The 51246-nt window shown below is 42.7% G+C and overlaps 1 protein-coding gene across 1 annotated transcript; it reads left to right on the top strand.

The window, feature by feature from the left end:
* Nucleotides 1–17152: 17152 nt before the first annotated feature.
* LOC107293262 (guanine nucleotide exchange factor DBS) lies at nucleotides 17153–42736 on the top strand. The gene is made up of 10 exons (XM_029285352.1): nucleotides 17153–17266; nucleotides 18128–18243; nucleotides 19097–19166; nucleotides 25176–25268; nucleotides 29318–29410; nucleotides 31847–31972; nucleotides 33339–33560; nucleotides 38416–38508; nucleotides 40104–40182; nucleotides 42723–42736. The coding sequence occupies exons 1-10, from the start codon at nucleotides 17153–17155 to the stop codon at nucleotides 42734–42736; spliced, it is 1020 nt and encodes a 339-aa protein (XP_029141185.1).
* Nucleotides 42737–51246: the final 8510 nt, after the last annotated feature.

Here is a 51246-nt window from a genome sequence, read left to right as displayed (position 1 = left end):
GCGGGGCTGGGGTGACGGCGCGTGTGCCCACAGAGAGGGCTCTGAGTGCCACCTGTGGCACGCGTGCCATAGGTTCGCCACCACTGTTGTAGGTGAATTCTCTGAGGACAAGAAAATGAAGAAGGCACAGCTACTTCATCTTCATCCTTCCACCCCTAAAAGAGACACATACACCTTCCCCGTGTTAGCTTCAAAATGAGTGGGTTGGGTAGGCTAGCTAATCCACAACTCCATGTCAACCACTGTATAGCTAAGGTTGACGGAAATATTCTCTTTACTCAGGATTTTATTCTAAATGGACAGGTGCTGTTCTGTTCCCAGATCATCTTGTCCATGCAAAAGAGAATTTTACAGTTTCCTCTAAAGTACATTCCTTTTTCTTAACTCATCCATCTCATTTTGCAGGAATCTGTCTGCAATGTTAATCTTGTCATGTGGCTCAGAGGCTTCCAAAACCGGTGTTCCATTGTTACCTCAAATTTCTCAGCAGGCCAGGGAGCTACCGTATTTGGGTTGTGTAACAAGAGGGTAAATACTAAATGTAAGGAGAAACCAATTAATGGGAAGATTAGTTTGACAACGGAGATATTAACTAAGCAGACTTCTGCTTTCAGATGCAATTTCCCTCACTTCAGTAAAAACAGGAAGTCAGTCTAGCATTATTGGAAAGCATCAGTTGTGTGTTAGATCCTGTTTTCCTGTTTCCTTCTGCAGGTGTTGTATAAAGGCTACCAGTTTTTTTATAACTAATCTGGTTAAATGTGTTGTTGAACAGAGCTTACATGTTACAGGGAGATGAGTGAGCCTCTGAATAATGACAAGAGTGATGTTTTTGTCTCCTGCCTGTGAGCACTGGGGAACATTTGGCTGGCCGCTGTGAAAAGCTAAAGTAACCTGTGGTCTGATCCTCCAGGACTATTATATGGGTAGTCCTTGATTTATGTCCACAGTTGTGCCCAAAATTATGTTGCCAAGCAAGACAATATGTTAAGTGCGTTTTGCCCCATTTTACAACCTTTCTTACCACAGTTGTTAAGTGAATCATTGCAGTTGTTAAGTTAGTAATATGGTTGTAAAATGAATCTGGCTCCCTCTTTGACTTTGCTGGTCAGAAGGTCGCAAAAGGGGGTCACATGGCGACCCCAGGACATTGCATCCATCATAAATATGAACCAGTGGCCAAGCATCTGAATTTCGATCACGTGACCATGGGGATGCTGCAGCAGTTGTAAGTGTGGAAAAACGGTCATAAGTAACCTTTTTCAGTGCCGATGTAACTTTGAATGATCGCTAAACAACCTGTTGTAAGTGAAGGACTACCTCAATGCATCTTACCGGTCATGTCTGTTTTGTTGTTGTTGTTGTTGTTTTGAAGTGTAATCACATTAGCTCCCCCCTACCCATTTTCCTTAAATAGCTGCTACCTGTCAGGAGGTTTGATGCATTTGTTTGTTATAAGAAAGAGATAGAAGAGATGGAGGTAAATAGCAACTCCTATTTTGATATACTCATTTGGGGCATTAACAGGCACGGCTGCAAGGGATAATTGGCGAAGTAATGGGAAATGATGTAATTGCTGCTGTTATCACCGTTGGCAGGTCTGTTTTTATTGTTGTTTTTTTTGCTTCCACGTTGAGCTGTTCAGTAACTTTTAGCTTTTCTGTGTAATATCTTTATTACATTCCAACATCAAACTTTAAAATACAAATGTTGAAAGGAAAAGTCTTCATATCGTGGTTCAGTCCAAGCTGGGAATAAACATGGCGACTGCTTTAGAAAGAAGGTTGCAGTTTATTGAAGAGGAGAGCCAGAGAGAAAGATGGCTCTGGCAGAAAAGAGAGGAAAAGGGCTGAGCACATGTAGGGAGTGGGTTTTTATACCCTCTGGAGCAGTGGTTCTCAACCTGTGGGTTGGGACCCCATTTGGGGTCGATTGACCATTTCACGGGGGTCACCAAGCAAGGCTGTCCTCCATTTTTTTTGTCCGCCATTTTTTCCCCCGCCATTTTTTCCCCTTTTCCGGCGGATGCCTTACCTCCCTTGGGCTGGGCCAGCTGGTGATCGGCCTGCTCCGTCTCTGCCGCTTGCCAGCTACGCCTCGGCCAGCGCAGGGGGCGGAACCACGCATGCGCAGCGCTCCCGGGCAGGGAAAGTCCTCAACTTACGACCGGTTTAGTCCTCGACTTACGACCGGTTTAGTCCTCGACTTACGACCGGTTGGGGTCGCGGCATTAAAAAGGTTGAGAACCACTGCTCTGGAGCCTTTTGTTTTGAGTTGCTTCCTGTTCCTGTGACATGAACTTTGACCTGAGTCTGAGTGTGCTTTTCTGGTATTCTGATGATGATGGGTTAATCCTATTATGACCAAAGGTCATATCCTGCTTCCCTGGGACTGGGGCTGATGAGTCTTAAGAGTTTGGATGGGGTATGTAGATTTTAGGTCTTTGTCTTCTTAATCTCCTAGCTCCCTGGATTTACATCTGCATTTGTACTGGTTTCTGCTTGGGGGAGGGAGACTTGGGGCTATTAAGAAAACTGGGCATGCTTTCCTGCCTCTTTAAGATCCTTTGAGGAAATATATTTTCCTGCCCTTTTAATATTTCCTTTTCTGGGAAAGGAACTGACTTCCCACACAAACAAACATAAAAGGTTTTTATAGTCCACATTCAGTAGTGATATCGGTCTATAGTTTTTGATCCGGGTCAGATCTGAGTCCTCTTTTGGTATCGAAGTAACATTGGCTTCTATCCATGTATTTGGGACAATAAAAGTTCATTATATACATTTTTCAATGGTGAACTTAATATATCTTGTAAACATTTATAAAACTCTGCCAGGAGTCCATCTGGTCCTGCTGGTTTTTTTTCAGTTTTTTTGTCTTTTTATTGGCTCTGTCAAATCCATCATTGTTATTTTTTCATTTAACGTAGTCTTAAAGTTTCCTGGAATTTTGGGTAAATTATTTTCTTCCATATATTGAGTCATTTTCTCCCATGGAGTTTCTTCCTTGTCATACAGTTTCTCATAGTATTCTTTAATTATCTTTTTACTGCTTCATTTTCATCTACTGCTTCATTTACTGCTTCATTTTCATCTACTGAGTTGTTTATCAGGTTTTTCTCCTTCTGTTTTTTAAGTTTACAAGCTAACCATCTTCCTGGTTTGTTTGCATTTTCAAAAAAGCTTTGCTTTGCCCTTTTAATTTGTTGTGCTAATTTTTCTGATTCTATTAAATTTAATTTATGTTTTATTATTTCCATTTGTCTTTTCAATATTTTATTTTGTGGGTTTATTTGTAGTTCAAGTTCTAATTTTTTTAAATTCTTCTCTGAACAGCTGACATTGTTGACCCAAAATATACTTCAAACAAATTGATAACAAAAGTGACCTCTGACTTTCTTTTAGATTTTAAAGAGCTGCGGACAAGAAAGGAAAAAAAATGTTATAAATAAGTAATCAACAGTATCGGCGGTCAACCTTTTTCCTACAAACAGAGAGGAGAATACAGGTAGTCCTCGACTTACGACCACAACTTAGCCCTAAATTTCCATTGCTAAGCAAGAAAATTGTTAAATGAGTTTTGCCCGATTTTACAGTCTTTCTTGCCACAGTCGTTAGATGAGTCACTGCAATTGTTAAGTTAGTAACATGGTTGTTAGATGAATCCCCACTGACTTTGCTTGGCAGAAGGTCATAAATATGAGCCAGTGGCCAAGCATCCGAATTTTGATCACATGACCCATGGGGATGCTGCAACAGTCGGAAGTGTGAAAAACAATCCTAACTCACTTTTTTCAGTAATGTTGTAACTTCAAAAGATCACTAAATGAATTGTTGTAAGTTGAGGACTACCTGTAGTTATTAAATAGCTGATATTGCCCTCAGCTAAGATTGAATTCCAGTTCATCTGCTCATCTCATTCTAGGATCCACCCTCAATTGGAGTGGAATGGAATGGAATAATCAGGGGTAGGCAACCTCAGCTCTTTTATGACTCATGGACTTCAACTCCCATTCTGGGAATTGAAGTCCATGACGAGGTTGCCTACCCCTGGAGTAGATGTTCCTCAGCCTGGCCATTAGTTGTCTGTTACTGTTCTGCATTTTGGTCAGTGGTCACGAGCTCATTTTTGGTTACCAGTGAACGTTCATTTAGCTTAGGGGTCTTCAAACTTGGCCCTTTTATGACTTGTAGACTTCAACTCTGAACTATAGATCAGGTTGGTCCAACCTTGGCAACTTTAAGACTTGAGGACTTCAACTCTCAGAAATTCTGGGAGTTGAAGTCCACAAGTCATAAAAGGGCCAAGTTTGAAGACCCCTGATCTAGCTCCTTCTCTGCTGTTGGCATGTTCTACAAAAGAATTCTGTTTCACTCTGTTGTCTAATGTTCCTAGTAATAGAAGCCTTCTGCGTACAACTAGATAATCAATCCAGACAGAAATGGAGCGTGGAAAGGAAGCTGTTTATAGGACGCTGCTTTAAAGATAGAAAAGATTTTTAAAGCATAACAAGAGTTGTTGATTGGTAATGCTTTTCTTCCGTCTTGATAGGTTCACTTTGCAATCCAAGAGTCACTGGAACAATTCCCAACCCAGAAGTGAACGGTCAGAGTTATCAGTTGTGTTAGAATTGATATGCAGAGAACTGATACACATGGTTTCATCTACAGCAGGGTTGTCCAACCTTGGCAACTTTAAGACCTGTGGACTTCAACTCCCAGAATTTCTCAGCCAACTCTCATTTCTGAGAGTTGAAATTCTCAAGTCTTAAAAGTTGCCAAGGTTGGACAACCTGATCTATAGTTCAGAGCACACAATCTATATTAGCCATTGAAGACCAGGAGGTGGAGCAATGAAGTATTGCCAGAACCAGGCGAGGTTCAGGACTTCTAGAGAAGGAAGGCCCCAAACATGGTTACATACAGTAAGTTCCAGGATCTACATGCTGTCAGCTGGAGATTTAAATAATGGAAGCTTCTGGCATCTATTCAAGTACATCTAGAGAAGGTCAAGATTAGCAAAACCATTGGGTTACTTGGAAACAATGATCTGTTCCTGAGTAGTCTTATTAGTTCCAAGTAGGCCACTACTTTTGATATGCTCTTCAAAAAATCTAGTGCTTTTCTCTTTCTCTGTCTTTTTGACCTCTTGTAGGTTGGCTGCTCAAATCGCAATATCCACATTAGGCTCAATGAGTGTAGAGCAAACTATGGCCCCTTTACAATCTGTGGACTTCAACTCCCAGAATTCCCGGAAAGGGACCATAGTTGTCCAGCCCTGGTGTTGATAAGGTTCGATAGGGAGTTTGGTTCTGCCGTGATTTGTTCCTAAGGCCTGCTGCTTCCCCAAGGAGGAGATTGCCTGTTCCCTGCCCTCCTTTTTCAGATGTAGATCCAGATGGTGGCTTAGAGCAGGGCTTTTCAACCTTTTCACCCATTGTACCACTTTTAGGATATGTCAAAAACTTGATGACAAAAAAAAAGGGGGGAAAGTGATAAAGTACAGGTAGTCCTCGACTTACAACAGTTCATTTAGTGACTGTTCGAAGTTACAATGGCACTGAAAAAAGTGTCCCCCGAGCCACAGCCGAGCAAGGCATCTGCCTGCCCGCCCGGTGGCGCTCTTCCTCCTGTCTTTCATTGTTGTGAGCATTTCTGTTGAGGATTGGCAGCAGGGGTGGGGTGGGGGAGGTGTTTGGTTTTTATTCCTCCCATCTGCTGGGTGGTTGCAGCAGGTTTTGGTCACTTCACATGACCCTGGGACACTCTGACCGTCATAAATATGAATCAGTTGCCAAGCATCTGAATGTAAATCACAAGACCCTGGAAATGCTACAACATTCCAGGTGATCGGCGCTTCTTCTGGGCTCAGCAGAAGTGCCAGGATCAGCGCCGAGCTCCAGCTGGAGCCTGGCCCTGATCCTGGTGCTTCCACTGAGCCCTGACAGCCCCGAAGAAGCGCTGATCCTGGCGCTTCCACTGAGCCTTGACAGCCCTGCAGCTCCAGCCATCTCTCGCTCAGCCTTGTGCGTTGCTGCCACCGGTTCAGCTCATTCCCCCTCCCCCGCTACCACTTTCCTAGGATGTTCGCGTACCACCTGCCAGGTGCCAATGTACCACAGGTGGTACCCGTACCACTGGTTGAAAAGCCCTGGCTTAGAGGGCCATCCAAGTCAACTTTAACTATTAAACAGGCAATCTTCGTAATCCTGTTTGTAAGAACACAAGAGCAGAATTCAGGAAGCAAGGCAGAGGCTGGATTTTTAACAAAGCAATTCATATTATAAAATCGTGGATTTTTTTTTTGTTTTTTTTTTTAAAGATAAACCCTTTTTCGGCAAGACTTGCTACTCTTGAACCTTAAGCAAGTTCTATCTGACTTTGCCACTTTGGTTTATTAGTCTTTGATTCTCTTTCCTGCCCGTCAGAAAGAAGGACAATTAAAGAAAGAAAAGACAGTTTTCTGTGCAATCAGACATAAGCTTTGCTACATATAGGTAGTCCTTGACTTATGATCGCCATTGAGCCCAGAATTTATGTTGCTAAGCGAGACAGTTGTTAAGTGAGTTTTGCCCCATTTTATGGCCTTTCTTGCCACAGCTGTTAAGTGGATCACTGAAGTTATTAAGTGAGTAACACGGCTGTCCAGTGAATCTAACTTCCCCATTGACTTTGCTTATCCGAAGATCATATGACCCTGGGACACTGCAACTGTCATAAATATGAGCCAGTGGCCAAGCATCCGAATTCTGATAATGTGACCACAAGATGCTGCAATGGTCGTAAGTGTGAAAAACAGTCATAAGCATTTTTTTCAGGGCTGTTGTAATTTCAAACGGTCATTAAACAAATGGTTGTAAGTCAAGGACTATCAATATCTTTTTGTGCTGGGAAAAAGCACAGGAGCAGGGCTAATAACAAGGATGTGTAGATGCAACACCCCTACACATACACACATACACCCCTAATGATTGGGATCATTCCTCTTTAAGGGAATGTATTCCTCAGGTTCCATAGAACAAGCACCTCTGCTTTCTTTTCTCAGTATTTAGAGGATTGTGCTCTTTCAAAACAGAGCCAGAAATACTTGCCTTACCAAAGCAATGTTGCAAAGCTTAATTGGATGCTTGTGTAATAATTCTAAAGTTGAAACTCTTTTTTAAAATTGTTATTTACAGTGCACCTGGCTCACCACAACAGAACGTGTGCCCAAGCACTCAGATACAATCTCTTTAAGGAATGCTGCAGTTATTTGATGCTTTCCACAACTAAGGGAAGGTAGAAGTCAAAGATTGATAGCAAGGTTACTCACCCTGAGTAGGAGACACACTGTAGTGGGTTCACGGTGATGAGCAGACTTTATAGTGAAGACTGAGAAAAAGAAAGTGGTGCTTGCAAGACTTTTGGGAATTCTTGTGTATCATTCTGGCTAAAATTTATTATAAGTGGCCCCATTTCTCCCTAGCAATAAGGAAGCTATGGGACTTAGCTTGTGAGATATAAGTTGGAGAAGAGGGTCATAAACGTCAGTCCTCTGCCAGGAATCTCAGTTTACATAGAAAATGTAATTTTTGTTGCAAAAATCCTGGCTAGCCTAGGGCAGGGCTTTTCAACCAGTGGTACGGGTACCACCTGTGGTACATTGGCACCTGGCAGGTGGTACGCGACCATCCTAGAAAAGTGGTAGCGGGGGAGGGGAATGAGCTGAACCGGTGGCAGCACCGCACAAGCCTGACCGAGAGATGGCTGGAGCTGCAGGGCACTCAGGGCTCAGCGGAAGCGCCAGGATCAGCGCCACTTTCCAGCTGGAGCTCGGCACTGATCCTGGCACTTCTGCTGAGCCTAGAAGAAGCGCCGATCAGCTGGAATGTTGCAGCATTTCCAGGGTCTTGTGATTTACATTCAGATGCTTGGCAACTGATTCATATTTATGACAGTCACAGTGTCCCAGGGTCATGTGAAGTGACCAAAGCCTGCTGCAACCACCCAGCAGACGGGGGGAATAAAAACCAAACATCCCCCCACCCCACCTCCGCTGCCAATCCTCAACAGAAATGCTCACAACAATGAAAACCTCGGACAAGAGGAAGAGCGCCACCGGGTGGGCAGGCAGGTGTCTTGCTCGGCTGTGGCTTGAGGGGGACTTTTTTCAGTGCCATTATAACTTCGAACAATCATTAAGTGAACTGTTGTAAGTCGAGGACTATCTGTACTTTATCACTCCCCCTCTTTTTTTTTTTTTTTTTTTGGTCATCAAGTTTTTGACACCTTGCTGGGCGACTGGTGGTACTTGGATATTGCCATATCCTAAAAGTGGTACAATGGGTGAAAAGGCTGAAAAGCCCTGGCCTAGGGGAATGATTTCGCCCTGAAGTCAAGGGTTGCTGGGGGTCTACCAGATGAGAAAGCATTTTCTATAGGATGGCCAAAATCTAAACCAGGTTTTTCCCACGTTGGCTACTTTAAGAGGTGTGGAGTCCAACTCCCAGAATTCCCCAGCCTGTGAGTTGAAGTCCACATTTCTTAAAGTTGCCAAGGTGGGGAAATCCTGGCTAGTCTCAGTGAAGTCCAGATTGCCTTACTTCACCCTTCCCCAACTGTGTTCTTGTCAGCCCTTCAAAGTAGAAAACAGAAAATTAGAAATTAGGTTAGGAAAGAAACTTCACTAAAATACTATTTTACTGAAAGGCTGCCAGCTTTTTTTCTTTCCTCTTTCTTACCTCAAAGAGAGTTAAGGGTAGACTCACTTTAAGTTTCTAATACTTTTTTTTTCTTTTCCCAGGCTTAATTCGTGTTTTGCTAAGGGTCACATTCCTTCTCCAGAATCATCATTTATGATGATGATGATGATATCCGTGACATCTCGACAGCTCTCCAGATTTATCACAGTACAAGTCAGTGGTGGGATTCAGCCGGTTTGCACCAGCTCGGCAGAACCGGTAGCTAATTTTTTGTTGCCCAGATCCAGAATGGACTTCTGGAAGCGGCAGCTACACAGAGAACCGGTTGGTCACATATTGGAATCCCACCACTGGTACAAGTTCCCAGAACTCCTAAACTTTATAGCCTATTTGTAGACACGAATTTGGGGAGTAAATGATCTGATATTCTGGAAGGCACTATTTGGATATATGAGTTAGATTAAGGTAGATCAAAACTGGAGGGAATAGATGAGTCAGTGGTTTTAGGGGTTCTATGTCTATGTCTATCACTTTCTCTGTCTGTCTCTATCATCTCTCTCTATATATCTATATAACTATATTTATTATCTGCCTGCCTGCCTGCCTGCCTGCCTGCCTGCCTATCTATCTATCTATCTATCTATCTATCTATCTATCTATCTATCTATCTATCTATCTATCTATCTATCTATCTATCTATCTATCTATCTATCTATCTATCTATCTATCTATCTATCTATCTATCTATCTATCTATCTATCTATCTAATCTGTCCAATTTTTAAAGCTGCTCTACTCAACCAACTAATTCTTGGGTTTAAGGGGCTTATACATACCAGTAATATTATGAGTTATTCCTTTGCAATAGGTATGGACATTCAGCAGCAAAACTGTCCAGCCTTTTATTGCAAAATAAGAATGTTAAGTTTCCTTTATGTCAGTGCACCTTTTTTTAAACAGAAAAACCAAACTTCCCTAATGTAATAAAGGAAACGTGATGCAAGCTCGCAGGGGCACTGCCACAGGCCTCATGTTCCCTGGAAACTATTTTGTTTGTAAATATAGCTTCCTCTCCCTCCCCCCCCCCTTTATTTTGAACACCTTCGAGTAAATTTTGTCTCCTGGCCTACAGAATATCCTTGTAGTTTTCTTGACAAGATTTCAGAAGTTTTTCTATTCTATTCTATTCTATTCTATTCTATAATTCTATTCTATTCTATTCTATTCTATTCTATTCTATTCTATTCCTTTCCATTCCATTCCATTCCATTCCATTCCATTCCATTCCATTCCATTCTTTCTTAATAGGGCTGAGAAAGCGGGGCTGGCCAAAGGTCACCTAGATAGGTTCATGCTTAAAATTGTGACTAGAACTCACAATCACATGATCTCTAGCCTGGTGCCTTAATCACTACACCAAACAGGATCTTCCTGCCATTGCCAGCGCCCTGCTAAATCAGCTTCTATACTTACAGCATTGAAAATGGGACAATCAAGTGGTTAAGCAACATTAGGTAAAAACCCATGAAGACTCTACTTGAAATCTGCCCTCAACTATCTAAAAGTGACTTCAGGTCAGGCATAATTTCTCAACCCAGCTTAGCCACAGTTTATTCTTAGTGTACATTAAATTGTGAAAGAGAGCTCCTGGAGAGAAAACAGAACATAAATTTGCTGAAAGGCCCCCTAATTTTCTAAACCATTCAGGGATTTATTCAAAGTGTTTCACTACCACACCTATATACTAATCTTCATTGGGTTTCCCCCCTATAATTTGCTGTTCTAATGCTTTTATTGAAGAAATTATAAAGTCAGCAGGGTTACCAGACAACCTGTTCCTGTCTTTGCCTAATTTGGAGGTTTTCTGATCCAGCCAATGTTCTATAAGGCTCTCCTATCTTCTTAAAGTCTCCATTTGCTGTCTTCAGTCTTGGATGTTCTCCAGAACGTGTTATGTGACATAGCTTCCACTTGTAGATTTGGGACAAATTCCGAAGATTTAGTAACGTTGACTGTGACATGAAATCGTCCATTTGATCAGATGCAAGATGAAGTCATTCTGATGAAACTACTGGTCATCAATGACATTTGATGCCTCAAAGAAGGATATTCTATCCATAAGTTGTCAATAGCATCAAGATATCATGATTTTTGAAGTTAGGTTTCAGGTGGTAGAGTTTGAGTAAGTGGACCAATTTCTTGAACCACAGCCCCCCCCCCCTATAGTTCCAGTCTTGATTTTTGCTGATCTTGGCTAAGTAAAAACTAGCAGGGAAAAATAAACACTTTATCATCTTAGGAAACACTGCTAGATGTCTTAAGCACAGCCTTCTTTGAAAAGTAATAGTAAAAGCTTCCCCTGTCTAGTTGTGTCCGACACTAGAAGACGATGCTTATCTCCGTTTCCTAGCCGCGGGAGCCAGTGTTACCTATTTATCTACTCTCATTTGCATGCTTTCAAACTGCGAGGTTGGCAGGAGCTGGGGCAAAGAACGGGAGCTGGCTCCCTTGCGCAGCACTCGAGTCTGGAACACAGGCTGTCAGCTTTCCAGCTGACAAGCTCAGCACCTTTAGCCGCTGAGCATCCCATCCCTCCTTTGAAAAGTACCCCAAGAGAAATGAAAATTCTACCCCAGGCACTAAGATCAGCCTGATTTTGCCCCAAGGATTGTTAAAAGCAGGCGCTGGACACCTCCGGAAAAGAAAATGTGAAAAAGATCTTTTAAAAAATTAGCCCTAACCCAGTGGTTCTCAACCTGTGGGTTGGGACCCCATTTGGGGTCGATCGACCATTTCACGGGGGTCGCCAAGCAAGGCTGTCCGCCATTTTTTTTGTCTGCCATTTTGTCCGCCTTACCTCCCTTGGGCTGGGCCAGCTGGTGGTCGGCCTGCTCCGTGTCTGCCGCTTGCCAGCTATGCCTCGGCCGGCGCAGGGGGCGGAACCACGCATGCGTGGCGCTCCTGGGCAGGGAAAGTCCTCAATTTACGACCGGTTGGGTAGTCCTCGACTTACGACCGGTTTAGTCCTCGACTTACGACCGGTTTAGTCCTCAACTTACGACCGGTTTAGTCCTCGACTTACGACCGGTTGGGGTTGCGGCATTAAAAAGGTTGAGAACCACTGCCCTAACCCTTCCAATACTATCATTTTACCAACCAACAGCATTTGCAGGAGGATCAGATTATGAAGGATGGTAGTACAGCATTGTTGTTGAAGAACCTCCTCCTCCTCCTTTTTTTTTTTTTTTTTTTGCACACACAGGAATTTTGCGCATAGAAAAAGGTGTGTATGTGGGGAGGAATTCCACAATGGAAGCTCTGCCCCCATCTTGCAGATTTTGATTGCTCCTTGTAGACATCTGCATCTTCAGCCATGAATCTTGTGGCCCTGAGGAACTGTAACTTCTGTACGACACGGGAATGGCCTTCTATCTAAGCTGTCCCCTTGGTGCTAACACTAGAGGTAATCCTCGACTTACAACAGTTCATTTAGCGACCATTTGAAGTTAACAACGGCACTGAAAAAAAGTGACTTATGACCGTTTTTCACTGAATTGTTGCAGCATCCCTATGGTCATGTGATCAAAATTCAGGCAAGTGACTCGTATTTATGACAGTTGCAGTGCCCCGGGGTCATGTGATCACTTTTTGTGGCCTTCTGACAAGCAAAGTCAATGGGGAAGCCAATTTCACTTAACGACCGTTTTACTAACTTAATAACTGCAGCAATTGACTTAACAGCTGTGGCAAGAAAAGTCATAAAATGGGGCAACATTCACTTAACAACTGTCTCACTTAGCAACAGAAATTTTGTGCTCAGTTGCGGTCGTAAGTCGAGGACCACCTGAACCACATCAGATTCAGACCTCACTATTTTCAGATTTGCCACCTTAATTGGAGTGCTGTTTTCAGTTCATCCATTGGGGTGAATTTTTTGTACACTTCTTTGGCTGAATCTTTTGCTGTTATTGTAGCAAGTGTTTTGCAGAGGCTGGTGTTCCAGCTCACGTCGTTTTTCTGCCTTTGCTCAAAGCTATTCCCCTTGAGGCCTTGTTCTCTCAGACGGCACGTTTTGCAAGACCGGTCTTCTCTCTTTATCTGTTTTGCAAATTTCTTAGTTTATTTTGCCTTGAATTCTGCAAGTGAGTGAAAAAGTGCCTTTGGTGATTTCCTTGGGGTTTTTTTTCCCCCTTAAAAATAATATTTAATTTCATCTATTCTATTTATACTTTCCATCCAGCTTCTTGGCTAAAACAAAGGGACAAAGGTTTTCCTAATTTACAATAAGCCTCATGGGTCAATTTGTGTGCACCATGGAGGGAGGGGAGTGGGTCTGACCAGAACTGGGTGTGACCAGAATAAAATATTTTTTCTTAAAGCCCTTCCATTTTTTTCCCATTAGCTGTTTCTACCTAGATTCTCCTATTGCATCTACAGGTAGTCCTCGACTTACAATCTTTGTTTACTGACCATTCAAAGTTACAATGACACTGAAAAAAGTGACTTATGAACATTTTTCATAGTTATGACTGTTGCAGCACCCTCATGGTCACATGATCAAAATTTGGACACTTGGCAACTGGTTCATATTTATGACAGTTGCAGTGTCCTGGGGTCATGTGATCCCTTTTGCGACCTTCTGACAAGCAAAGTCAATGGGGAAGCCAGATTCACTTTACAACTATTTTACTAACTTAACAACGGCAGTGATTCTCTTACCAGCTGTGGAAAAAAAGGTTGTGAAATGAGGCAAAAGTCACTTAAATGTCTCGCTTAGCAGCAGAAATTTTGGGCTCAATTATGGTTGTAAGTCAAGGACTACCTGTACTCATAAAACCACTGAGTTTAATTTTAGATTTCCAAAGATCAGCAGCTGAAGAAGGTGTTCTGAGGTCCATGCAAGCTACACATAACCCCCGCAAATTAGAAAAGTATTATCCACTTCTGCCTCATATACCGTGTTTCCCTGAAAGCAAGACCTGATCTTACTTTCTTTTGGGCTCTGAAGTAAGCACTAGGATTTACTTTCGGGGAGGGCTTACTTTTTGCCACTACTATGGTAGTAGGCCACGAGTACGCAGGGCTGGAGCGGGGCCTGTGCATGGGGTAGAGAAGCAACACGATGGCAAGAGTGTGGTGGTGGACCAGGTAACTATAGCCCCTCCCACCCCGCGTACGGGAAGGGCACGGTCCGGTCGGGGACGTCGGGGTCTCGCCGGCACGACCCGTCGCCGCCCTTTCTACGGTTCCACCCCGGGTGGTCCGGCTGGTTTCACCGTCCACCTCACGGACTCCGAGTCCCTCCCTCCAACCACTTCGCCCGCCCGCCTGGTGTGAAGTGGGTCCCGTTGCATAATGCACCCACACCTCAACCCAGGGCAAGCACAATGCCTAACCCCAACTCTAACCGTCAAGGAAATCAAGTTTGACACCCTTGGTTTAATGGTGATTTAATTTAATGGCAGATTTTAAGGGAATACTGTAATACCGTACCGTATTTTGCCCCCCCCAGACAAGATGAGTTCAAAAAGAACGAGCTATTCTGTCGAATTCAAGAAAGGGATCGTGGAGGACTCTCAGGGCAAGAATCTTACAGCTTTCTCCAAAGAGAACAAGTTGGATCTTCGTGGGGTCCGTAAATGGCGAGCAGAGTACAGTAAACACGGCCAACAGATGGACGAGGGAAATGCCAAGAAGCAAAAGTGTGGAGCAGGCAGGCAGCCATTATTTCCTGAACCTGAACACAACATCTGTGACTGGATTGCTGATAGGAGAGCAAAGGCTTTGGTTGTGCGCAGGGCTGACATTCAAGCATTTGCCATTGCACTGGCACCACAATTGGAAATAACCCCAGAACAATTCAAAGCATCACAACACTGGCTGGATGGCTTCCTTCAGCAGTATGAACTTTCTCTAAGAAGATCAACAACACTGTTCAAGCTGCAGGATGCTGAACTTATTAAACGTACACTTTCACTCAAGTCCTTTGTTGATGGCATCGACTTTTCAAACTATCAGCTGTCAAACATGATTGCCATGGATGAAACTGCAGTGTTTATGGGCCAAGCATCTCAAACAACAATTGATCAGAGGGGTGCTTTGTCAATCTACATCCCCTCCATCCAGACTCTGGATATCGCATCAACAAGCCATTCAAGGACCACTTGCACAGAGAAATCGGTGACTACACTAAACACAGAATGGAAAGAAATAAGCATGGGAATTTTGTGAAGCCTAGCCTGGCAGAGATGGTGACTTGGGTGAAGCATTCGTGGGACCAAATCACTGATAACTGTGTTGCCAATGCACTATGAGCAGGCTACATAGACAAGAAGTGGTCATTTGGGGAGGCTGCTATTGCTGGTCATGAAAGATTGGGGCCAATGGTTCTACAGGAACTGGAGTCCCAAGAGGTGAAGGCCGGAAATTGGGGTTTGGTAGAAGTGTGAGTTTTGTGCTAATTGGTGAATGTGATTTATGACAGCTCTTGTGGGGTGGGAATTGCAATTTGTTACTTTGTATCTGGGAGGAGGGAATCTCATTCTTGGGTTCAGCTATGTAAGTGCCAATACTTTGTTTCCTAAATAAAATGTTCTTTAAGGAAGAATTCTTGCCTTGAAGTTCTTTTACTGGTTTCATCTATCGCAGTGTTTCTCAACCTTGACAATTTTAAGGCATGTGGACTTCAACTCCCAGAATTCCACAGCCAGCAATGCTGGCTGTGGAATTCTGGGAGTTGAAGTCCACATGCCTTAAAATTGTTAAGGTTGAGAAACACTGATCTATCGGAACCATGACACTTTTATTTAAAACTTATTCTAAGAGATGACCAGGCGGAATCCAAAGGCAGGGTCAAGCAAGTCATCAGTTTGGAATCTTTACATAACCATAAGAGTTCTGAGCCCAGCCCCCCCCGCCCCGTGAATTCTGTTGACTCTTATATAGCATCAATTTGCCTTGATAGTTAGTAGATCAGATTCTTGTGTATAAGTTGCATTTAATAAACATTTAGTACTTTGGACTCAACTACTGTTTACTTGCGCCTGACATATATTTCACTAAGGATTGAAGGAAATACATCTAGTGCTGTGAAGAAAACGTATCAATTTTAAGGTTTCTAATAACTGAAAAGCAGTTAACGGGGAATATCCAGAAGTGATTAGAAAAGAAAATATGCAAATCCAATGTCCATAAAATGCCATATTTTGGGGTGAAGATGGCTTTCCCTCATCTCTTAGAGCTCTAAGTCCACCAGAGACTGCTAGTCTTCTTGTGAGGAGCGACTGTATGGAGCACTTGTGGGCAATCTCAAGTCCTCTCCTTGTCCAGAGGGGAATTGCAAAGAACCCAGTCTATTCATCTGCTCTTCATTTCACTGCAGTTGTCAGTTCTACTCTGTTGCTCTCCGCAGAGCCATCTTTGTTCTTCATTTGTTCCCCAAAAGTCCAATGGCTCTACTTTGTGAAATCTATCTGTAACGCAACATTTTGGATTGTGGTTTCTGTACGGCAAGGTTTCTCAATCTTGCCAATTTTAAGATTCGTAGCCTACAATTCTCAGAATTCCCCCAATTAGTATTCTGGCTAGGGAATTCTGGGAATTAAAGCCCACATATCTTAAAGTGGCTAAGGTTGAGAAACACTGCTATACGTGACAGGAGAAAAAAAAATCAGTATATTGGCATTTTGTGTTCTGTGTATGTGGGCAGGGAGTATATGGACTGGATTTTTGCTTTCCAGCAAGTCAGAGACACATGTGAGAAAGAAAAATTATTGTTCCTTTGTTGCTTTAGAAGAGACAGTTATTCACAAGTTGACCTACCATATGCAGTTGGAGATTGGTTATTGAATGTGATAAGAACAGTATATGATTGATGTGAAGGATGTATGAGAATAAATGGAATGCAAAGTGAAATTTTCAAAACTGAGCAAACTCTGGTTCTACTGCACGAACTGCACTTTTTAAATTTAGGATGTATGGTCCTTGAGCTTTATCATTTGCTTATATTACAGTATAATGTTATACTAATTCATGACAATGCCTTCTGGATTGCACCGTGTTGTCTTTAAATCCCTACATGGCCTATTTGAAAGACCTACCTGACCCACCAGAACTGGGAGGCAGGGAATGTTACATACCCTCTCTTAAGGAGGTCCATCTGGTGAGACTTCTCTGTGGTCGTTCCCTCCGTGTGAAACACCCCTGCAGAAATAAGATTGATCCCCACTCTTTCGAAAAGGCCCCACAGACATGGTTTTGCCAGCAGGGTGATATGGAGCCCATCAAGTGGTTGGTTTGATTGTTGTCACCCGGGGGATGAAGGTTTATTGGGTTTTGTATTCAGTATTTTGTTTCTGTAAGCCCTCCAGAATCACCATTAATGAGTTGGTTGGTCATATAAATGTCCTTAATAAATAATAAGTCTGAATATTCATTCACATCCTCTTATTTATGGCTTTGTTACCTCATTACAATGCACCTTAACAAATATTGCCCCCCCTCTCTTTTTTCTTCTCACAGCCATATAATAAATGAATTGATAGAAACCGAACGTGCTTATGTTGAGGAACTTCAGAGCATAATCAAGGTACGTTCAGTGTCTTTCGAAACATGAGCAATGAAGTTGAAATCAATAGATAGATAGATAGATAGATAGATAGATAGATAGATAGATAGATAGATAGATAGATAGATAGATAGATAGATAGATAGATAGATAGATAACCTTTATTGTCATTTTTTTAATGTGGGCACAATGGTACACATTAAAAAATGAAATTTAGTTGCTTGCTCTCAAAGTGTACACATACATAACACACATTCAGTAGAACTGTCTTGATTTTATTGGTGAAAGTATGTGAACCTACATATTTGCTTTTTAAAAGCGGCACCTAACTGTTCATGTGTTTATACTTTCATCTATCACGTGATTCATTGCTTGCCGAGGTTAACTTCCCAAACCGCCCCAACGTGGTTAGGACAAGCTCTGCTTCAGAATTGTAAAATAAACGTCTTAAGTAGATATATTTATTTATGGGATCAACGCTTCTGGTGGCCCAGGTTAAATGACTAAATTCTGGGAGTTGAAGTCCATCCATCTAAAAATTGCTGACATTAAAAAAGACTGACCTAGGCAATGTCTGGAATTCAAAGCCAGTAGGTTGATAGGGAATACATTATGAAAAATGAGAAAACCAGGCAAATTTGCTTATATTATGAAATGAGTACAGGTGGTGGAATTCATATCTTTGAGTTGCAAAATCTGGATTGCTTTGGTCCAGAATTTATCTACTTTGAGTTCAAACGGAAAGTCCAGGTTTAATATTTCTAAGCAATCTTAGAATGGAAAAACTGACTGAAATGGCAGGAAGAAGGCAGGAAGTAATGATATTTTACTCATTACTCATAGTTTTGTTCTCTCACTGTTCTCTTTCTTTCTCTTAAATAGGGCTATGCCTCAGAAATGGACAACCCTGATTTAATTCACTTGATCCCAGCTGTAGTTTTGAACAAGAAAGAAGTTCTTTTTGGAAACCTCTCAGAAATCTATGAATTTCATAACAGGTTTGTGGTGGCACTCCAAAAGTAGCTATAAAGCGTTTCTTTGAAGGAGATGTCATTTAGAGGCCATAAAACATCAGTCCTAAAGCAACTACACTGACTGCAATCCATTGGCAGCGATAATTGGCTGCCTGCAATATTTTTAATATAAGGCAATAATATATCTGAGTATTTTAAATCTCACATGGGTTCTGCGTAACATCTACATACGGTCATTATGGCTTTCCAGCTCTAGTTCTTAGGTTCCTTTCTGCAATCATATAGACACGAAGGGTCATCCGACAAAGCATTTTCCACGGAAATAAATTTTGCCAGATAATTTTGAGAGGTCCAGACAATCCGTGTTTTCCTTTATAACTAAATCAAATATAAAATAATACATCATTTATAACCAGTGTGCACATACACAACTAACTTTCTGGGCCTGCCAACATGCACTCTGGTGGAGTGAGAATAACGCTGGCATTGCTGCCCTAGAGAACTTTACCTGTTGAAAAGAATATTTGTAGCTCAGATGCACTGATGATGTTACCTAGTTTGGTAATAAAACATCTGCACGAAAGCAACCAAGGACCTCATAAAACTTTATTTAAATGAGACAGCAGCAACCTGCAATCTTCATAACAATCTTTCTCAGCCACATGACTTTGCTTGGCGGCCATTTCGCTGGAAGCAGCTGTGTTTGCTAAATGAGGACTGCCTATATTCTCCGAAGTGGTGCAAAAATTATTGAAATTATACTCCTCAGACCTTCGTTAATCTTTCTTGCTAGGGGACCTTGTAGTTTAAATTCAGTTGAAGACCTCACCTGAAAAGCCTCTTTTAAACTTTTGCTTTCATTTTATGTCCATTCCAGAATCTTCCTCAAAGAGCTGGAAAACTGCATAGAAAAACCTGAGCTTCTGGGTCGATGCTTTTTAAAAAGAGTAAGTGAATCACAGTGTTCCATTTAATCTGTTCTTCTTGAGGGTGTTCAGACCAATTTCCTTTTGCAATCTGATATTCTTTTCAGGCTGGGGTTTCAGTGGGCAGCCAAATGGGAAGGCATGTGAAGTTAAGAAACTTTCTTGGACAGTTAACAAATAACCAAAGACATAAAAAGATCACCTTTCTTTCTTCCAGTTAGTTGGCAGGACGATGCTAGAGTTTTTCATTGTCCCAGGTCTTTCAATTTTCATTTTTCATTCTCTCCCCTCCCCATGTTTTTTCTTATTGCACAACTTGAGAAACAAAAGCACATAGTCCTTGATTTACAACCGATTGCTTAATGATAGTTCAAACTTACGACGGATCTGGAAAAAAGGGACTCACAACCCAGATTCAAACTTCTAATGTTTGGGCCATCTCCACAGTCATGGGTGCTTAACATTTGGCCTGCATTTACGGCCATTTGTTGTATCTTGCAATCATGTAACTGTGATTTATTATTATTATTATTATTTTATTTATTAAATTTATTCATCACCCATCTCATATTTAAACGACTGTTTTTAAGACATTTGACCAGAAACTGGCATTTACTTCCAGCTTCTAGGAAAAGAAGCACCCCATAGTGCAGGAGACCCCAACCTCTGGGTTGCAGCCTACTAGTGGGCCATGAGGTGTTTGCAACTGGGCCGCAGAAATGGCTCGTGCAGACCCATCCCCTCCCCCATCCCCCGCCAGTCTACAAAGCCAAAAAGGTTGGGGAACTCTGCCATATTGAATAATGGATTTGCTTAACAACTGTGGTATTTCTTTATGGCTGCCATGTTTGCTTAAGTATCTCCACAAAAAAGATTATAAAATTGCATACGGTTCTGCAGTAATCCACTTTACGACAGTCATGACTTACAGCTGAAATTGAGGGCTCCATTATGGTCATAAGTGTAGAACCACCTGTAACAGAATAGGAAAAAGAGAAAACATTTTGAAATAAAAAAAAATTGTGTAAGGAGAAATGTGACAACCGAACACATTCACTGTAAACAAATGAAAAAATAGAGCAAAATAATTTGTATGTAAGAAGATCCAGGCAGTTCAAATGGGTATAAAGATTTATTGCAAGGTTAAGCTCTCTACAAGAATCTGAACTACTAACGGCCAAAGTGAATTGGCGGTAGATAAGAGTCAACGGAATTCAAGGTGGGCTGGAGTTAGATCTCTTGTGGGCGCAAAGGGATTCGAGACTGATGATGCATTTGACCCCTCTCTCGGGCTCAGCCTGTTCGTCTCCTACAAGTACATTTTTTGCTTCCTTGAACTTTCTAGTCACCAAGAGTTGGACACCCAGCCCTGGGGTAAACCCCAGCTAGCTGGTAAAGTGCCCCCAGCGGTTCGTTCCGACAGGCGGTAAAAAAAACAGGCGGTAAAAAAAGGGGAAAAGGCCGCCCACGGAATGGAGGGAACCCGACCCGGTCGACCACCAGCCGGACGAGGCAGAGACGGCGAACGGTCGATGGCCTTGGCTGGCGCAGGGGGCGGAACCACACATGCGCGGCGCTCCCGGGCAGGGAAAGTCCTCGATTTACGACCAGTTGGGTAGTCCTCGACTTACAACCGGTTTAGTCCTCGACTTACGACCGGTTTAGTCCTCGACTTACGACCGGTTTAGTCCTCGACTTACGACCGGTTGGGGTTGCGGCATTAAAAAGGTTGAGAACCACTGACTTAGATCATTCCACTGAGTTCAGCTGCTTCAACAGAATGCAGTACCAAGAGTTCCCCTTTGTAGAACTATCACAAATTGATCTGAGCTACCTACTTAGAGTCTAGTATCCTATGAGAAGAGAAAAATCCGTAAACATTCAACAGAAGAAAAAAACACTTAAATTAAGGGCATATAGGAATGTTTTGATGGATTGCAATCCACTAAACAATTAAAGAGCCGTGATGGCGCAGTGGTTAGAATGCAATATTGTAGGCTAACTCTGCCCACAGCCAGGGGTTTGATCCTGACCAACTCATGCTTGACTCAGCCTTCCATCCTTCTGAGCTTGGTAAAATGAGGACCCAGATTGTTGGGGGCAAATATACTGATTTTGTAAACTGCTCAGAGTGTGCTATAAAGCACTATGAAGCAGTATATAAATCTAAGTGCTATTGCTAAACAACTTCAACAAAAAAAGTTGAAAGATTCCTCTATTAAACAACTAAAGAAGTTGCTTAGTGGAGGAATCTTTCAACTTTTCTTTTAATTTATGCAAGTTCAATATTTTCCAATAAAGTGAAAAAACCTGTTATTGTAATTATTATTAACAATATTTTCTATCTTCTATTGTTATTACAGAATCAGTAATTTCATTTGTGTATTTCTTAACAGAGTAGTCAAGATTAATTAAATCAATGTCTTTAAACTTGGCCATTTTAAAATGTGTGGACTTCAATTTCTATAATGGCTGGGGAATTCTGGGAGTTTAAAACCACACATCTTAAAATGGCCGAGTTTGAAAAACACTGTTCTAAATCATGATTTCTTGACCGATATTGTCTGCTTATCAGTACATTTGGTCTCACAGTTTTGATTTTTAAAAGTGCTCTTAGAAATATTCAGCATATGTTTTACAAGCTAACTTCTGTACTGAGCTACAGAAGGTGTATAAGTTTGAGAGTTTAATTCTTCAGTCAAAAAAAATCAAGTTTATACAAATTTATACAAAACAAATGTCCAAGTTGGTTAAAAAGAAATACTGGCAAAGAATAAACATCTGAATTATAATTGCATATTTCGCAAATGTTTAAAGTCAGATGGTTTTACAGAGCAATTTATGATTTGTCAGTGGAAAAAAAGAACTTTGAATGGTTAATGAATGTATTTGAATCAAGGCCAGGATTGTGTTTTGGGGTATGTGTCTTTTCTTGCTTTTATATTCTTTATTTTGTTTGTTGCTCAGGTTACAGTCATGGTTAATCAGAACTTGATGTGTTATTTAAATTCCTTTAATTTTACTTTAATCAGGCCATTAAGTTTTATGTTGCCTTTACCTAAAACCACAGTATGTGTTCTTAATCCAGCTAGCAAAAATTGTGATGCAATCATTTGCACTACAATGAGAGGGAAGGTTAATTTTTAAAAGCAATGCATTCCCTATCTTGTCAGAAATAATCTATAAATATTGCAAAGGTTGTGAGACTTGGTCATTTGTACAATTTATGGCATTTTTAAAGAGAAATGACTTTTTGTTGTTGGATTTCATAATCTTTGAAGCATTAAACTTTGGTGGGACAGACATGTCAGCTCCTCCAGATTTCACGTGGAGCCATAATTCAAGTGTGTGTGGGGGGGGTGGGTTTCAAGCAAGATGAGTTTTCTGCTTCCCATGAGAAAGTGGACAGAATTATTCTTTTGAGCCCTTGGACTTTTCTTGCTAGAAGAATATTTCAGGCAGGTGTCTATAGAGATTCTCAATCATTCAGGTGATGGTTGTCCCAAAGATGTTTTTTTCTAAAAGGCAAATGGAAGAAGTGAACTGAAAAAGCTTCTTGGATGAGAAGTAAAATGTTTTCAAAGAAAAAAAAACCAAGGAAATCCAGTTGCCTTTTGGAAAAAAGCCACCTTTGTTTCAGGCAGATGGAGACTCATCGGCATGTGAAAATTGTTGCTTCTCTTGAAAGAGAGAAAGACCAAGTTTTTAGGAATGTCTTTCTTGGCTCATTTGACTGGGCTGGCCTTTGGACCAGGTGTGATGTTCCAAGAAACAAGAAAATGTGTTGATGGGATGATCTGGAATAAGAAAATGTTCCATCTGCTGCTCAGCAAGGTCAACCGAGCTTGGACAGAAATTATAAGTTTGTGTGTGTGTGTTTTGTATTTGTTTGTGAAACATTTCATGAAGGTTGCCTATGGTTTGAGAATAACAGAATAGCAGAGTTGGAAGGGGCCTTGGAGGTCTTCTAGTCAAGCACCCTGCTCAAGCAGGAGACCCTACACCATTTCAGACAAATGGTTGCCCAATCTCTTCTTAAAAACCTCCAGTGTTGGAGCATCCACAACTTCTAGAGGCAAGTCGTTCCACTGGTTAATTGTTCTGTCAGAAAATTTCTCCTTAGTTCTAGGTTGGTTCTCTCCTTGGTTAGTTTCCATCCATTGCTTCTTGTCCTGCCCTCAGGTGCTTTGGAGAATAGGTTAATAATAATAATAGTAAAGTTGGAAGGGACCTTGGAGGTCATCTAGTCCAACCCCCTGCTCAGGCAGAAAACCCTATACCATTTCAGACAAATGGCTGTCCAGTCTCTTCTTGAAAACTTCCAGTGTTGGAGCATTCACTGCTTCTGGAGGCAGGTTGTTCCACTGGTTAATTGTTCTAACTGTCAGGAAGTTTCTCCTTAGTTCTAGGTTGCTTCTCTCCTTGCTTACTTTCCACCTGTTGCTTCTTGTCCTGCCTTCAGGTGCCTTGGTTTTATCGAACTGAGGGAGAAGAAACACCGTCGGGGACTCTATAACCTTGTGACGATAGTACAGGGGGGAGCAGGAAGAGAAGTAATTTGATCTGTATGGGTTAAGGTCGTCAGCAAGGAATATACGAAATCGGAGGTCAGGGGATTAGTAGAAACAACGAGAAGAGACATGAGAAAGATCTCAGAGTTGTACTTTTTTGCATCGCGGTGACCAAAACTGGATGCAGTATTCCAAGTGTGGCCTTACCAAGGCATTGTAAAGTGGTATTAACACTTCACATGATCTTGATTCTATCCCTCTGTTAATGCAGCCTAGCACAGTGTTGGCCTTTTTGGCAGCTGCAGCAAACAGCTGGCTCATATTTAGGTGATTGTCCACTAGGACTCCGAGGTCCCTCTCACAGTTACTGCTATTGAGCAAGGTACCCCCTATACTATACCTGTGCATTTGGTTTTTCTTGCCTAAATGTAGAACCTTGCTTTTTTCACCATTGAATTTCATTTTATTAGATAGTGCCCAGTGTTCAAGTCTGTCCAGATCCTTCTGTATCATAAGCCTGTCTTCTGGTTGATCCCCTCTTTTTTGTAGCAGCCCTTTAGATATTGGAAGACGGCTATTATGTTATCCCTAGTCCTTCTTTTCATTAAACCAGGAGTTCCCAACCCCCAGTCCGTGGATATGCCAGAAACTGGTCCGTGCAAACAAGCGAAGACCCATCTGTGGGATGCAGGCAGCACGTAAAACCACGCCCTCTCTGGTCCATGATAAAAACTCTTTCCACGGAACCAGTCCCTGATGCCCAAAAGGTTGGGGACCTCTGCATTAAACTAAATATACTCAATTCCTGCAACCGTTCTTCGTATGTTTTATCCTCCAGTCCCCTAATCATCTTTGTTGCTCTTCTCCGCACTCTTTCTAGGGGTCTCAAGATCTTTTTTATATTGTGGCAAACAAAACTGGATGTAATATTCCAAGATGTGGTCTTACCAGGGCATTATAAAGTAGTATTAACACTTCATGTGATCTGCCCAGCTCATGACATTGTCTTCACTTCCAACAACCTGTGGGACAACTAAAATCTATCCAGAGTAATGTGAATGGACAAAGGCAGTCAAGTCAAGTGGATTCTGAAGTTGTGCTTTTGGGAGTTGAACCAATAAAGCGCCAGGCATAAGGGCTTCAGAGGATGTGGTGAAAATGCAGTTAAATCACTAGAGCAGGCAAGAGTAAACTCTTAGTTATTTTGGAGACTGGAGGAGTTTCAATGAAGCTCCAGATGTGGTCCCTAAATATCATAGAAGTTGTGGAAAGAAATGCACATTCCTCAGATTATATTCTGTTTGGTTTTGGCTTCTTAATGGCTTGATAAAGTCCTGGTTTAGCATGACTCGTAAGCCTAAACCTAAGCTTGCTTTTAAAATATGAAGTCTGCGATAGACGATATGCAAATTTACAAAAGAAGAGGTTTGTGCATTCTGGCACATTGATTTGGGAAGAAAGCTTCTCCTTTCGGGATGTTGATTTACATGGTTCAGCACTGACATCCTTTGTATTGCAGAAAGAAGATCTCCAGATCTATGAAAAATATTGCCAAAACAAGCCTAAGTCAGAAGCTCTTTGGAGGCAGTGTGGAGACAGCCCTTTTTTCCAGGTAGGCTTAATAAAGCAAACCAACTGAGGGACCATTATTCTCATGTCTTAGAAGTGTGTTAGAAGATCCCACACCAGGCAACGGGTTGGGCTAAATCAATGTTTCTCAATTCTGGACACTTTAAGGCAGGGGTCTTCAAACCAGGCCCTTTTATGACTTGTGGACCTCAACTCCCAGAATTCCTGAGCATGCCTGGCTGAGGAATTCTGGGAGTTGAAGTCCACAAGTCATAAAAGGGCCTGGTTTGAAGACCCCTGCTTTAAGGCCTGTGGATTACAACTCCTAGAATTTCCCAACCAACTTCCTTGGCTGGAGAATTCTGAGAATTGAAGTCCATGCATCTTAAAGTAGCCAAAGTTGATTAACAATGGTGCTTTCTGTGCTCCTTGTGGTTCTATGCCAGGGGTCCTCAACCTTAGCAACTTTAAGACTTGTGGACTTCAACTCCCAGAATTCTGGGAGTTGAAGTCCACAAGTCTTAAAGTTGCCAAGGTTGAGGACCCCTGTTCTATGTGATCTGCTGAGTTAATATGCCTGCCAAGTCACCAAAACACCCAGCTGCCAAATGCTTGGATTGATTGCAAGCATCGCTACTTTCCTCTTAGTGAAGGCACTTCTGCACAAGTGCAGACCTCTGCCTTTTAATCTTTATTTAAATTACTGGTTTGCTTAGATTTATTTATTAATTTTCCACCTTATTTCCAGTAGCTCAAGCAAGCTTGCTTGCTTGCTTGCTTGCATGCATGCATGCATGTATGTATGTATGTATGTATGTATGTATGTATGTATGAGGTTGCCCTAAAATTAGCCAATCCTCCATGGCTGAAGGAGTTGGAAAATCAACACTTCTGCCATTGCCCCACTCCACTTGTTTCCTCACTGTACAGACACTTCTCAACTTACGACCATAACTGACCCCAAAATTTCTGTTGCTAACCAAGACAGTTGTTAAGTGAGTTTTGCCCCATTTTATGACCTTTCTTGTCACAATTGTGAAGCGAATCACTGCAGTTTTTAGTAACACGGTCGTTAAGTGGCTTCCCCGTTGACTTTGCTTGTCAGAAGGTCGCAAAATGGGATCCCGTGACCCTGGGACACGGCAGTCATGATAAAGATGAGTCAGTTGCTAAGCATCTCAGTTTTGATCATGTGACTACGGGGGATGCTGCAGTGGTCATAAGTCCCTTTTTTCAGTGCTGTTGTAACTTTGAATGGCCACTAAACAAGTGGTTGTAAGTCGAGGACTACCTATATGGCCCTTCAGATCGAAAGCACACAACCCCCACTATTCTTTCAAAATATCCTGTCATGATATGAGGTCTGAATCCCCAAATCATTTCTTTTTATTTCGAATTGAATGTATCTCCTTAAAATAAATTAGGAATGTCCATCCCCTGAAAGTGCTGCTTCAAGATTCAAAATTCAAGTTATGCCAGGACTGACTTAGGTGTTCCTTGAGGAAGAAAATGACATGATTCAAACAAGATTGTTATGATTTATGACAGGCTCCATTGTTGTTATGGCAGGTTCTACTGCATTCATAATTACCTGTAAACAAGAAGGGTAGAGACTGAATTGCAGGATTCAATCTTGGTTGGTAATAATAATAATAATAATACCACCACCACCACCACCACCACCAATAATAATAATAATAATAATAATAATAATAATAATAAAGTTGGAAGGGACCTTGGAGGTCATCTAGTCCAACCCCCTGTTCAGGCAGGAAACCCTATACCGGGGTAAGGCAACCTGGGCCCTTTTATGACTCGTGGACTTCAACTCCCAGAATTCCTGAGCCACTATGGCTCAGCTTGGAAACCTCTCCCTTTCCCCTCAGCATGGCTGGCTCAGGAATTCTGGGAGTTGAAGTCCACGAGTCATAAAAGAGCCAAGGTTGCCTACCCCTGCCCTATACCATTTCAGACAAGTGGCTGTCCAGTCTCCTCTTAAAAACATCCAGTGTTGGCGCATTCATCGCTTCTGGAGGCAGGTTGTTCCACTGGTTAATTGTTCTCACTGTCAGGAAATTTCTCCTTAGTTCTAGGTTGCTTCTCTCCTTGGTTGGTCACTGGGAGCAGAGGTGTAGTCTTCCGAGCTTTCGGACTTGTGCTGGAGCCCATCCTCAGGGAACTTCTCTCTACCAGAAAGTTCCACATATTCTGGTAGAGAGAAGGTTCCTGAGGATGGGCTCCAGCACGAGTCCAAAAACTCAGAAGGTTAAACTTCTGAGCGACCCAGATTGGATCCTGCAACGTTATCCTGGAATACAATATATTTGCCTTCAATTCATGAGAGGTTGAATTGCTAAATGACACCAAGACTGTACAATAGCTGTCCTCTGGCAAACACATTATTTATCTTCGTGGCTGGAACAATGGAAGTTCTAGAAGAGGGGAACAAAGGGAGTCTGCCTGTCAGCAAAATGAATGATCTTTGCAAGTTAGCATCCAAATCTCTTGGCAGGAAAGGAATGGCAATTGGACATTTACTGTGCTGAAAGAGACAGATCACTCAGATGAACTGCTGCATGCTTTCCCTTCTTGTAGCAAGCCAGTCTTAACTTCTGGTGACTGCCTGGACAAACCCCCTGCAGTTTTCTTGGCAACCTTTTCAAACTTGGTTCGCTCTTACCTTCTTCGTAGGGCTGACAGGAAACGACTAGCCCAGGGGTGTCAAACTCAATTTCATTGAGGGCCGCATCAGCATTGCAGTTGCCCTCGAGGGGCTGGGTGGGTGTGGCCAGGGTGGGTGTGGATGGAGTGGGTGTGGCCTACTGGGTGGGCATGGCCAGCTCTACATCGTTCGCGTCAAGGATGCCTGTGGGGGCTTGGGCAGGAGTGGGACAGATCTGGGGGTCTCTGGCAGAAGGGGGTGGGACCGGGTCAAGCGCCAAGGCATGGTCCATTTCTTCATTCCTCACAAAGGGTGACACCTCCCCAGCATGCACCCAGGGGGCGGGGCCGACATGGCAGGGGCTGGTTCCTCGCTGGTTCCAGACGGCCTTGTGGAGCTAAGACTGAATGCGTTTCAGCATAGATGGCCACCACAAAATTGTACATTGGCTCCCGGCTGGCCTGGGCCAGGTCCAAGGCAGCGGGGGCCATTCCCTCACTGTTTCCAGGATGGCTTTGCGGGCCACATGAAACCACTTCGTGGGCCGCATCTGGTCCCCGGGCCTTGTGTTTGACATGTCTGGACTAGCCCAAGGTCACCCAGCTGACTTTGAATCTAAGTTAGGATTAGAACTAAAGTTCTCCTGGTTCTAGTCTGATTACCTTTAACTGCCACATCAAACTCTCATATTACACACACACATACGCAGTTAAAAGAAAGAAACAGCAGACATTTCATATTACTCTGAGAAGCACAAAGCTAAAAGCACAAGCCTGATGATGATGAATGTGATTTCATCGAAACGTCGCTATGATACTTCTAATCTTACACGGGAGAAAACCCGAATGACCAAAGACTCACCAGTGTGCTATTTGTCTCTGGAGATTCTTTCTTAGTCATCCAGGTCATGGTTGTCCCAACGGTGCTTTTTCAAAAGACAACTGGACTTTTTCTTGAAGACATTTCGCTTCTCGTACAAGAAGCATCTTCAGTTCTGACTGAATGCTGGAGAATGGAAGGATTTATATCCTTTGCAGTCATCTGGTTGTTAGCACTTAGAAAGTGGGTCATTAGCTCTCTAATTCCCCAGCATTCAGTCAGAACTGAGAATGCTTCTTGGATGAGAAGCGAAACATCTTCAACAAAAAAACAAACAAACAAAGTCCAGTTGCTTTTTGAAAAAGCCCCTTTGGGCCAGTGTGCTATTTGTTTCCTAATATTGTCTAATCTCCCTAAGATATGCAAAAATGCTCTTCTGTAAGACAGAATCATCTTTTTTTATAATCGACCATGGGAATATCCCAAGACATTGGACTTATAAAAGCAAAAAGAGTATTAGCTTTTAAAAAATTAAATTTGTAATTTATTTCTTAGTGTAGCCAGTTAGATCGGTAGCATTTCATTCTCTCTTTTCCTTATGTTTTTTGCAGGAGTGTCAGAGGAAATTAGATCATAAACTTTCCCTTGATGCTTATCTTTTGAAACCAGTCCAGAGGATTACCAAATATCAGTTGCTTCTGAAGGTAAGACTCCTCAGAACGGGTTTATCTGCTAATAAAAGCACCATATTTTTGCAGCATTTGATTGCACAAAAGGGGGAGTGATTATTCAGTCCATTCTAAAAGTGTGTTGATGCTGAATGAGGGAAAAAACAGTTTTTCAAATGAATGAAACAGAATAACAGAGTTGGAAGCGACCTTAGAGGTCATCTAATCCAAACCCCTACTCTATACCATTCAGACAAGTGGCTGTCCTGTCTCTTCTTAAAAACCTCCAGTGATGGAGCCCCCACAACTTCTGAAAGCAAATCGTTCCAGTGGTTAATTGTTCTCTCTGCCAGGAAATTTCTCCTTAGTCCTGTCCTTGATTAGTTTCCATCCATTGTTTCTGGTGCTTCAGAGGCTAAATTCATCTCCTCTTCTTTGTGGCAGTTCCTCAAATATTGGATTTATTTTATTTTATATTATTGAGTGGATTTACAAATGATCAGGCCCAAGGAACCAAGAGCAACATGGGGAATTGCTTTGGAGTGGTTTCTTTATTGTTGCTTGCAAAAAATATACAGGAATAAAGAAACAGAAACAAACAAATACAGATACATAATGCTTACCAGACTAAAGCGCTTATATTCATAACCACTAGATCAATGGTGGCGAACCTATGGCACGGGTGCCAGAGGCGGCACTCAGAGCCCTCTCTGTGGGCACACGTGCCGTTGCCCCAGCCTTGCCTCCACCCGCGACCCCCTCCTCACCAGCAGCCCCCCTGAAGGAGAGTTGCCCCTGAGTGTGGCCCACACGGAGCAGCGCAGCCAAGGACATGGCAACCAGGCAGTGTAGACAAGACTCTGCCCTTATGCCCCAACGCGCACAGTTGATGCTGCGGGGGGGCAGAGGGCGTGGCCCCCATGGCGCTGCTGGACTACCTGGGCGATCTGCGGCAGGCCCTGGAGGCAGTGAGTGGTCCTGCGGCAGGCAGGGTGGGGCGGAGTGGGGGCGGGGCAGGGGGTGGAGCGGGGGTGGAGTGGGGGCAGGGCCAGTTTTTGGGCACTCGGTCTCTAAAAGGTTCACCATCACTGCACTAGATATACCCGACACACCAAAGATCAGATCCACACATGAAGGTCAAATTAAACTAATGTATTGCTACTCATGCTTATGCACAGGAATATTCTCAGCTAATGGTTAGCACTTGCTAATTCATTGGGGGAGGGATGGATTTGGATCCTTTGTGGCAACGCAAGAATTCTAAACTGATGATGCATTTAACTCTGCCACCCAGCTCTGCCTACTCTCCTCCTTCTCCTATTCAAAGGACAATAGGCAGTGTTCGAGACTACTGTATATATGGATGTTGTGAAAACTAGGAGGGCTTTCCAGGGTAGAAAAAAATGCAGAGGTATAGTGAATACCATTAAAGTAAACCAGGTTTAATTGTATTTTTTTTAATCTAAAGTTTAGCTTATTCCTTCTTGTATCTGCGCTCTGCACCATTTTTGTGTGTACGTGTGTGCACGCAAGTACGCCTTTGGTTCAATGTTGACTCCTGGTGACCGACTGACAAATCCCTCCCATTTTCTTGGCAACATTTTCAGACATGGTTTGCCATGGCTGAAAAAAAATGACTGGCCCAAGTTTACCCAGCTGGCTTTGTACCTAGCATAGGACTAGAACTGTACAGTAGCTTGCCCTGCCAATGTTTGTGGGAGTGTGGTTTTTCTCTTGATTGTCTCTTGATTAGGATATTGTTTTCCCCTTGCTTGTTTGTCTGGTATTAATCCCTGGGTGTAGGCTGCTGAAGAGGATGTGTTTCTTTTTGCTTCCTCCTGAACTTTTTAAATGCCTCTTTTGAATGGTGTGTAAATCTGGTTCATCTCTATGTGTGTATTGATGGCTGATTTGTCTGAATGCAGTGATTCCAGAAACCCCCTAGCGTTTTTTGATTTAGCTTGATCTAGAATAGTAGTTCTCAACCTGTCATCCACGGATCCCTGGGTGTGTGTGTCGCAGTATCATTTTAATGTATGCTGATAGTGTACATTTAAAGTAACAATAAAGTTTCTATTCTATTCTATTCTATTCTATTCTATTTCTCCAACATAGAAGAAATTAAACAGGGAAATAGAAAACTGGTCCTGGCAATTTAGAATCTGTAAGAGATTGTAAATAGAAGGAGAGATTGGATGAACTATTTCCTATTTCAGAAATCTCTGGTCTTTAAAACTGTTCAAAATAGAAAATGGAAAATTCCCCAGAGAGGAGGGGGGGTCCCACCTTTTCTCCAAAACACCTGAAGGGAGGACAAGAAGCAATGGATGGAAACTCATTCTATGTCATTCTATGATTTTGTAAGGGTCTCCTGCTGGAGCAGGGGGTTGGACTAGAAGACCTCCACGGTCCCTCCCAACTCTGTCATTCTATGATTCTATGAAATCTGAAGTCTTGCTTTTTTACAACCAGGAAATGATCAAATGCAGCAAGAATTCCGAAGGCACTGCTGAACTTGAAGAAGCTCTCGCAACAGTTCTTGATATCATCAAGTCGGCGAACGATTCCATGCACCAAATAGCAATTACAGGCTATGAGGTAGGCCTTGACGAAATAATAATAATAATAATAATAAAAACAGTGTTTCTCAACCTTAGCAACTTTAAGATGTGTGGATTCCAACTCCCAGAATTCCAAATGCTGGCTGGGGAAAAATTGGGAGCTTTGATGTTATATATGTTGACGGCAGCGAGACTACTCCATGCACAAAAATGGAAGGACACTTTAATCCCCACAGTGGATGAATGGTTGCAAAAGCTGATGGAGACATGGCTAAGTTGACTGCTTCGATTAAAAAATCCAAAAACAAAATAGCAAGTACTTTTGTTTCTACTTGGAAACCGCTTCTGGACTTTGTGCTTGAGGTGGAAAAAAAATGAAACTTTGATTTTGGGTTTTATTGATAGATCTGTTGTTATAGAAATGGCTAGTTTATACTACGAGATCAGGGGTAGGCAACCTTGGCTCTTTTATAACTCGTGGATTTCAACTCCCAGAATTCCTCAGCCAGTTATGCTGGCTCAGGATTTCTGGGAGTTGAAGTCGACGAGTCATAAAAGAGCCAAGGTTGCCTACCCTTCCACTAGATAAAAGTAAAAAATTGAGGTTTGATGTTACTTCTTATTCTACTGCACCAAAAGGAGTCGGAAATCAGTGCCTTTTTCTTCTTTGTCCCTTCTTCTCTACACTTTTCCCTTTTTCCTCCCGTACTTTTCCTATTATTTGCTTTTGTATTTTTATATCTTATATTAGAAACTAATTTAAAAAAAGAGGTTTCTCTTTTTTCTGAAATATCTTATTCTTGCTTTTAAAATGTAAAGTGTCCCGAGTCGTTCGAAGCCAGAGTCTCCGAAATAAATAAATTACAAATCTATAGGGACAAGACTTCTTTTTTGCTAGCAATAGAGTACAAGTAATCCTTTTGCTAGCAATAGAGTACAAGTAATCCTTACAACCACTTCTTAGTGGTTGTAATGGTGCAAAGGTGCTTATAACCCAGTTCTGAAGTTTTGGTGGCCTCTCTTCAAGCCCGGTGACCTCATTTGGGGGGCTCGACAACTGCCCTGCATTTATGGCTGTTTGCAGCGTCCCGCGATCACATGACCCCTGTTTATAAATTTTTCGCTGAAAAGTTGCTCCCTAGTGAACTACAGCAAACAAAAGGTCATTAAATCAGGTTGGTCATGTGATGGCCCACTTTACAATCGTCATGACTTACAACCGTCATTGGCAGGCTCCATTACGATTGTAAGACAAGGACTTCTTGCACGACGATCCATCTGGAAACCGAGTATGAAATTGCATTGAGACTAAGATAGTTGAGGTGTGGATGTAGCGAAAGGCTAGTATTAAATCCTTGTTTTATGCGTGTAATTTCTCCTGTCCCGTTTCTCTCTTCCTCTAGGGAGATGTGGCTGAGCTGGGTAAATTGCTCCTGCAGGGCTCCTTCAATATCTGGACCGATCACAAAAAGGGACACAACAAAGTGAAAGACTTGGCCAGGTTCAAGCCGATGCAGAGGCATCTCTTCTTATATGCCAAAATCCTACTTTTTTGCAAGAAACGGGAAGAGAACACAGATGCTCACGAGAAGTCTCCTTCCTACAGCTTTAAAAATTCCTTGAAGGTAAGCCATTTCTTACAGTGGAATGGGAGAGACGTTTGAAATTAAAGGACGGACGAACATCAAGCGCTTATCCCAGAATTTCAGGTGTGTTCATTTGTCAACGGTAGACAAGGATAGATCTTTTCAAGCAGGTTCAAAGGAATCGTGACAACGGTAAATTCAACCTATTGCCCTTTGTGGAACAATTTCTGCGTCAAGAGGAAAAAGCTTTATACCAAACATAAAAACGAGTTTTTCCAAACACTATAAAAGACAGGCTAGGAGAAAAAAAATGCAGTGATACAGGATGCAGATTATATGGCTTGAAACAAAACTGCAGATGGATTCAAAACTTCAACCCTAAAAGAGAAAAATAAATTGAGCGTGAATGCCTTAGAAACGCAAGCTGAAAATAATAGAGTAGCATTTATTACAGACAAAGAGCAACTTATGCAGACACAGCATAGACTGGCAAGAGCATATGTGAAAAAGGTCTTGGGATAGCAATCTGAATACGAGTCAGAAATGTGATGCCATTTCAAAAAAAAAAAGCAAATTTAAATTTACGCTTCATCAACACAATATAGTTTCCAAATGTTGGAAAGTCATGGTTCCATTTAACTGATCAGATTTCCCCCCTTCAGAATTGTGTCCATTGCTACCATCACACTTTAATATCTTCTTCTTGTGCCATATCCATTATCGGACGTTGGCGATCATGTTGGCGATCATGTTTTTATCAGCAGCCGCACGAAAAAGTGCTGCTGAGTTTTGTCCAAACCAATCCCTTAGATTTTGAAGCCATGATGTTCTTCTTCTGCCTGGACCTCGTTTGCCCTCAATCTTTCCCTGGAAGATTAAATGGAGGATGCCGTATTTTTCTGGGTGTCGCATCACATGTCCGAAATATTCTAATTTTCGTTTTTTAATTGTTTTGATGATTTCCCTTGGCTTTCCCAGGCGGCTTATCACCTCCTCATTTTTTATCTTGTCAACCCAGCTTATACGTAACAGCCGCCTGTAAATCCACATTTCAAATGCTTCTAGTCTCTTCTATCAGAGACCAGCTCTCTACTCCATAGAGCAGGATAGAAAAAACATAGTATCTGACAAGTCTGATTTTCAGTCTTAGGCTTATGTCGTGACTGCAGAAGACCTTTTTCATTTTGAAGAATGCTGTTCGAGCTTTCTCTATCCTTGCCTTTACTTCAGTGGTCATGTCCCAGCTTTCATGTAAATTAGAACCGAGGTGCGTGATCCTTTCAACTTTTTCTAGTGGTATTCCTTCCTTAAAGTAATCCACTTTAAGATGGATTCAGACAAACAGAAAGAGCTTCAGGGAAATGGCAATGAAGATGATCAGGGAACTAAAAAGTAAGATCTATGAAGAAACGTTGAAGGAATTAGGAAGGATGAGAGAAGATGGGGTTAGATATAACACGATTCTGGTCAAGATTAGACAGCTGCAAGATTACACTTTAAATAGAATCCAGAATAAACATATTACTCTTCACTTTTCATCTTTTCTTTTTTTTAAGGTGGGATCATCCTTAACACTCTTCCAGGCTCCCACCACATTCTAGTTTTAACCTATTTGACTCTTTACTGCATTTATATTGCTACCAAACATTTTTTTAACCTTCCATGAGTCTCTTCTCATAGAAACTTCATAGGTTTTGTGGTTTGTGATTTATATCATCATGGGTTTTGAACTCTAGATATACAGAACAAGAGAATGCCTGCCTAAGGCAAGGGTCTTCAAACTTGGCCCTTTTATGACTTGTGGACTTCAACTCCCAGAATTCCTCAGCCAGGCACACCTGCCTGGCTGAGGAATTCTGGGAGTTGAAGTCCACAAGTCATAAAAGGGCCACGTTTGAAGACCCCTGGCATAAGGATTCCATGGCATAGACTGTAATGAAGTGGAAATCAAAGCAATCCACATTGAGAGGATTGTCATCTTCTATTTAAAATCACCTCAGTCGTAAAACAAGTCCGCAATAAGTACAGGCTGAGAAATGCTAGGGGACAGGAGGTGACAGAGGGCCTCAAACGGGTTTAAGGACAAGTACCGAATTATTATTATTATTATTATTATTATTATTATTATTATTATTATTATTATTATTAATAATAATAATAATAATAATAATAATAATAATAATTATTATTATTATTATTATTATTATTATTATTATTATTATTATTATTATTATTATTATTATTATTATTATTATAAAGTTGGAAGGGACCTTGGAGGTCATCGAGTCCAACCCCCTGCCCAGGCAGGAACCCTACACCATTTCAGACAAACGGCTGTCCAGTCTCTTCTTAAAAACTTCCAGTGTTGGAGCATTCACAGCTTCTGGAGGCAGGTTGTTCCATTGGTTAATTGTTCTAACTGTCAGGAAGTTTCTCCTTAGTTCTAGGTTGCTTCTCTCCTTGATCAGTTTCCACCCATTGCTTCTCGTCCTGCCTTCAGGCGCCTTGGAGAAGAGCTTGACTCCCTCTTCTTTGTGGCAGCCCCTGAGATATTGGAATACTGCTATCATGTCCCCCCTCGTCCTCTTCGTTAAACTAGACATACCCAGTTCCAGCAACCGTTCCTTATATGTTTTAGCCTCCAGTCCCCTAATCATCTTTGTTGCTCTTCTCTGTACTCTTTCTAGAGTCTCAACATCTTTTTTACATCGTGGTGACCAAAACTGGATGGAGTATTCCACCCTCTGCCATCCCCTTCTCCTTTTGCCTTCCATCTGTCCCAAAAACAGGTCTTTTCCCAGTGAGTCCTCTTCTCATTTGGTGGCCAAAGTATTTGAGCTTCAGCTTCAGTATCTGTCCTTCCAAAGAACAAAATTGATGGACTTGATCTCCTTGCAGTCCAAGGGATTCTCGATTTGAAAGCAGGATTCAACATTCTTCTCTTTTATTGTATCCTCCTAACATGAGCAAAGTTGAACCTCTGCTTGGCAGGTGCTTGTAAATTTAGCATCTTTGTGACTTTTGTAGTGCTTCTGTATTACCTGTGGCATACAGGAGTGAGTGTGGTTAACAAGGAACATTCCCTGTGCCTTCTCCCTGCTATACTTGTACCTCCCACCCCGCCCACCCCAGGGCTGAATGCTAACGCAACCTTTAACTCTAGACCAAGTTAAAATATCGCCCCCCCTTGCTGCCACCCCATAAATCCTCATTGTTGTAATGTCAGATACCGTTGCTATAACTGAGGAACTGTGTCCTTCATGGAAGACAGCTTCTGAAGTGGGGCTTGGTGCAAAATCCCCATTAAAGGCTTTTTCTTGTGTGGTTAGTACTCTAAATGACCTTGCATTTATTTAGGAGAAATCAAACTGCATGAACATTCCATGCATCCATTGAACCTGGCAATGCCAGGACAAAGGTTGTGGGCCACTTATAGGCTGGAAACAGATTTCCATCTGAGTGGACTTGGTTTACAGGAGGATCTGGACAGACTTGAACACTGGGCACTATCTAACAAAATGAAATTCAGTGGTGAAAAAAGTAAGGTTCTACATTTAGGCAAGAAAAACCAAATGTACAGGTAGAGTATAGGGGCTACCTTGCTCAATAGTAACAACTGTGAGAGGGACCTCGGAGTCCTAGTGGACAATCACTTAAATAGGAGCCAGCCGTGTGCTGCAGCTGCCAAAAAAGCCAACACAGTGCTAGATTGCATTAACAGAGGGATAGAATCAAGATCACGAAAAGTATTAATACCACTTTACAATGCCTTGGTAAGGCCACACTTGGATTACTGCATCCAGTTTTGGTCACCACGATGTAAAAAAGATGTTGAGACTCTAGAAAGAGTACAGAGAAAAGCAACAAAGATGGTTAGGGGACTGGAGGCTAAAACATATAAGGAACGGCTGCTGGAATTGGGTATGTCTAGTTTAATGAAGAGAAGGACGAGGGGGGACATGATAGCAGTGTTCCAATATCTCAGGGGCTCGGTGTTTCTTCTCCCTCAGTTCGATAAGAGGTTTCACGGACTTCCGTCCTGTTCTTCGTTGCCTACCTTTGATTAGTTCCTCTCTTCGTTGGATCTTGATTCGAGAAACTTCCTGACAGTTAGAACAATTAACCAGTGGAACAACCTGCCTCCAGAAGCGGTGAATGCTCCAACACTGGAAGTTTTTAAGAAGAGACTTGATAGCCATTTGTCTGAAATGGTATGGGGTTTCCTGCCTGAGCAGGGGGTTAGACTAGATGACCTCCAAGATCCCTTCCAACTTTTTATTATTGTTGTTGTTGTTGTTGTTGTTGTTGTTGTTGTTATTATTATTATTATTATTATTATTATTATTATTATTATTATTAACTGAAGGTCTTCCTGTTTTTTGCATGGTTGTTGTTTACTTGTTTATTAGATTTTTATCCCCCCCCCCACATTACTTTATAAGTAACCCAAGGCAGTGAACATACATAATGTCCTTCCTCCTTCTATTTTCTACATATCAATACCCCTGTGAGGAGGGTTGGGTTGAAAGAGAGGGACTGGTCCAAAGTCACCAAGTCGGTTTTCATGCCTAAGGCGGGACTGGAACTCACACTCTCCTCGTGATTGGTCCAGAGTCACTGTGGGCCTCCTGGTGATTGGCCCAAAGTCACCCAGCTGGCTTTCCTGCCTAAGGCAAGACTAGAACTCACAGCCTCCTAGTGATTCGCTCAAAGTCACCCAACTGGCTTTCATGCCTAAGGTGGGACTAGAACTCACAATCTCCTGGTTTCTAGGCCAGCGTCTTAACCGCTATCGCAAACTGCCTCATGTGCTTTTAAGGTAAACTAAAGAGAACAAAATGTCTTGCAATGACCAATGATCATGTCCTGTTATTCAAACTTCTCTTTCAAACAGATGAGCACTGTTGGTATTACTGAAAATGTCAAAGGTGATCATAAGAAATTTGAGATCTGGTACAATGGCAGAGAAGAGGTCTATATTATTCAGGTATTGCAGTTATAGATTTTTCTTTTCCTGCTCATATATTCTTGATTATTCAGAATTACAGGAGAAAATAAACCTTGGGGCCATAGCGAGACGAAAAAAACCCACAAGGTTTTGCTTCCTCCCTTTCTAAGATTAATATTTGTTTCCTAGCCAGCAAGTCCTGGTTCACAATTTGTTGTGAATTCATTGAACAGCTTTTACAAGTTATTCTGCAGTAAGTGTCCCTACAAGCAGAAAATGGAAAGAGTGCTTAGATTTCCAGGACTAAGGAGAAATTTCCTGGCAGTCAGAGCAATTAATCAGTGGAACAATTTGCCTTCAGAAATTGTGGGTGCTCCATCACTGGAGGTGTTTAAGAAGAGATTGGACAACCATTTGTCTGAAATGGTATAGGTCAGTGATGGCGAACTTTTTAGAGACCGAGTGCCCAAACTGCAACCCAAAACCCACTTATGTATTGTCAGGTGCCGGGTGGGCATGGCCCATTGGGTGGGTGTGGCCCATTGGGTGGGCATGGCTGTGGTGGTAACGGCAGACTGGGTGGGACTAAAAAGTTCAATCAATCAATTCCAACTTTGCGAGATCTTTTTTTTCCCCGCGAGAAGTTGAAATTGATTGAACCTTTTTTTTTTGCACACGGCGGCGGAGGCCTAAAGTGAAAAGGTTTTATAAAACCCAGCTGAAGGCCTAGGACTGGGGCGACAGCGCGTGTGCCCACAGAGAGGGCTCTGCGTGCCACCTATGGCACGTGTGCCATAGGTTCGTCACCATGGGTATAGGTTCTCCTGCTTGAGCAAGGGGTTGGTCTAGAAGACCTTCAAGTCTTCAAGACCTTCCAACTCTGCTGTTCTGTAGGTGAAGATATTTAGATCTCCAAAGGGATAAAAATGGCCAAACACATAGGAAGGGAAGGAATGGCAGACCTATTAGATGCAAAACTGTTTAGCTGAACCCTTGCCTGAATTTCTTGCCATTGCTAAGTATGAGGGTGGAGGTTTGTTCTCCGAGCTTCTGGGTTGGTTTCCGAATATTTTGTTACCAGACCAGGTAACACCTTCAGCGGAATTTAGGGAATGTCATTGTTGGTGTTCTTCTGCTTATAAGGACTTCATGTGGTCAGTAGGTGTTTTGATGGGAGGGTCATGTCATGTAAGGTCTTTTGATGGCTCTAGTGATGGGTCTTGTGAGGGGACAGTGTGGGTCACGACAGGTGAGGGTCTTGTGATGGCTCAGATGTGGGTCACATCTTGTGATGGATGGGTCCTGTGAGGGGTCAGGTGTTGGTCACATCGGATGAGAGTGTTGTGATGGGGAGATCATGTCAAGTGAGGATCATTGGGAGGTGAAATGCTGGTTTGGGGGATGAGTGTTTGGGTTGGTTGAAGGTCAGTTGAGCCCTTATAAGCAGAAGAACGCGGACATCCCCTAAACTCCGCTGGAGATGTTACCTAACCTGGTAACAAAACGTTCGGAAAGCTCAGAGAACGAACCTCCACCCTCATCTTACACCCGAGCTACAGATGTTCACCACCACCGCATTGCTAAGTATCCTGTCGCAACTGTAACTGTAACTGCAATTGTACCCTGTTTTTCAGGCAGCATCTATGGAACTGAAGACCACATGGGTGTCAGAGATCAGGAAAGTCCTAACAGGACAACTGGAAGCTTGCAGAGGTAGGATTGTAGCTGGGAGACCCATCAACATTGCACATTCTTTCCCTCTCTGAAAGCTTGTAGAAACATGTCCCAAACAAACATCACTGGAGTGGATCGAGGTACCTCAAGGGAACCGCTAAGTGTGCCTAATATATATATAAATCAGTTGTGTTCTTAATCATCCCATGGAACCCACCGAAGGAGCAAAGAGGGATCAGCCCCTCTCTCCTTACATGAGAGAGATGCAGAAGGCAAATGACCCCCGGTCTTGTGTCCTCACCACACTGGTATGCCATGGCAGTGCTGCAACCAGCCAGGAAGTAAGTAAGCAGCTACATTTTGTGAAGCTGATCTTTCTGGATAGTCTTCAAGGACAGGCCTGTGTAAAAGAAATATAGAAGTCTAACTATGAGATGACAAACATGTGAGGGGCTATCTTTAGTATATCTTGAGGTGAGGCTCCCAGCCCTGCCTTCTGACCATAGCTTCTACCAACTCATAAATACATACATACATACACATTGATACAGTTGAAGTCTAGAAAAATAGAATATAAAAGACAAGAAAGATACAAAAAGAAAGGTGAAAAGAGTTAGAAAAATATAGTATTATCACTTCTGCCCTTCTTTCCTTCAAAGGCTTTCCCTCTTAACTTTCCCCTTCCTCTTTAAACTTTTTTAATCCCCAGATCCATAAATCTTCAGTCTTTTCTTCTTTCAGCAAAAAAGTCATAAACTTCCACCAACTGTTCCAGGTGATTGTTGTTGTTGTTGTTAGTTGCAAAGTTGTATCCGACCCGTTGCGACCCCATGGACAACGTTCCTCCAGGCCTTCCTGTCCTCTACCATCTTCTGGAGTCCATTTAAGCTCACGCCTACCGCTTCAGTGACTCCATCCAGCCACCTCATTCTCTGTCGTCCCCTTCTTCTATTGCCCTCCATCTTTCCCAGCATTAGGCTCTTCTCCAGTGAGTCCTTCCTTCTCATTAGGTGGCCAAAGTACTTGAGTTTCAACTTCAGGATCTGGCCTTCTAAAGAGCAGTCAGGGTTGATCTCCTCTAGTGATTACTGCTATGCTTGTGTGTGCAAATGTGTGGGGCATCACATCTAGCAGCTTTTTTTTTTTGCTTCCTCCACCTTAGATTACCTTCTCCACTGCACTCTTCCTCTGAGGCAATAAGAATTCGTGATGCTGCCGAGTTGACTTTTCCCTCCCCCTGTAAATATTTCTATTGTGTGGAGTACAAGATGCTGATCTGTCCCCTGTGTCTCCTTCTCTCCTTTCTTTTGAGACCAGGCAGCCTTTGGGACCTATGTTTAGCCAAGATGCAGCTGCTCAGATATTTTGCATTGCGCTGACTGTTATCTTGATCCTGTACCAGCTGTGGCAAAGTGGGAGGAGGGTCCTCTGTGCCCTTCCCTCCTACATTCGCCCCCTAGGAATAAATGCTAAGGCAACCTTAGAAGTCACAGGCAAGGGATCCTTATTGTGAAGACATTCCTCTCCGTGGGATCCTTGGCACTCTCTGAGCTTGGTTGTTTTCTTTCAGACATTACACTACCAAACTAGATAACATTATCAGTGCTAAAGGGAGTGGTGTCTGCTCTCGTTTTATATACTAGTGGCTTGCCCAACACACCTCCCCGCCAGAAATCAACACCCAGATTAGCAGAGATTAACATCAAGATTAACCCTAGACTAACAATCAAGAAGTTAAATAATATCCCAATTAAGGAACTACCAACGCAGACAAACAAGCTAACAGGAAACAACCGCCTAATCAAGGAACTACCAAGACGACGCCCATCAACACTGACAGGGAAAGTTATTGTACAGCATGGGTCTTCAAACTTGGCCCTTTTAGGACTTGTGAACTTCAACTGCCAGAATTCCTCAGCCAGGCATGCCTGGCTGAGGAATTCTGGGAGTTGAAGTCCACAAGTCCTAAAAGGGTCAAGTTTGAAGACCCCTGCTGTACAGTACATAAAAAGAACAAACACCATTCCCTTCTAGCACTGAGGATGCTATCTTTCATCTCCCTGTTAAGTTGCCCACCCAAGTGGTACCCGTCTATCTACTTGCGCTTGCCCACTTTCAAATTGCTGGATCTGCTATGGAGCGATTGTCCTAACTGCTGATTGTCCTAACTATGGTCCTAACGATGTGAGCCACTCGGCTCCCGCAGAAACACTGCTGTATTTCCATCAAATCCAGTGCACATAAATCTACCTTATCTAGTCAACTTCCAGGATATACCACAATTCCTAATAATATAATTTGAGCATACAGTAGCTTGTTTTTTTTCCAGATATACTGGCTGCTAACCCTACAAGGTAGACCAGACTAAGAAATCAACGCCATGTAGATCAGAACTATTATTGTCACAATATGAAAACAAGGATTGCGAATCTGATTGTCTTTCTCCACTCCCTCCCTTTAGTTTGGGTGAAGGAGAAGGGGCTTGTCTGAGACTATTCTCAAGTTAGTTTCTTAGAAGAGGTCCAAGCCCTTCCTGTTGATTCTTGCCTTGACAGTGGCTCCTTCCCTCCTCATTCCAGGCCATTCCCGCTAGCCTCCACATCAGCCAAAGTCAAGCATAAAATGTTTGTGTCTGAATATTGATAGAAGTTGTAAGCAAAGCGGTCCTATTTCTCCACTCATCATTGCATGATCCCAGCCGGTGATACTTTTAATAGCAACCTGAGGTTTTTTTTAGGAAACTCGGGTCAAACTATGCATTGTGTTAGACAGCAAACAATAGCATTTCTCTTCCTTTTCTCATTGGGAGCCAGACCTCAGGTCCACCAACTGTTTCCCATGTTAATTTAGAGTACTTTTTTTTTAACCCCTGGCAGAAGGGGAAAATCTTTCAGGCTTTTAAGATTCTGTTATAAAGTAGAATTCCTGTAATTCTTGCAGTGCCTTTTTCATGACTATCAACCTCAACGGACTGACATATGGCACTGCATCAATTACTAAATTTTCCTAGGAACTGTTTGCTTTAGTGCAGACATGTCAAACACAAGGCCCGGGGGCCAGATGCGGCCCGCGAAGTGTTTTCATGTGGCCCGCGAAGCCATTCTGGAAACAATGAGGGAACGGCCCCCGCTGCCTTGGCCCTGGCCCAGGCCAGCCGGGAGCTAATGTACAATTTTGTGGTGGCCATCTATGCTGAAACGCATTCAGTCTTAGCTCCACAAGGCCATCTGGAAACAGCGAGGAACCAGCCCCTGCCGCGTCGGCCCCGGCCCATGGGTGCATGCTGGGGAGGTGTCACCCTTTGTGAGGAATGAAGAAATGCACCATCGCCTGGAAGTGGCCAGCAAATGGCCCTCGCCTACTTCACATATCCGGCTTGATCCCTTCTGCCAGAGACCCTCAGATCTGTCCCACTCCTGCCCATGCTCCCACAGGTACCCTTGACGCGAATGATGTAGAGTTGGCCATGCCCACCCAGTAGGCCTTACTCACCCTGGCCACACACACCCGCCCCCCCAAGGGCAACCGCAATGCTGATGCGGCCCTCAATGAAATTGAGTTTGACATCCCTGCTCTAGTGATTAAGGCACCAGGTTGGAAACCAGGAGACTAGTCCCACCTCAGGCATGAAAGCCAGCTGGTTGACTTTGGACCAATCACCAAGAGACAGTGAGTTCTAGTCCCGCCTTAGGTATGAAAGCTAGGTGGGTGTATGTGGATCAGTCACCAAGAGACAGTGAGTTCTAGTCCCGCCTTAGGTATGAAAGCTAGGTGGGTGTATGTGGATCAGTCACCAAGAGACAGTGAGTTCTAGTCCCGCCTTAGGTATGAAAGCTAGGTGGGTGTATGTGGATCAGTCACCAAGAGACAGTGAGTTCTAGTCCCGCCTTAGGCATCAAAGCTTGCTGGGTGACTTTGGGTCAGTGACTCTCAGATAGGAGAAGGAAGGAGTGTTAGTATGTTCTCGCTTCCCTGTTCATCGCTTCAATTCATGCTAAAGTTGCAATAGGATAGGGCAGGGGTAGGCAACCTTGGCTCTTTTATGACTCGTGGACTTCAACTCCCAGAATTCCTGAGCCAGCCATGCTGAGGGGAAAGGGAGAGGTTTCCAAGCTGAGCCATGCTGGCTCAGGAATTCTGGGAGTTGAAGACCACGAGTCATAAAAGAGCCAAGTTTGCCTACCCCTGGGATAGGGTATGCCATGTATTTATTTACTTAACCAATGTATAAAGCCCCGTGTATAAAAATGGAACTCTGGGTGGTGAATAAAAAAAAATAAAAACATAACTAAGGAATCTATTTTTTAAAAAAAAGCTTATCAACAAGCTTATTTGTTCCAGTAAGTGTAGAAATGAAATATTCATTTTGTTTTTCCTTCTTTTTCTGTAACAGAAGCAAGCCAGCTTCACCAAAGAATCACAGAGAGCGTTTATCACGCACCAATGAATTCAACCAACTCCTCCAGGTATGGAACACCCAAACTGTGTAGCCTAGAACAAAGGTGTCCAATCTTGGCATCTTTAAGACTTGTGGACTTCAACTCCCAGAATTCCCCAGCCAGCATGGCCTAGGGCAGTGGTTCTCAACCTTTTCTTCACCACAGACCCCCTTTAAATACCTTTTGTGGCCACGGACCCCCAAGGCTTAACTCAAGATTTAAATCATGACATTTCTTCAAGCATTCGTGGACCCCCTGTGATGACATTGCGGCCCCCAAGGGGGTCCATGGACCACAGGTTGAGAACCACTGGCCTAGAGTCTTCCTATGACTTCTCAGCAGTTCTGGTGGCTTCCGAGATGGGAAACCAAAATGTGGCTCCTAGTTTCTCAAAGGTTCCAGCAGGGAAATTCACATGGTTGTAGATGCCATCTTGACAATTTTTGACCCTGACTCTCAATTGCTGTCATAAGTCAAGGACTACCTGTATAGAGGCCTAATCTAAAGCTAATATCAGGAACCTCTTTGGGTTTCTCCTAAAGCAGGGGTTCCCCAATCCCCAGTCTGTGGACCAGTACCAGGCCGCAGCATGCCAGCAACCGGGCCGCACAAACAAGCAAAGCCCCATCCAGGAGATGCAGGCAGCACACAAAACCACGCTCCCTCCGGTCCACGGAAAAACCTCTCTCCATGGAACCGGTCATGACATGTTGTCAGGCTGTCATGTAATTTAATCTATATAAATAAAAATGTAAATGTTCGTTTGTTCAAAATCTTAAATCTCCGAAAGTTCTTCACCGATTGCTTTGAAATTTTGACACAACGTTGCACTCGAATACGGGCGTGTTTTTATATACTTATATTATATAGATGTCACACCTGTGACAGGTAAAAACATGCTTTTTTGAAAAACAGCACCATCTGTTGGACGTAAAAGCAACACACGCTTTTACCAGACTGAGCCACAGCAACGCGTGGCTGGGTACAGGTAGTCTAAAATAAATACAAAAGTTCTGGAGGAAAGATGAGGCCAGCAAAGCTATAGAAAGTTGCATGCAGGGATTAAAGCAGGTTTAAAATTTGCTGGGTTTTGATTTGTTTGCAGACAAGAGAAGAAATTCAGAGAGGAAAAACCCACTGCATCCAGGGACAGCCTTAAGGAAAAACTATCCTACATGACATGACGTTCACGTCTTGTTTTTAAAGAGTTATGGTATTGCAAAGTGAATGACACCACAATTTTGTCCTCAAGGCGATGCGTTAACAAAAGGGGCTGACAACGGCGTGGGAACAGATAGCCAAGAGCATTTTCTGTGTGTGGCATTTGCTCAACTTTAGCATTTGGGTTGTTTCCTGATTTAAGATGCCCAGAGGTATAAACTGATAGATACAGAAATATAAATACAGAATTATGGAATGTTATTTGCAAATGTCTTAAAGGTGAACCAGATAAACTAAAAAATACACTAATCTATGTGTGCACAAACATGCAGAGAGTTGAGGACTTTCCTTGCCATCCAGATCAGTAGTAATAGAACCTCTCTAATCAAACATGACAAGAAATGAACGTGGGGCATGTTGTTTGAAGATTACATTTCACCTAATAGGTCTAAATTTAGAATTTCCTAGGAGATGGTACATAGGTGTTATGTCTAGTCAGCAGCTGAATTATACAGGTAGTCCTCGACTTACAACCATTCATTTAGCGACTGTTTGAAGTTACAACAGCACTGAAAAAAGTGACTTGTGACTTGTCCTCGCACTTACGACCGTTACAGCATCCGCATGGTCGTGTGATCAGAATTAGGGCACTTGGCAACCGGCATGTATTTATAATGGTTGCAGCTTACAGATGATCATCATTTGTGACTTTCCCAGGGAGATTCCGACAACTGTGGCAAGAGCAGTCATAAAGCAGGGCAAAACTTACTAATAATTGCCTCGCTTAGCCACAGAAATTTGGGGCTCTCCGTTGTGGTCGTAAGTCAAGGACTTCCTTGTAGCTCTCTGGAACTCAACCATGGGTTGGCAGTAGGTTAAATACAATGACATGAAGACTTGGCAGAAGAAACAGGTTGCCAGGCATGGCAGCACGTGAGTTAGGGGGATTTGAGAAAGAACATTCCAGGCCTCATCTCATTGCTTCAGCTTCTTAGTCTAGTCCAGGGATAGGCAACCTTGGCTCTTTTATGACTCATGGACTTCAACTCCCAGAATTCCTGAGCCAGCCATGCTGAAGGGAAAGGGAGAGGTTTCCAAGCTGAGCCAGCCTGACTCAGCTTGGAAACCTCTCCCTTTCCCCTCAGCATGGCTGGCTCAGGAATTCTGGGAGTTGAAGTCCATGAGTCATAAAAGAGCCAAGGTTGCCTACCCCTGCTCTAGTCTATCTAGTGAAAAGAAGGAGGACCAGGGATGACATGATAGCAGTCTTCCAATATTTGAAGGGCTGCCACAAAGAACAGGGAGTCAAGCTATTCTCCAAAGCACCAGAAGGCAGGAGAAGAAGCAATGGATGGAAACTCATCAAAGAGAGAAGCAACCTAGAACTAAGGAGGAATTTTCTGACAGTTAGAACGACTTGCCTCCAGAGGTTGTGGGTGCTCCATCACTGAAGGCTCTGAAGAAAAGACCGGAAGCCATTTGTCCGTAATGTTATAGAGTTTCCTGCTTGAGCAAGGGTTGGACTAGAAGACCTCCAAGGTCCCTTCCAACTCTGTTATTCTCTTATTCTGTTAAATGCAACTTCAACTTGTCCTTGGCACTCTCAGGTATAATTGTTGTCCCTCTCTTCCTGGAACCATTTCTGCCATGGATATAATCTAGTATGCTTCAATGAAAAAGAACGATTGCCATCTGCCCAGTCTGTTGGACTGTTGGATTACTGATAGCCTCTTATGAAGAACTAGGACCCCAGATAAAAAAGACTTTTTTAAAAAAAATGTCATGGGGTTGTGGGAACCAAATGTATATTTTGCAAAGAGGACCAGTCGCTGGCAATTTGCTACCAATGAAGCGGTTCCCCCTCCCCTTTCTCATCTCTCGAATTTCCTGATAGTTAGAACAATTAATCAGTGGAACGACTTGCCTCCAGAAGTTGTGGGTGGTCCATCATTGGAAGCTTTTAAAAAAGAGATTGGACAGCCATTTGTCTGAAATGGTACAGAGCCTCTTGCTTGAGCAAGGGGCTAGACTAGAAGACCTCTAAGGTCCCTTCCAACTCTGTTATTTTGTATTCTGTGTTGATCTCTCTTCGTATGATGTACTGAATGCTTAAGCTGGCTAAGGAGAGGGGAATCCAGTGATGCAGTGATCAATACCTGTAGGCAGGTACAGCACAATTTTTGTATTATCTGCAACTTGACTATTTGCTATCCTTTAAATTGATGCAACTGAAGATGAAACACGGGGCCTTTGGTATGAAAAGCAGGCACCAAAAGTGGAGAACACCCAAGAGTGATTGATTGATGATAGGCCATCATCGTGTTTACTCTTAGCAACCGCACAGATTTGCCCTCCATGGTCATAGCCCTCCATGGTCAAATTGCCCTCCATGGTCATTTTGGCTTAGCTACAGGCAAGGTTGGGCGTCCAGCTGCCTTTTTGATGCCCGACTGGTGCCTCCCGTAGAGTTTGTCAGATTTTACGCAGCTTGAGAGGGGAATGGGACAACGTGCCACAGATGTGGGACAATTCACTGCGGAACAGTTTAAAATTCTATTCAATTATTTAATTATTTATTTTTTTTATAAAATAAGTAACAACTAATGTAAAGTAAGACAGGGAGGAAAACGTAGGAAAGAAATTACTAGGTTAAGGTAGTAAAGAAACAATAATCACATTGAAAACAGGTCGTTACTCAACTGGTACCACTTAACCGGTACCACTCAACCGGTACCACTTAACTGGTACTTCTTCTCACAAAGTTGACACGATCAGTATTTTTCAAACTCTGCAACTTTAAGACTACAACTCCCAGAATTCCCCAGAAAGAATTCTGCGAGTTCCTCTCCACAGATCTCAAAGTTGCCAACTCCCAGAGATCTCAAGTTGACAGACTGGTGATGTAGTGCTTTCCATGTGGTTCTTAAGTGAGTCGGTGTGGGTTGTTAAGCGAAACATCGCGTGTCACAACTTGCGGTTTTACTGCCAGCTTCTCCGCTGACTCTGTTTGTCGGGAGCCAACTGTGAAAGCGCACAAATGGTAATCACATGACTGAGGGGGATGCTGCTGTGGTCATAAATGCGAGGACCGGTGGGAAGTTTACTTTTTCAACACTGCTGTAACTTTGAATGGTTGCTAAACAAGGCAGTTGCTAAGCGAGGTACACGTACACACTCAGATCCACGTTGAGAGGAATGTCTGTCCCAGTAAGAACAGACCTGAGATGCTCTGCTTGTTGCAACAGATCTCTTTCAATGTGTGAACAGTCACCTAACCATGTTTGTTACATCTCTTTTGACTCCACAAGGTATGGCAGAAAATCCATGAGTTTGTGCGAAAATAAATCTGAACTTTCAAGGTTGGAAACATCAAACAACCGGAACATGAGCCCCAGCACCAGGCAGAAAAGAGGTAGGCTGTGCAGAAGACCCTCTCACTGAAAGACTAGAAGACCAAGGGGTCGTGGGACAGAGGCGCTTGGGCCGTTAGGCTATCAAAATAGGGACTGATACAGTGAAATTGTTGACTCTGTCTTGCTCTTGTAGAATAAGCGACTTCCCTGTTATAGGCCTTGCATTCAGTTGGGACACAACTCATATGGGCAGTTGGAACATGGAAAGGATCAACCTTGATTTTAAAAAAAAGCTTTGGTATAAAGCCTCAATATAAACAAGATGTTGAGACCCTAAAAAAGAGTGCAGAGAAGAGCAACGAAGATGATTAGGGGACTGGAGGCTAAAACATATGAAGAACAATTGCAGGAATCGGGGATGGCTTGTCTAGAGAAAAGAGGGAATAGGGGGGTGACATGATAGCAGTCTTCCAATATCTCAGGGGTTGCCACAAAGAAGGGGGGGTCAGCCTATTGTCCAAAGCACCAGAAAGAAGGACAAAAAACAACGGATAGAAACTAATCAAGGAGGGAACTAATCTAGAACTAAGGATAAATTTCCTGATAGTTAGAACAATTAATCAGTGGAACGACTTGCCTCCAGAAGTTGTGGGTGGTCCATCATTGGAAGCTTTTAAGAAGAGATTGGACAGCCATTTGTCTGAAATGGTACAGAGCCTCTTGCTTGAGCAAGGGGCTAGACTAGAAGACCTCTAAGGTCCCTTCCAACTCTGTTGTTTTGTATTCTGTATTGATCTCTCCTCGTATGATGTACTGAATGCTTAAGCTGGCTAAGGAGAGGGGAATCCAGTGATGCAGTGATCAATATCTGTAGGCAGGTACAGCACAATTTTTGTATTATCTGCAACTTGACTATTTGCTGAAGATGGAACATCTTTGGTATGAAAAGCAGGCACCAAGAGTGGAGATCACCCAAGAGTGATTGATTGATGATAGGCCATCATCGTGTTTACTCTTAGCAACCACACAGATATTCTCCCTGGTGATCGTTTCCTAAGCCAGTCTGGCAGTTCTTAATCTGATTGAATAATTACTAAAATAATTTTAAAATGGAAATTTAAGAGTGATGGAGAACATGGCAACATCACCACCCCTGGAGGGAGTTTAGCTTTCTGGTTTGAGATATGAGAGATTGCAGAGGAAAAAATGCTGATAACTTTATTCTAAGAGAGGCTGTTGTGACCTAAGCATCAACCAAGATTGTACAATGCCACTCAGACTGAAGCGATCACCAATTGCTAATGTAAACAGCCAATTGAGGAAAAATATGAAGCTACCCACTGCTGTCAGCTATTGACTTTGTAGATTGTATGACTCCCCCACAGAATGTTTTTCCCAGTGAAATAAATACACAGCGCGATCTTGAGTTGCTTGGTTGCTGTTGTATATACATCAGCTGAAAATGAAGCCTGAGTAGGAAATTACTTTCTGGGTTTCAACCGCTTCCTCTCTGGGCTGTGGTGATGATGGGTGATATTCTGTCTGCCTGATTGGGGAATCTCTCTGTTTGTTAATCCCCTATTACAGGGCTCTTCAAACTTGGCCCTTTTATGACTTGTGGACTTCAACTCCCAGAATTCCTCAGCCAGGCATGCTGGCTGAGGAATTCTGGGAGTTGAAGTCCACAAGTCATAAAAGGGCCAAGGTTGAAGACTCCTGCCATATTAGGAGAGCAAATACCAGTCGCTTTACTTTAAGAGGTGGGCCTTTGAGATGGGATTTGTAATATAGACCTTTTGTGCTAGCCCAGCTGCTGATCTGCCCTAGTACTTGGGTGGGTGGATGGATGGATGGAAGATTAGCAGAACTATTTTTTTTTTATAAGAAAATTTTATTAATTTTTATAATTAAACAATAAGTAATATGATGCATTTATAATACAAACATACACCAAAAAAAACAATCCAAATCAATACATTATCAGAAACGCTCAGCAGTTCCCGACCTGCCTCCGCCCTCATCCACTTGCCTTTCCTTCCTACCTCTAACCCACAACCACTCCTCCTTCCCCTTCTACATCCCCCCTCTTTCTGACCACCTCCTCGAGTGCAAGCCGGGATACCAACCGAGCGCTTCCTCTTTTCAATACA

The sequence above is a fragment of the Protobothrops mucrosquamatus genome, unplaced genomic scaffold, assembly GCF_001527695.2.
Source record: "Protobothrops mucrosquamatus isolate PMUCROS unplaced genomic scaffold, P.Mucros_1.0 scaffold1554, whole genome shotgun sequence".
NCBI lineage: Eukaryota > Metazoa > Chordata > Lepidosauria > Squamata > Viperidae > Protobothrops > Protobothrops mucrosquamatus.
This window is presented reverse-complemented; position numbering and strand designations above follow the sequence as displayed.

What these genes read in the sequence shown, in the direction of transcription:
- LOC107293262 (XM_029285352.1), top strand. Translation starts at nt 17,153, where the DNA reads ATGCACCTTAACAAATATTGCCCCCCCTCTCTTTTTTCTTCTCACAGC. An exon ending in AACTTCAGAGCATAATCAAG is followed by an intron (nt 17,267 to 18,127) that starts GTACGTTCAGTG and finishes TCTCTTAAATAG; the next exon opens with GGCTATGCCTCAGAAATGGA. An exon ending in GCTTTAAAAATTCCTTGAAG is followed by an intron (nt 33,561 to 38,415) that starts GTAAGCCATTTC and finishes TCTTTCAAACAG; the next exon opens with ATGAGCACTGTTGGTATTAC.